General features: G+C 44.0%; 1 protein-coding gene across 5 annotated transcripts; it reads right to left on the reverse strand.

Moving 5' to 3' along the window:
- Window positions 1-3,708: 3,708 nt before the first annotated feature.
- Window positions 3,709-59,776, reverse strand: TMC7 (transmembrane channel like 7). Of its 5 annotated transcripts, XR_003965675.1 has the most exons (17): window positions 59,690-59,775; window positions 43,818-44,061; window positions 40,645-40,793; window positions 38,326-38,493; window positions 36,678-36,760; window positions 31,042-31,187; window positions 27,274-27,421; window positions 25,817-25,990; window positions 24,020-24,177; window positions 21,451-21,568; window positions 20,920-21,017; window positions 18,472-18,658; window positions 16,373-16,503; window positions 10,455-10,610; window positions 6,866-6,944; window positions 5,700-5,837; window positions 3,709-4,420 (listed from the first exon to the last, which is right to left on the reverse strand). XR_003965675.1 is itself a non-coding variant. In XM_030301317.1 (16 exons), exons 1-16 carry the CDS (start codon window positions 59,754-59,756, stop codon window positions 5,757-5,759), a joined length of 2,187 nt encoding a protein of 728 aa, XP_030157177.1. In that variant the 5' UTR covers window positions 59,757-59,774; the 3' UTR covers window positions 3,709-5,756. The 5 variants fall into 5 exon arrangements, 4 of the variants coding, with proteins under 4 accessions (XP_030157177.1, XP_030157179.1, XP_030157176.1 ...); XM_030301317.1 differs by having other exon boundaries at window positions 3,709-5,837; window positions 59,690-59,774; XM_030301319.1 differs by lacking the exon at window positions 10,455-10,610 and having other exon boundaries at window positions 3,709-5,837; window positions 59,690-59,774.
- Window positions 59,777-72,089: the final 12,313 nt, after the last annotated feature.

Here is a 72,089-nt window from a genome sequence, read left to right on the forward strand (position 1 = left end):
ACGGTTGATGTGTATCTCTATTGATGCATTGTTTTGAGGGGTGTGGGGTGGGGAGAAGGAGATTTAGCAACGCATATCATGCTTTTGAAAGTGAATGCCCAGTGTGTGCGTGCAGGCTCATTAATTTTGGCAAATGTACCACTCCGGTGGGGGGATGTTGGGAATGCGGGGGGGGGGGGGCTATGCATGTAGGGGCAAAGGGTCATTTCCACCTTCCTGTCAAATTTTCTGTGATCCTGAAACTACTTAAAAATTTTTATCAAAAAATTTTTGTGGAATATTTTTTAAATAACGCATATCCACTGACTACGTCAAGGGATCTAACCAACAGAAATTTTCCAAATGTGTAGGATATATATTTGAAGGCAAAAAATCAAAGATGGGTATCTGGAAGGAGATATAACAAAACATTTAATTTCAGTAACGTCTGAGGGTTGGGATTGCTAAGAAAGGGGCTTTCACTTTCTACTTTACACCCTTCAACTATATATTTTTTCCAAGTTAAAAAACATTTAATTTATATTTTAATAAAATATTTAATACAGTTGTTTCAAACTTTTCTAACACAGTACAATAATTTTAAATTATGGCGAACTATTCCATAGCTTTTTAAATCCAAGCAATTAGTGTGAGGATGATGTGACATTCTTATGTAAAGCTGAGTGTAAACTTGTCTCTCAAAAGCCCTAAAACGTTCTTACTAAACCTTTAGTGTAATCCCATCCCACACTGACAAAAGTTTATGGAAGTCCAGGTTATTGTCAGGAAAAATTGAAAACAAAATGTTAAGCAGCAAAGGAATGTTAGAAATTATGACCCATCTTTATGATGTTATGTAGCCCATTGAAATGTTTATAAAGAACTTTTGATAACATGAAACAACACGGTAAGTGAAAAGAATACCAACATTTTTTTTCTTTCTTTTCATCCCATCCTCCCTCCCTTCGTGCTTTCTATCTTAAGAGGAATTTGGCAAGATTAGCAGTGAATGTCGATAAATGGTGCTTATATGTGATTTTTTTCTCTGTACCTTTCAGTGTTCTCAATATTTTCTATAACAAACAAGTATAAGGAGAAAACAAAATTTCAGAAAAAGAAAGTATATTAGTCCCTAACTCCATTCTCAAAAATAAAAGTAACTATATGTATTATTTTCCATTTTAAAGGGAATTTTATCTCAGAAAGGTGAAGACACGAAGCAAGTAGCAAAGCCATCCCAGGTCCCAGGCATCCCATGCGTTGGAGAGAAAATACAGAAAATGGAATCTACTAATAAAGCCATACCCTATATAAAGAAGATACATTCAGAAATCCTGTCTTCCCAGGGATCAGACCTTGCAGCTCCACTCTGGCAAAATGGATTGTCTTCTTCATCATTACTTACTCCTGAGTAGCTGCTATCAGATGTTGCCAACTTAAGAATTAATGCAAACAAAAAACTTGCCCAGCTGGATTCTTCTCTTTGCTGGGATGAGAATATTCTGTGATTGCAAGAACATGCAAGGCTGCCTTGATAAAGAACAAGAACGTGTTCTGGGGGAACCCTCTGATGCACTGTTGGTGGGCATGCAAACTGGTGCCGCCATTCTGGAAAACAGTGTGGAGTTTCCTCAAAAAGTTAAAAAACAGACTACCCTACGACCCAGCAATTTAAGCAGATTTATAGCCTTTGGTATTTAGCCAAAGTCTACAAAAATACTGATTTGAAAGGGCACATGCATCCCAATGTTTATAGCAATATTATCAACAACAGCCAAATTCTGGAAAGTGCCCAAATGTCCATCAACTGATGAATGGATAAAGAAGATGTGATGTGTTGGGGCACCTGGGTGGCTCAGTCAGTTAAGCGTCTGACTTGAACTCAGGTGATGATCTCATGGTTCATGAGTTTGAGCTCCACATCGGGCTGTGCTGACAGCTCAGGGTCTGGAGCCTGCTTCGGATTCTGTGTCTCCCTCTCTCTCTCTGCCCCTCTCCTCTTCACGCTCTCTCTCAAAAATAAATAAACCTGAAAAATTTTTTTGAAAAAAAGATCGTGTGTGTATATGTATATGTGTATACATGTATATATGTGTATATATAATGGATATTATATATAATGGACATATATATAATGGAATATTACTCAGCCATCAAAAAGAATGAAATCTTGCCATTTGCAACGATATGGATGGAGCCAGAGTGTATTATGCTAAGCAAAATAAGTCATTCAGAGAAAGACAAATACCATATGATTTCACTCATATGTGGAATTTAAGAAACAAAACAGATGAACACAGGGGAGGGGCAGAAGGGAGAGAAGCAAACCATAAGAGACTTTTAACTATAAAGAACAAACTGAGGGTTGCTAGAGTGGGGGGGGATGGGCTAAAATAGGTGATGGGCATTAAGGAGGGCACTTGCTGCGTTGAGCACTGCATATTATAAGTAAGTGATGAATCACTAAATTCTACTCCTGAAACCAGTATTATACTATATGTTAACTAACTAGAATTTATATTAAAATTGGAAATAAAATCTAAGAATAAAAAATAAAAGAAAATTAAAAATATATATCTATTTTGTTTTAAGTTTTATTCCTTTGATTTAAAAATTTATGAATTTTAGGGGCACCTGGGTGACTCAGTCGGTTAAGCGTCCGACTTCAGCTCAAGGTCATGATTCTCAGGGTTCGTGAATTCAAGCCTTGCATCGGGCTCTGTGCTAACAGCTCAGAGCCTGGATCCTGGTTCAGATTCTGTGTCTCCTTCTCTCTCTGCCCCTCCCCTGCTTGTGCTCTGTCTCTCTCTGTTGCTCAAAAATAAATAAATGTTAAAAAATTTTTTTAATTAAGAATTTTAAATTCCAATAAAGCCCTGTTTTGTAGGCAAAAAAAAAAAATAATAGTAACAAGAACCTTCTTTAGGAGAATGGAGCAGAACAGGGAAATAGAGACAATAGAGACATGATTGGAGGGACTTTTAAAACTCCCCATGTTTGTAACGGGAGAGGGTGGAGGGCAGTGTTGGTGAGTGGAAAATAAAGTACCTAGCAAGGAACATATCGTTACGGAAGTATACACTGATACAATGGGATGCTATGTAGCTATTAAAAAGAACAGGTGGCTATTTATATGGAAAGATCTTCAAGATGTTATTAAGGAGGAAAAAGGGAGAAGCTCAGAAATACACATTTTTCATGCATTCAACCACACATATATATCTGTTTGAATACGTATTATAATTTTCTGGGAAAAGAAAATAAACATTAGCAGTGAGTGGTTCCCTCTGGGAGGTGGAGGATTGGGAGAGGAGTGCTTGAAATAATTTTATGTGTTTTTAGTTTAAAACACATACCTATACTCCTTCCTGGCTTCGGTAGAGCCAAGGAGTCTTAAAAGCACTCATCTGTTGACTGCATTACACCCTCTGTCATTTGGGGTGCCTGGGTGGCTCAGTCAGTTGACTTCAGCTCAGATCATGACCTCATGGTTGGGAGAATTGAGCCCCACTGGGCTCTGTGCTGAACATGCAGCCTGATTGGGATTCTCTCTCTGCCCCTTCCCTGTGCACAAACTCTCTCAAAACAAATAAACTTAAAAAAAAAAAAAAACCAAACACTTCTGTGATTCTAGGAAAAGGCAAAGAACCACTTTATAAACTATTAGTTTTCCACAATCACTTTATTGCTGACAAGAAACCTCCAGGAATTCAAATATACACAAACACATTTTAAAACCTTCAAGACACTGTTTAATCAGTAGTTTTAAGGCACATTTGTTAGACCTGTACTTCAACAATTATACAGACATCACTTGAAGTTATTAAAGTTATCAAAATATATAAAAACATTCAAGTAAGAGGTATGCAAATCAGCAGCATTTAACCAAAATGAATATATTAGCATACTTCAGTATCAATTTTATAACAGGGAAAGAAAATGGAGTTTCCATCTCACACACTTACATATGTACACACACATGTGCACACACACACGCGCACACACACGCACACACACACACACACACAAACTTGACTGTTCTCAGAAGCATGGTGAAAGCAAAAACATATAAATAAGTGCAGTAGGTAAAAATACCAACAATTAGAATTTTTTTCAAGTGAGGATAGAGTGAACTTTTGGTTACTCAAAATTCTGTGATACTAGTTATTAGCCAGAAAAGCTCATTTGTCTCACAGGTACAAAAGTATCACATGTTAATTGTAACTTTGGGGAACAGCAAGAAAATGATCTGGCAAAGGGACAAATATATAGAAACGTGTAAACTATGGAAAGCAAACTTTGCTCCTCAGAGCAAGGGGTCCATCGTTTTGAGTAATGGCGGGTTGGGGGTGGGGATGGGAATACTCTTAGCAGAGCACGGCTTTCCAAAACAGGTACCCAGCTTTAAACTCCAGGTTACTCCCGAGGAAAGGTTTAGAGCCTGTGAAAGGAAGGAAAACAACAGAAGAAAGGCTCCGATGGTCTGTTACAAAACTCAGTACTTTAAAAAAGATTCTGAAGATAATTAAGACACAAACTGATTACGTGAAACCATAATTTAGGCTTATTAAAAGGTTCAGAGCTATCAATTCCATGTAAGTTTATGATGAGGTATTTATCGCATGTGGTTTTTGCTGTAACGGAAATCTTAAGCGGTACTCTGCCTATCATGTAAAATAAAACTTAAAATTTTAGGCACAAGGAAACAATAGCCCTGAACATATGGCATTGCAGATGCCAGCATTCAGTGTCCTCTGGGACACTTGCACAGGCTGGTCTGATGCTGCAACCCGTGATCCTCAAACACTTACGCACATAAACCATGGCCCCCTGTGCTCCATGCACACACTCAACTGCCCTTTCCAGCCTGGCTCTGAAATGTGAAGTGTCCATGAGAAATGAGGACCTCAGTGCAGGAAGGAAAATGGCATTTGGAAGACTTGAACGACAAGCTTTGCCTCTTAATTTTGATACCCAGGGCCCTCTGCTAAGTCTCAGAACTCAGGACCAGAAGGGAACTCAAGACCTATGGATACCCAGCACCTTAGAGACAGCTCCCCACCAACCCCGAGCACCTCCCCACCCCCGAGTAATAAGGCGGCAGCAAAATGCCCAGGAACTAAGACATCAAGGCCCCCAATCCACTGCATTCCCCTCCTCCCCAAACTTAACCTTATTCACACAGCAGGGATGGCTTTTCTCTCTCATATTACTACCAGGTATCTGGACTTATATAGCCACCCTCTCCATGTTTCCACCATCCGTTTCAAACATCTGAATTCAAGGATTTCTCTTCATGAAAAAAAAAAAAATCAGGTCTCGGAACCATTTAAAAAGGATTACTACTTCTTAAGGAACACTTCTCAGCCTAAAACTCCAGAACCTGGTTCAAAAGAACGAGCCCAGTCTCATGAACGGATGACTCCCACAATTAACTGCAAAAGACAACACAAATGCACTTTGAAAAATATAAAAGGGCTCTCCTCCTCAAATTTTGTTCTATCAGCCTAAACGGCTAAGTAAGTTAGTTTTGTGGGGGAGTCACCAAGCTGCTGGTCTATAGGCAAACCAGGTTTGAACCTGGTCTTTCTAAGACACTAAAATGAGGGGCTGGGTTATATTAGGGGTGGGTTACAGCCACCGCAGCTGCATAATATGGAGCTACTTTCAGGAAAAACCTCAACTCCAGAAAAATATATTTTAAAATCTCTGCTCCAAACCCAGGTGGACTCTGTAGGCTCAGCAGGTCAGTTTCTGAGCAACACGCAGTAGGATCCTCACTGCCAGTCTAGACGGTTCTTCATATCCCTCTGGGCTTCGGTTAGTTTCTGAATTAGATAACGCTTGTCACGACTTTCCTAAAGACAGAGATGGGTGCAAGAGCACATTCAATATTTTTGGATACATGTATCATCATTTCAACCTAATAAATTGCCTGTCAGACTCACGGTTAATGATCCTAACCCCCAGATGGTTGTAATGGCCTCCAAACTGGTCTGCCTCTGGCACTCTTGCCCCTCCATGGCCCCTTGTCCACAAAGTGGCCAACAGTCTTGTAAAAATGTACATCAGGAGGCGCCTGGGTGGCTCAGTTGGTAAAGCATCCGACTTCAGCTCAGGTCACGATCTTGCGGTTTGTGGGTTCTAGCCCTGTGTTAGGCTCTGTGCTGACAGCTCAGAGCCTGGAGCCTGCTTCGGATTCTGTCTCCCTCTCTCTCTGCCCTACCCCTGCTCATATTCTCTTTTTTTTTCTCTCTCAAAAATAAATAAACATTAAAAAGAAATGTACACCAGACTGCTACTGAACACATTTCACTGGTTTCCCATCACACTCAGAATTAAACTCAATCTTCTCAACAGAGCCTTCAGACTGTGCTGTGACCCCGGCTGATAAGCCACCATCCTCCAGGCCCAGGGGTGCCCTCACTGTCCCCTCTGCCTGTTACTCTCATCCCCAAGACCTCTCACAGCATTCAAGTCTCAGCTCCAATGTCACCTCCTCAAAGTGGGCTTCAGGGGCCACCATTGACAGCAGTAGATGGCCACTCATCTTGTCTGTGTTCTCTTCATGGCAGTTACTGCTATTGAAATTTATCACTTTTTCTGTAACTATTTAGCAATCTTGTCTCCCTTTATCACCACCGTATCCCAGCACAGTGTAAAGAGCAGGGAGTGATCAACACACATGTTGAAAGACTGGATGAATGAAGCTGGGGAAGGCCCAGCCTGAACGCAGAGTTTAGGGAAGTGGTGGTGAGCGGGGCCACAGCATTCCACCCTCTCCCTGGGAAAAGTGCCACTTTCTGTTAGATGTCCTGGGTAAAGGTCCCCAGCCATGACCCTCTGGACCATGTGGATGTGGATAATCACATCTGCTCTTCCTTACCAGGGACAGCTGCTCTCGGAGCTGGACCACCACCCGCTTGTGTGCTCCGGCAAGGGCGATGAAATAAAACATAATGAGGCTGCAACACAAGGTGGAGAGGTCAGTAGGGAGTTTGCACCATTTGAAGGCCACTAGAAAAACCACCTGATCCATTTTGCCCAGGACAGTTTTACTGTTGTTAGGAAAAGAAGGAAGGAAAAAAAGAGAGGGAGGGAGAAAGGAATGGAAGGAAGGAAGGAAGGAAGGAAGGAAGGAAGGAAGGAAGGAAGGAAGGAAGGAAGGAAGGAAAGGGAAGAAGAGAAAAGGAAAGGAAAAGGAAAAAGAAAAAGAAAGACAAAACTCATTCATCCTAAGCAGAGGGCAATCAGAAATGGCCCCAGAGGGGTTGTGAGTTGGCAGTGGTAGCAGAGACTGATTCATGCCTTGCTTTTTAAGCTAATATTAAAAGTTGTTGCTGTTCCCTTGGCACATAGAATATGATAGGGAGAGACAAGGAAATGGTCCAGAAAGTCAGCTCAGCATAGAATGCACTGGCTGTGGATAATCACTGTGGAACCCTCCTCGTCTCAGTTTCCTCATCTGTAAAATGGGGATAATATAGTAAACCCCAGGGACAACAAGCCTAGGATAATACATTTTTGAATAAAAGCAACTGGCAATTGGCTCCCATCTTCCATGTAGTCCCAGATCTCAAAGTGGGGTGACTGAAATGACTGTCTTTGGGGTGAGGAGCAAGTGGAGTGGAGAGCAAGCCCCCAGGAAAAGAGTAGGCTACTCATTCCATTCCATGAAGGGGAGGTGGTTTCCTGTCCAATCTCCCCAGATAGGGCTGAGGAAATGAGGGCCACTGGAAACACTGATATCAATGAAACTCTTCTAGAAGATACAATGGCCACAGGACAAGAATGGCCAGATCAGGTAACCGCCACCAGATGGCGTCAGCCAGATGACAGCTGGAGTAAATGCACGGGGCCTGGAGTCTCTGCATCCTGGGGTCCTCAGAATTCCAGGCTGGTTGTCTGCACAGCTCCCCCAAACCATGTTGTTAATCTCATCAAAGGTATCATGCCTTTAACAAATACATTTCTGAAGCTCACTTCTTGCACTGGGTGGGGTTTTACTGTAAGAATATCTCTATCATGGAGTAAATTGCGATGATTTCATTCATTACAGTTAATACATACCAGCTACAATCAATTCTAGTTATTTGTGGTAGTTCTATTCTATAAAGCTTCTAGGAACACCCGATTAGTGAATTCTGAACCAACGGCCCTAGGGGAAATACAAGGGGAGGTTCCTTGAGTCACTGGTCACAACGTTTTTGTCAACTGATCAATACCTTACTTTATGTTTCTTATTCATTGAGCAAATCAGCTATCAATACATAATCTTGCTTCTGTTTAAAGATGATTTAGTTACCATTATTGTTGATTCCTTAACTCTGAACTCGGTGTCAACAGTACCATAACCCATGCCTGAATGAAGCTTATCTAACATACAGATTTTCTTTGTAAGGCACATCTCAGCCTCTTTGCACTTAGGAACATGAGAAGAACTTCAGCACTACGCTTGGGACGGTTTTATACTGGGAAATGAGCCACCAAAAGCACAAAATGCAAGAAACATGGCACCTAAATAGGTCACCAAAGACATTTGTAGTATGAAAGCGGAAAGAAGATGGCAGGCTTATTGCCTTGTTTGACCTCAGCTGGTTACATGCATGCTATGGTCTGAATGTGTGCCCGCAAAATCCGTACGCTGAAATCCTAATCCCAAGGTGATGGCATGAGAAGGTGGGGCCTCCGGGAGGTGATTAGGTCCCTCACAAATGGCATTAGTGCCCTGATAAAAGGGACCCTAGAGAGCTAGCTCAGCCCTTCTGCTATGTGAGGACACCAGAAGTCTGTAAGCCAGAAGAGGGCTCTCCCCTAATCATGCTGATCTTGGACTCCCAGTCTTCAGAACTGTAAGAAATAAATTTCTGTTGTTATAAGCCACCTAGTCTATGATATTTTGTTATAGCAGACCAAACAGACTAAGACAATGCCCTTTGGGTGACTCAAATTTTTTGCTACTCTGTGCAAGTCCACAAATGACCATGAAACTGATGGTTTGAAACTGATTTTGGGGGTTGTAAAATATTTTAGCAAGTAGGCATATTCACAATACAGAAAAAAAAACACCCTGAAATCTATGAATAACGAAGACAGACTGTAAGACTCTAATTACAACAATGGCCACCACACAGTAAGCCCTCAATGTACATTTGTGATTAGAATTACTTTAACACGCAAAGTCAATCATTATGCAGCAATGACTCTTGTCACCCTGACATATAACACCTGTCATTTACTGAGCCTTTACTAAGGGCCAGGTCCTCTGCTGGCGTTTTACATTTAAAAATGCATTTTGGGGGTGCCTGGGTGGCTCAGTCAGTTAAGCGTCCGACTTCGGCTCAGGTCATGATCTTGTGGTCACGAGTTTGATCCCCACGTAGGGCTCTGTGCTGACAGCTCAGAGCCTGGAGCCTGCTTTGGATTCTGTGTCTCCCTCTCTCTCTCTGCCCCTCCCCACACCTGCTCTCTCTCGTTCTCTTGCTCTGTCTCTCAAAAACTAAATAAACATTAAAAAAATTAAAAAAAAATAAAAATAAAATAAAAATGCATTTTACATTAAAAAAAATTTTTTTAATGTTTATTTTTGAGAGAGAGAGAGAGAGAGAGAGAGAAAGAAGGCACAGAGAGTGGGAGATACAGAATCCGAAGCAGGCTCCGGGCTCTGAGCTGTCAGCACAGAGCCCGATGACACGGGCCTCAAACTCACAAACTGAGATCACAACCTGAGCTGAAGTTGGACACTTAACCGACTGAGCCACCCAGGCGCACGAGCATTTTACATCATTAACCACATTTCCTTCATGTCACAACCCTATAAGGTATGTGCCATTCTTATCCCCATTTTCCAGGTGAGGAAATGGAGGCGCAGAAAGGACACAGACAACTTAGAAGCACTAGAGCCAGGGTTCAAGTGCATGTGTCTAACCTGGTGCTCTTCTCTCTGCCCAGTAATGATTTACTTTATCAAAGAGTCAGTGATTTTGTGAATAATCAGTAATATTAATCGTCAAAGTTCATTGGATTTATGTCAGGCACTGGGCTCAGGGCTTCACCTGCAGGATCTTAATGAACCCGCTCAACGACGCTCTTTAAGAATCACTATTGGGGCGCCTGGGTGGCGCAGTTGGTTAAGCGTCCGACTTCAGCCAGGTCACGATCTCGCGGTCCGTGGGTTCGAGCCCCGCGTCAGGCTCTGGGCTGATGGCCTGGAGCCTGTTTCCGATTCTGTGTCTCCCTCTCTCTCTGCCCCTCCCCCGTTCATGCTCTGTCTCTCTCTGTCCCAAAAATAAATAAGAAACGTTGAAAAAAAAAAGAATCACTATTATTATGCCCATTTTAGAGATGGGAAAGTGAGGCTCACAGAGGTTTAGTGACTTATCAAGCGTAACAGGTGGGCTTCCATTTCCCAGTGGAGAGGAGTCCACGTGTCTCAATGGAGAATCCTCGCAAGGGTCTAAGCGGTTCTTACTCACCAGATGATCATGAAGAAAGGCACTGCAAAGGCTTCCGAGGTGACGCCATGGACCAGGGACTGCAGTGAGCTGGGAAAGGTGCTCACTGTCTTGGGGACCACCTCCCAGGTGGTGTTGAAGTTGGTGAACGGCCCACAGGCTTTTGAGGAAGGGACGCTGCCGGGACACAGACCAAGGGGCTCAGGGTGAGGCATGCGGCACAGGCTGAGTGCCACTCCTCCACCCGGCCGCAGGCTTTGTCATCCAGTGACCTGTGAGGAACAGCCCGATCTTATGGGCCTTCTGGTATATTCTGGTCAAAAATGCTGACCCTGAAATTCCATCTAATCTGTAGACTGACTTCCAGGGTACAGGAAATGTAGCACAGAAGAGCAAGTTAAATGACACTGTAAGACAGCAATCAAATAGATCCAGAAGGTGGTAGTGATTTTGTGCACCAATCTCTCAGTTTGGAGGGGAGGAAACAGTTGTGGACTCTTCAAAGAATTAAAGATTAAAGGAGAGTAAGGAGACATGGCAATGAAAGCAATGGGTAAAACTCGAAAGATCCTCATGTTATTTTATTTAAAAAATTTTTTTTAACTTTATTTTAAAGAGAGAGTGTATGAGTTGGGGAGAGGAGCAGAGGGGGAGAGAGAGAGAGATAGAAAGAGAGAGAGAATTCCAAGCAAGCTCCATGCTCAGTGTGGAGCCCCACATGGAGCTTGATCTCATGACCTGAGCTGAAATCAAGAGTTGGACACACAACCAACTGAGCCACCCAGGCGCCCCGGATAGATAGATCCTCATTTTTAAAAAAGGCTATAGAGGCACGTGGGTGGCTTAGTTAGTTGGGCGTCTGACGTCGGCTCAGGTCATGATCTTACAGTTCGTGGGTTGAAGTCCCACATCAGGCTCTGTGCTGACAGCTCAGAGCCTGGCGCCTGCTTGGGATTCTGTGTCTCCCTCTCTCTCTGCCCCTCCCCCACTCATGCTTGCTCTCTCTCTGTCTCTCTCAAAAATAAATACACACAAAAAAATTTTTAAATATAAAAATAAGGCTCTAAAAGACTATTGGGGACAATTGGAGAAATTTGAAAATGGCAAGAATAAGACAGTATTCATTTTCTGAGATGTGATGTTATTGCAGATGCATGAGGAGGAGAATATACCCTTATTTTTAGGAGCTGCACAATCAAGTATTTAGCTCATATCTTCTGTGCACACCCAGATCTCAAAATGGGGGTGGCTGAGGTTATTATTTACATATGTCATGGTGCCTATAACAATTTCAAATAGGTCACCACACCCATAAAAAGCATATGCATAGAGAGAGATAAAACAAATGTAGCAAAATGTTAACAACTGGGACATCCAGTTGATGGGCATGTGAACCTCTATTACTGCTATTTTTTTTTAACTTTTCTACACATTTGAAATTTTTCAAAATAAAAAACTAAATAAAATTCAATGCAAAAAATCTGTAATTAAGGCCTAAAAGAATTAAGTTCTGTGTATGAGCTTTTCCACCGTAGCCCTATTTTTATGGATAAAAAAACATTCTTGGAAGCAACCTAACTATTGTTTAAGGCAATGGATGAACAATTTATGATCCATTCATAAAAGAGAACACTAAAAGAAACCACTGAAAGAGACATTGAGATGTAAAATGACTGGCTCCCATACAGAAAATAGTTGGGAAACAGGATTGGAAAATTAATTTTTTCCATCATATATTCTTATGTTATTTAAATTCTGTGGGATGTAAACATATTTATTACATATTTTGTAGAACTTTATATTTTATATTATATATATTTGTTTATTATATTAAAAAATCAAAGCTAAAAAACATTTTAAAGGAATGAGAGAGTTCTGTATGTGCTGGCATGGAAAAGGACACATCATAAAATTAAGCGAAAAAAATAAGCCACCATCCACTCTCACCGCTGTTGTCTAACATAGTGTCGGAAGTTCTAGCATCAGCAATCAGACAACAAAAGGAAATCAAAGGCAACAAAATTGGAAAAGATGAAGTCAAGCTTTCACTTTTTGCAGATGACATGATATTATACATGGAAAACCCGACAGACTCCACCAAAAGTCTGCTAGAACTGAGACATGAATTTAGCAAAGTCGCAGGATACAAAATCAATGTACAGAAATCAGTTGCATTCTTATACGCTAATAATGAAGCAACAGGAAGACAAATAAAGAAACGGACCCATTCACAATTGCACCAAGAATCATAAAATACCTAGGAATAAACCTAACCAAAGATGTAAAAGATCTGTATGCTGAAAACTATAGAAAGCTTATGAAGGAAATTGAAGAAGATATAAATAGAAAAACATTCCATGCTCATGGATTGGAAGAATAAATATTGTTAAAATGTCAATACTACCCAAAGCTATCTACACATCCAATGCAATCCCAATCAAAATTGCACCAGCATTCTTCTCGAAGCTAGAACAAGCAATCCTAAAATTTGTATGGAACCACAAAAGACCCCCAACAGCCAAAGTAATTTTAAAGAAGAAGACCAAAGCGGGAGGCATCACAATCCCAGATTTTAGCCTCTATTATAAAGCTGTAATCATTAAGACAGCATGGTATTGGCACAAAAACAGACACATAGACCAATGGAATAGAATAGAAACCCCAGAACTAGACCCACAAAAGTATGGCCAACTCATCTTTGACAAAGCAGGAAAGGATATCCAATGGAAAAAAAGACAGTCTCTTCAACAAATGGTGCTGGTAGAACTGGAAAGCAACATGCAGAAAGATGAAACTAGACCACCTCCTTACACCATTCACAAAAATAAACTCAAAATAGATAAAGGACCTGAATGTGAGACAGGAAACCATCAAAACCCTAGAGGAGAAAGCAGGGAAAAACCTCTCTGACCCCAGCTGCAGCAATTTCTTACTTGACACATCCCCAAAGGCAAGGGAATTAAAAGCAAAAATGAACTACTGGGACCTCATGAAGATAAAAATCTTCTTCACTGCAAAGGAAACAACCAACAAAACTAAAAGGCAACCAACGGAATGGGAAAAGATATTTGCAATGACATATCAGACAAAGGGCTAGTATCCAAAATCTATAAAGAACTCACCAAACTCCACACCCAAAAAACAAATAATCCAGTGAAGAAATGGGCAGAAAACATGAATAGACACTTCCCTAAAGAAGACATCCGGATGGCCAACAGGCACATGAAAAGATGCTCAACGTCGCTCCTCATCAGGGAAATACAAATCAAAACCACACTCAGATATCACCTCACGCCAGTCAAAGTGGCCAAAATGAACAAATCAGGAGACTATAGATGCTGGAGAGGATGTGGAGAAACGGGAACCCTCTTGCACAGGTGGTGGGAATGCAAACTGGTGCAGCTGCTCTGGAAAGCAGTGTGGAGGTTCCTCAAAAAATTAAAAATAGATCCACCCTATGATCCAGCAATAACACTGCTGGGAATTTACCCAAGGGATACAGGAGTGCTGATGCAGAGGGCACTTGTACCCCAATGTTTATAGCAGCACTTTCAACAATAGCCAAATTATGGAAAGAGCCTAAATGTCCATCAACTGATGAATGGATAAAGAAATTGTGGTTTATATACACAATGGAATACTATGTGGCAATGGGAAAGAATAAAATATGGCCTTTTGTAGCAACGTGGATGGAATTGGAGAGTGTTATGCTAAGTGAAATAAGTCATACAGAGAAAGACAGATACCATATGGTTTCACTCTTATGTGGATCCTGAGAAACTTAACAGAAGACCATGGGGGAGAGGAAGAAAAAAAAAAAGAGGTTAGAGAGGAGGGAGCCAAACCATAAGAGACTCTTAAAAACTGAGAACAAACTGAGGGTTGATGGGGGGGTGGGAGGGAGGGGAGGATGGGCTATGGGTATTGAGGAGGGTACCTGTTGGGATGAGCACTGGGTGTTGTATGGAAACCAATTTGACAATAAATTTCATATTAAAAAAAATAAATAAGTAAAAATAAATAAAATAAAATAAAAAGGAAAAAATAAATAAATAAAAATAAATAGTGTGCATATGACTTTCTGGAAGTAATAAATATATTAATATTTATTAATACATTAAACAATTAAATTTTAATATTTTAATACTTTTAAATTAATTTTAAAATTTAAAATCATTAAAAAACTTTAATGATTTTAAATTAAAAATATTTTGTTAATTTTTTTTAACACTTATTTATTTTTGAGAGACAGCGTGTGAGCAGGGGAGGGGCAGAGAGAGAGGGAGACACAGAATCCGAACGAAGCAGGCTCCAGGCTCTGAACTGTCACCACAGTGCCCGATGTGGGGCTGGAACCCACGAACCGTGAGATCATGACCCGACCTGAAGTCGGATGCTCAACCAACTGAGCCACCCAGGTGCCCCTAAATTAAAAATATTTTTGAAAATAAATGGTGTTCATATGAATTTCGGGTTGTAATAAATATATTTATTAATATATCAAATAATTAAAACTTAATATTTTAATAATTTTAAATTAATTTAATTTTAAATTAATTAATTTTTAATGTTAATGATTTTAAATTAAAAATATTTTAAAAAATAGTGTTCATATGAATTTCTGGAAGTAATATATTTATATTAATATACTGAATAATTAATATATTAAATATTAATATTAAAATATTCGTAGTGGTTACCTTGGTGGAGTGCAACTAAGGGAGGATAATGGGAAATTTGTTTCTCTTTCATTTACACCCTTGTGTACAGTTTTTTTATACATAACATCTATTACTATAATAAAAAACAATAAAGATATACAGTCAAATTGGTTAAAAAATAAAATCTGAGAGACAGAAAAGTTCAAGGATTTTAACTGAAAGATGAAGAAATGGAATTCCATGAGAATATAAGTCAGAGAGACTGGTAAACTATAGCCCTAGTGTCAAATGTGGCCCACCATCTGTTTTTTATAAGTAAAGTTTTATTGGAATAAGTCATGCCCATTAGTTTGTATACTGTCTACAGCTGTTTTCGTGATGCCACAGGAGGGTTGAACAGTTGCTACCAACACCATATGGCCACAAAGCCTAAATATTTAGGATTCCTCTTTAAAGAAAATGTTTGTTGGCCTTTGGTATAAATGGATATACTCTTTTTTTTTTTTTTTTTTTTTTTTTTTTTTTTTTCAACGTTTATTTATTTTTGGGACAGAGAGAGACAGAGCATGAACGGGGGAGGGGCAGAGAGAGAGGGAGACACAGAATCGGAAACAGGCTCCAGGCTCCAGGCTCTGAGCCATCAGCCCAGAGCCTGACGCGGGGCTCGAACTCACGGACCGCGAGATCGTGACCTGGCTGAAGTCGGAGGCTTAACCGACTGCGCCACCCAGGCGCCCCAATGGATATACTCTTAAGGAGTAGGGTCACTGGGGTCTGAACACTCAACTTCTGATCCCTAGTCTTAAGCATTTCTGCTCCTACCAAATTCTACACTAGACTCAACATTCCTTGTGCCATGTCTGAATCGTCTCCATACTCCTAGCACCGAGCCCAGTGCCTGTCACAATGAAGATACTCCAAATTCATCTATAATGAAGATGTATTATTTTTGTAATCAGAAACAAAGAAATAATCCAAAAGGATACCAGCAGAGAGGTCCTAGGAAAAGGGAGTGGGGGAGGGCAGACCCAACCAGTACTCTAAAACACTGGCAACACAGCCAGCCAAAGTTCTGGAAGTGGACCAAGACATTCCAGCATCCAGAGAGAGATTCCAAAACAACGATGGGCCTGGCTACACCAGGAGTGACTTACTGACTTCTGCAGGTGGAACGCCATGAATTTGGAAAACCAATAAAGAACACAATGGACCCTTTAATATAAAAGAGGAACATGTCAAGAAGCAAGGAAATGTTCTCGAAAACAAAATCATATTTACCGTGCCATGCTGATCGTCAGAGGTATTATTGCCAAACACAGCCCTATCAGCAACACCAACAGGAAGAAGAAATTAGAATTGGATGCTCTGAACTGCCTTGGGGAGGGCCGGCAGGTGTAAAGAAGACTTATCTAAGGGGAGAGAAAGAAAGAGAAAAAAGTAAGAGCATAGCTTCCTTGAAGGTAAATGAGCACATTCATGCATCCCAGTGGAATGTAAACTGATGCCACTTTTCTAGAGGGTAGTCAGCAATACAGATGAAAATGAAACATGTTTAATCCAGACCCCAACCTTGGGAAATTCATCTTGATGAGAAAATGGAATAAATGGGCCAAAGTTCACCTATATGGATGTTTACTGCTATAGTTACTGATATCAGGGAGTAACTGGAAGCAATGAAAGAGCTATCGACAGGGGTCACTTAAAGGTTAAAGTGCATCCACACAATGGAATACCCTGAGCCGGTAGAAAGGATATGGGCTTTGCGTCCTGTCCTGGCAGTACTATGAAATGAAAGGGCAGATTTCAGAACTATGTGCTGTATGATCTCATTTAAGTTTTTAAAAAACTTTACAGGACTTTAAATATGTGTTAAATGGATCCATGAGAACATACAATTCATTACATGAATTTTTTATAAGCATTTATTTCTCCTGTATATTAAAAACAAATATTTCCATCAGGGCCAAAAAGACTTGTGGAAATATCAAGTGGAAAGAGGGTGAAAGGTATAGCAATAGGCATAAGATTTCCCCTTAATATTTTTAAAAAATACATTACTAGGAGGGAGCAGCAAGCCGTTCTGACTTCAGCAGAAGCCAGAAAAATCATCTGAGCCAGACGGCAAAGAGTACTAGGGACCCCCGGTGTCCTGTTTGGGGGTGGCTAGCTGGTCAGGCCTGTAGTGTCAGAACTCAGCCATGTGCCCCTGACCTATTCTGTTACTCCCACATATCTTTACTGGGATACACACCAGGAAAGCACTGGGTAACCAATATTTTCTGGAAAGGGAACAAGTTCCTGTATGTTTTCTCACATCCACCTCTCCTTCGGTTACTTCAACCAATTGAAGTTTCCAAATGAAAGCATCAGAACATTCTTCAAAGGCCAAAACATCTGGGTAGGCTCAATTCAAGGCTCTGCTTACCTAAGGATTAAATAGCTTAGGTCTTGAGTGAAGTAAACCTGGAGTCACTTATAAGCTATGTGACCTCGGACCAGTTACTTAACCTCTCTGAACTTCAGCTTCCTGATTTATAAAATATGATTAATGTCAGTACCTACTTCAAAAGATGTGTATAAGCATTATATGATAGCCTATGGAAAGTGTTCAGCGGGGCAGGGGAGTACATGGTATTCTTATCATTATGAATATTAATATTATAATTATTATTTCCATTTCTGAATCCTCAGGGCTTGGCATAATAGGTAATTAATAAGTGTGGGGCTTATTAGTAGATGGCACCTCTGGAAGAAGGGATGAAAGTTACTGTATACATATCTGCATTGTTTAAATGTTTGATATTGAGCATCTATTGCTTCTATAATAATAATAATAATAATAACAATAATAATAATAACAACAATAATAATAAAAGAAGCTCAGTAATGAAGCCCAGATCAGTCAGTCATCTGCAGGGCCACTCTACCCATTCAGCACTTAGTTCAGTCACAATACTTGCTTCCCGTGAGCCCTTCAAGGAGCTACACAAATAACTGACACCTGAAAATAAATACAATGCCTCCAACATCCAAACAGAAAATGACAAAACTTAAATTAATAAATGCTTTGTTAAACATCACCAGATGTGCCACTACCAACTGATGGATCAATTACAACTCAACTTTTAGATGGTTACCTACAAAAACAACATTTAAATCACAGGAGCAAAAAAAAAATTTTAAGACTCTCAAAATTATAAAAATGTGGAAATCCATTCAAAGTCTTTTTTTCCAGAATAAAAATATGTATCGAATAAGGAATGTAGTTTTGATACATCTGATAGGACGTGGATAGGCTCCAGTCACACGACTGCCGAATGCCTTGCAAGGTCAAGAATGGTCCAGAATATCAGCCCCCTGCCCAACCTTCTCCTTACCTCTTTCACATAAAAGATGATAATGAGTTTCAAGGTTGCAATTGCAGGGAGAAGAGGGGAGAAAAAGGCTCCAATCCAGCAAATGGTTTGCCCATAAACAATCCCCAGAACGTTATCAGGAATGGCAAATTCCTGCTGTCCCCAGCACTGAACCAGTTTCCAAGAGGAACAGTAGGTCACCAGGAGCCTGGAAACAAACAGGACAATTTCTCACCTGGATTGCCAGTACCTGCCAAGGCCACAGAACCACGTCCCCCAAATCACGGCTATTTCCACACACATTTCTCATGGAAACTGGTTAGTCATTATGTTTAGATGCAGAAGACCGTGAACTCTGGAATCATTGAGACCAGAGTCTGAATCTCAGATCTACAATTTACCAGCCAGATAAGGTCAGATGAGGTTCGTTTCCTCATATGGAATGTAGGGGAATTATAACACAACCTACCACACCAGATTGTGGTGACCATTAATGGCAGTCTGTGTACTGGCTTGCCACTCGGCTCAAAAAGTAATGTGCATTCACCCAGAAAATGGCTTATGAGAATCCTACCACCTAGCATAATCGCTTCCTGGAATCCTAGAATCTTCCCACGGAAACCCCAGAAGCAGAGGCCTGTGACTAACACACATAGTTGTTCACTGCGGATTGCCACGTGTTAGCAAAAATACTGGAAACAGGGGCGCCTGTGTGGCTCAGTCAGTTAAGCACTGACTTCGGCTCAGGTCACAATCTCATGATTCGTGAGTTCGAGCCCTGCATCAGGCTCTGTGCTGACAGCTCAGAGCCTGGAGCCTGTTTCGGGTTCTGTGTCTTCCTCTCTCTCTCTCTGCTCCTCCCCTGCTCATGTTCTCTCTCCCTCTCTCTTTCTCTGTCTCTCAAAAATACAACAAGCATTAAAAAAATTTTTTTTAAATACTAGAAACATCCTAAATGACCATCAGTAGGGGCTACATTGACAAACTATATGCCACAGACACAGTGGAACATTATACAGTCCTTAAAATGAACAAGGAAAATCCATGTGTCCTGACTGGAAAGTTATTCATGATATTTTGTGTGTGCAAGGGAGGAAAACAAGTAAGGTGCAGACCAATGCAGATGTACCGTGATCCCATTTAAAGGCGGAAAAAGAACACTTCTAGCAAGACTGTGTGTTTACTTATACATGTAGTTATGTAAATGTGTCTTTGTTTTTATTTATTTATTTTTTTTTTGAGAGAGGGAGAGGGAGAGGGAATGCACATGTATGGGTAGGGGAGAGGGGGAGAGGGAGAGAGAGAATCCCAAGCAGGCTTCATGCTGTTAGCATGGAGCTGGACACAGGGCTGGATCTCCTGAACCATGAGATCATGACCTGAGCCAAAATCGAGAGTTAGATGCTTAACTGACTGAGCCACCCAGATGCCCCAGGACTGCTGGATCTACCCCAATGGCCACGTCTGAGAAATAAGGTAGGACTGGGGAGTTAAGGGGACGGTAACAAAAGAGAAGTCTCACTATTCTCTGGACTTCTGTATTTATTTAAATACTAAATATTTAACATTTTTAAATAAGCACACATTCATGTCATATTTGTGTAGGTTTTTAAAAGGACACTTTCTTTTTTAAAGTTGGTTTTGAAGGGCTTACTGGACTTCTGACGTGCCTGAATAATTTGTACACCTGGGTAAAAAAAGTGGTTAAGTAAACAGTTTCACTTAAGGCTCAAGGAGATGCCAATAATAATATGATGACAAAATAATGGTGATCATGTGGGGCACCTGGGTGGTTCAGTCTGTTGAGCGCCCACCTTCAGCTCAGGTCATGATCTCAAGGCTCATGAGTTCAAGACTCACATCGGGCTCTGTGCTGACAGCTCAGAGCCTGGAGCCTGCTTTGGATTCTGTGTCTCCCTCTCTCTCTGCCCCTCCCCTGCTCATGCTCTCTTTCTCTCTCTCAAATAAACATTAAGAAAATTTTTTTTTTTTTTTTAAATAATGGCGATCATGTGGTGATAGTATTTTCTTGAGTGCTCAGTACTTATCTCTGCGTTTTCTCATGTGATCCTCACGACTGTGCAGTCAAGTGGCTAATGCTACCATCCCCATTTCGCAGGTGGGAAAAGAGGCACAGAGCTTAAATAATTTGCCCAAGGTCACATGACCAGCAAGTGGCAGTCCTGGGGCATGAACCCAGGTCTCCCCTGACAGTGGCTGTGCTAATGGCTGGAAGCCACCTCCACGGAAGCCCCATGGAAAGCAGCACCATTTCTGTTTACGCTGCCTTTCAAGGGGGCACCTAATGGACCATGAGGTCAATGGCCCAGAGCAAGTTAAAAGTCACCAGATGGTTGTTGGTGATTTCTGTCAGCACTCTGTGAAGCAGCTGTGGTGGGAGCCTCCAGCGAGGACTCGGGAGGGGGTCGGAGGGGTAGGGGAAATAAGAGGGGTATCCCTCACGCTTACTTTCTAGGAAAATCCACAAAAAGCGTCACGGCCAAGATGATGATGAGGTCGAAGATCATCAGCTTGTACATTTCCTGTCCAACTTGGGTCTCCCAGCACTGAAACCAAAGAGATCAAGAGAAAATGAGGCCCTTGGGGCTCCTGGCTGGCTCGGTTGGTAGGGCACGCACTCTGGATCTCAGGGTTGTGGGTTCAAGCTGCATACTGGGTGGAGTGGTTACTTAAAAATAAAATCGTAAAAAAAAAAGAGAGAGAGAGAGAGTGCCAGGTTCTCAGATTCCTTCCAGAGCCCTTTTCGCCCACAGATCCTGCTACCTCTGGAGGCCACCAGCAGATGCTCCTCTGAGCTCCAGCACAGACTTTGGTTTTCAAGCCTAGAGAAGTGTCTCCTGTGTCGGACTGTGCCATACAGCAGGAAAGTGAGCCAATCTGGGATTCAAACCCAGAGGTTTGAGGGCTGTTCTCTTAACCTTGAGCCTGTCACCCCAGGATGACCCACCCTGCAGGATACCCCCATCCCTGCAGCCTCACCGGGTAGAGTTTCTGGTTGTAGCCACAGAGCTCACAGGAGTAGTTATCACAGGATGTAATCTTGGAGCCCAGGGTGAATACCAGCACACAGATGGTGGCCAGGCGCATGAACACACACCTGCAGGGAAAAGACGGAGGGGAGGGTACAGGACGAGGAGGCCTCAGGGCAGGCCGGCTCCTTGGAACTGAAGCTACGAGTGGAAAAGCTTCAAAGCAAATCTAGAAATATTAGAGAGTTTCTGTTTGGGATTATGAGAACGTTCTGGAAAAGGATAGTAGTGCTGGTAGCAACACTGGGAATGTACTTAATGCCACTGAATTGTACACTTCAAAATATCTAAAATGGGAAATTTCATGCTGTGTATGTAATTTGCTACAACTTTTTAAATGGTGGGGGGAAAAAAGATCAAAAAGCTGGGAATTCCTGCATCCATGATGATGCAGCCACACTACAGAACATTACACATTCCTGAAGGGAACTAATTGTGTCTTCTAAGTAGAAGCTTTGAGAGATGTCTGGTATACTGGGGAGTGGAAAAAGCATGTTACAGAGTGCCACTTAGATAGGATCCTATTTCTGGAAGAACACAAAACAGGCAGATGGACAATGGCAACCATGCAGATGAGAGCTGCCTGGGGGAAGCAGGATTCAAGACAGGAGGGCAGGGGCGCCTGGGTGACTCAACTGGTTCAGCATCCGACTCTTGAATTTGGCTCGGGTCATGATCTCAAGGTTTGTGAGTTCAAGCCCCATGTCAAGCTCTGCGCTGACAGTGTGGAGCCTGCTTGGGATTCTCTGTCTCCCTCTCTCTCTGCACCTCTCATGCACTCTTTCTCTCACAAATAAACAAAGACAGGAGGACAGAGTGGGCTAACCTTTTTTAAAGATGCTTTTCTATTGTTTGCTTGTAAAAAAAATAGAAATATGAAAAAGTTAGGAGGGGGGAGCAAAGCACTCTTCTGGATACATAGCCTGCCACCTGACGTTGTGTCCCTCCTGGCAGAATGTGAGTACCCAGCACCACTGGGGATGGGCTCACCACTAAAAATGGAATCTAATGAAAAGTCAGATTTGACACAGTTTAGAGCAACTGTAGGCAATAGGAGGATACAATACACCACGAAGAAACAATGAACTAAATCCACACTAGGCGATGTTCTACGGGACAAATGCCCAGTGTCCACCCAAATCAATGGCATAAAGAAGGGGAAGGGGAATTCTTAAAAGACTGCTACCAAACGTAGCATGTGGATCCTGTTTGGATCCTGGTTTGAACAAAACAATCCTAGAAAGCCATTTGCAACTTCATCAGGTAACTGGCTTGATTTTATTAGGTATGATGATAGTATGTTAAGGAAGAAAAAAAAAGGTGAAGTAAGATTTGGGCAGAATAATCCAGCAAAAGTTGGGGAGCGGACAGGTGAAACAAGATTAGCCAAATGTTGGTAATGATTGAAACTAAGCGATGGGCATATGGGGGGTTCATTATACCTTTTGTTCTGTAAAAGTTTTGGGAGCGCCTGGGTGGCTCAGGCGGTTGGGCATCCGACTTCAGCCCAGGCCATGATCTCACAGTTTGTGAGTTCGAGCCCCGAGTCGGTCTCAGTGCTAACAGCTCAGAGTCTGGAGCCTGCTTGGGATTCTCTGTCTCCCCCTCTCTCTCTGCCCCTCCCCTGCTTGTGCTCTGTCTCTCTCTCAAAAATGAATAAACATTAAAAAAAAAAAAAAGTTTTGTTTTTAAGAAGCAAATGCCCTCTGAGGCATGAAATGCTCTATTTCACACTGTCCCCACCTGGTTCTCTTCAGCTCATTTGTGTTAGCTCCCCAGACCCTGCTTTACAGCTGTCCTTTCTTTCTTTTTTCTAGGAAACTGAACATTTATTAAGAATGAAGAGAGATATTACAACAAGTTATAAGAAGTCAGCTGAAACACATCTGGTCAGTGACTTAGCCATTTTCTTGGTACTCACTATACCAGTAGATGCCTCAGGCAGGTTGGTGCAGTAAGCCCCTGTGACTCTCCTCCCCTCTCTTCCCAAGGCCCTTACACTGGGTAGTGAGGTGGCAATGTGAGGGAATTCATGCCTCCGGGAGCCAGCCACCTTTAGGAAGTCCAGAAGTGCCTTGTTGGGTGGGAACACTCTTAAGAGCTTTCCTACCCAAACTCCCAGTTGTCCAGGAGGACTGAGCCCCAGCTGCCAACAGCTCCAATAAGATACATTTTATCCCTTCTCTCTCTCTCTCTCTCTCTCATTCCCTCACTCCCCTGCTGGTAAACACTTGTCATTTCTAACATTTTCCGAGCAACACCGCCTCCCAGGGCCCCCACCTCATGCCCTCGGCTGTTGATATGCTAACACATGTACAAAAAATATAGTACCGCTGAGTACATGCTTAAGTCAAAGAGATTTCACTGCGTGGGCACACTCCGATTCATTCACAGGGGCTGTCTGAAGGCTGTAGAGGCCTCTTGACTCAGCAGGAAAAGGTGCCACAATTGATCAGCAATGTCTGCCATGAGCAAGAAAGCGGGCAAGTGGTGATCTGCTTGGCATGTCTAGGCATTACCTAAGGATTGTCAGCCGGATCTCAAAGCCTGGGGAATAATCCTCATAGTGGATGATTTTGGCAAATATCATTGGGGTGATAAAATTGGCCAGCGTGATCACAATAGAAGGCAGGTACAATATCAAAAGGTTCTCTCCAAAAACCATCTTGTCAATTTCCTGTGAAGATAACAAAGGGAAGTTTGCACCCAGATGAATCAACCTTGAAAGAACTTAACTCTGACGTAGTCAAGTCATTATGCTGAACACCTTATATGCTATATGTCAATTATATTTCAATAAAACTGGAAGAAACAAACAAAAAAGAGCTCAACTATACATATTTAGAAAACAAACAGAAGAAAACATATATGTCATTCAACATGGCCCATAAACATAAGCCATTTCCTTCCTCAGGTGTTCAAATAGAGGAACTGTGCTCTAGCACCTCAGGAAGAAAAATTAGCTCTATTGGATTAAGGTCAAGTATTGAAAGAAATCCATGGATGGGGCGCCTGGGTGGCTCAGTCGGTTAAGCATCTGACTCTTGATTTTGGCTCAGGTCACAATCTCATGGTAGTGAGATCGAGCCTCAAGTCGTGCTCTATGCTGAGTGCGGAGCCTGTTTGGGATTCTCTCTCTCCCTCTCTCTCTCTGCTCCTCCCCTGCTCATGGTATCTCTCTCTCTCCCCCACAAAATAAATAAATAAACATTAAAAAAAAGAAAGAAAAAAATCCATGGAATCTGTATTAATGGGCAATTTAAAGTATTAAGGCCATAGTAGAAATTGATTTGGACTAACCAGTCCCTCCTTTCAGAGTAATAGACTAATTGGTCACATATGTGGCTATCTGGGATAAAACTATGTTTCCTGGCCTCCCTTATAGCTAGGTACAGCCATCAGGGATGTGAGTGGAAGTTTTAAGTGCAAGCACTAGGTCTTGCCCTTGAAGGAAAGGGTGTGCCTTCCCCGACCCCTTCCCATTGGCTAGAACGTGAATGTGCTCAACTGTCTCGTACCACATAGAAGAGAACGCATCCTAAGAATGGCAGGGTCACAACAGGAATGAACCTGGGACCCCGATGATTGATTTCATGAAGTAGAGCCACCAGATGAACTTGGCTTTTTTAAACCACTGCTATTAAATTTTTTTAAATGTTTTATTTATTTTTGAGAGAGAGAGAGACAGAGTACAAGTGGGGGAGAGGCAGAGAGAGAAGGAGACACAGAATCCGAATGAAGCAGGCTCCAGGCTCTGAGCTGTGAGCACAGAGCCCAATGCGGGGCTCGAACTCACAGACCGTGAGATCATGATCTGAGCCAAAGTCGGACGCTTAACCGACTGAGTCACCCAGGCGCCCCTAAAACACCTGCTATTTTAGGTAAAGTGGGGCCCCAGCTAGTAAGTAGTGGAGTTGGCAATTAAATCTAGGCAGGCAAGCCTGAATTTTGAATCCTGTGGATTCCAGGAGGAATTCCAAACACTCTTTTTGGATACTTTTGTATTTTTATTAAAAGTGGAAATTGTGGGCTCCTGGGTGGCTCAGTCAGTTAAGCGTCCAACTTTTGATCTCGGCTCAGGTCTTGATTTCAGGGTTGTGAGTTCAAGCGCCACGATGGGCTCCCCACTGGGAGTGAAGCCTACTTTTAAAACAATACATAAATAAATAAAACAAAATCAAAGTGGAAATCGGTCACCTCTGATTTTCCAGTTCTCTGTCATATCGGCCAGATTTATATCCACTTCAGACAATGCACTTGGCCTACAAAATGTCCAGCCAAAGCAAAAGTTAAACTGACTTTCACAGAGTACTCACTTTTTTCATGTGCTCTTGTGAGAATATCGTTGCTCTATAAATTGCATAAAAGCATGCAGCTAAAACAGCCAGAACAATGCAGTTCAAAAACAGTCTCAAAGAGTAAATCCGTATTGTTTCTTCCGAGGTCCTCTCTGCTATCTTCTGCCGTATTCTTTCTTCCTCCAGATCTGCCTGAGGGCCAAAGAAAACTCATCTGTGAGCACTGGGTGAAGCGATATTCAGGGGTTGAACATGTGATTCACTGTCGTGCCCTATCCAGCCATCTATAAGACCTTCCTTAAGCATTCATCTCCCCCCAGGTATCTTCCCAGACCAAGCTCAACTAGTCTTCATGTCTACTAAAGACCTAAGTCAACATAGAGCCTCCTATTTAAGGCAACAGTTAGACTCCACAATAAATGTGAAAACGGAAGCATAACCTATTCATGACATTACTTACATGCAGTATGTGCCATTCCTTTAAATTTTTTTTAATGTTTTATTTATTTTTTGAAAGACAGAGAGAGAGGGAGAGGGAGGGAGGGAGGGAGCGTGAGCGGGGAGGGGCAGAAAGAGACGAGGGCAAAGGATCCAAGGCAGGCTCTGTGTTGACAGACTGACAGCAACAAGCCTGATGTGGGCCTGGAACTCATGAACTGCGAGATCACGACCTGAGCCGAAGTTGGACACTTACTTGACTGAGCCAGCCAGGTACCCTGTGCCGTTCCTTTAAACAGATAATACATTTAATTTGATTCCTTCCATCTTACTTTATTATGGTTTTGATATAATTGTCCCCTCCTCTTTTTTTTGGTAGGTTTGGTCAAGATACTATTTGTTCCTCTTTCTCCCCTTATGAATCTGGAAATTCGTTTGTACTTTTTTGTATTCTCCACTCCACCTTATCGTTGTGGCCTCCCCCCTTAGTTGTTTCTCCTGGTATAAGTGACGCACGACAGATTCTCAACAGGTGGAAAAATAACAGCATGAGGTGGTGGGGAAGGAGGGAAGATACTCTCCCCTCCCACCCACCATCATGTCCCCACATCTCCTCCAATCCCCAGTCCATCAGCTCCATGCGTAGGGTAAGGGGATCTCTGTGGAAAGCTCTTTTTTTTTTTTTTTAAGTTTATTTATTAATTTTGAGACAGAGCACAAGTGGGGAAGGGGCAGAGAGAGAGAGAGAGGCAGAGAGAATCCCAAGCAGGCTCTGCACCACCAATGCAGAGCCCAATGTGGGGCTTGAACTCACACACTATGAGATTATGACCTGAGCCGAAGTCGAACACTTACCCGACTGAGCCACCCAGTGGCACCCTCCGTGGAAAGCTCTTGAAACCAACACTGGGGAAACCTGCTGAGTACTGAAGACAGCCTGGCCCCGACCCAGCTGCTCTGCAAGCTACAACCCCCGCTTTCCAAGGCACGACTTTGCTGGCAAGGAACCCGCCGAGGGAAAAGCCAGCAGCACTCACCCGGAGCTCATACCGCAGGCTGCTGTGCTTCAGGTCCGCCATGCTACGGTTGGTGATGCAGAAGTCCCAGCCAGCAAAGATCTTGTTGCAGTAACTCTGAAAGTGCTCCTCGCTCCGGATCAGGTTGATTTTGAACCCTTCCACTGACCTGAGCCCAAGACATGATTCCCCTTCTTTTAAGAACAGCATACAGGCCCACCGATTGGCTTTGTTTACAATTTAAAAAAAAAATGCATGGCTGCATTTTCCACTCATTTTGACATGGACACGTTCTGGACCATTCTAAATATGAGTGGCAGTTAAACAGGTAGCTTGTTGACAATTATGTCATCTGCCCAGTGGCTTTTCTCACAGCTGGAATAAATCTAAACTCTTTAACACAGCCTAGAGATCCTGCACTGTGCCATCTTTCCTCCCATACGGCCATTCTGCTGTAACTACCATGGCTTTCTTTCCTTTCTATAAACACACAAATTTCTCCGGCCCCAGGGCCTTTGTACTTACAGGACCCTCTACCCACTCTTGGGACAGTTCTTCCCCTGCCTCTTCCCAAGGCTGCTCCTTTTGCATCATTCAGGTTTCAGCTCAAATATCCCTTGCAAAGATTCCTCACTGCCCCATCTAAAGTTGTGACCCCCACTTCAAATTAGTCTATTTTCTTCAAGGCAATGAACCTAATCCGCAATCATCTTGCAGCCCCTTAACCTGACTCAATTAAAAAAATTTTTGGGGTGCCTGGGTGGCTCAGTCGGTTGGGCGTCCGACTTCGGCTCAGGTCATGATCTCGTGGTCCGTGAGTTCCAGCCCCGTATCGGGCTCTGGGCTGACAGCTCAGAGCCTGGAGCCTGTTTCGGATTCTGTGTCTCCCTCTCTCTCTGACCCCCCCCCCCCATTCATGCTCTGTCTCTCTCTGTCTCAAAAATAAAGAAATGTAAAAAAAAAATAAATAAATAAAAAAAATTTTTAATGTTTACTTATTTTTTGAGAGAGACAGCATGAGCAGGGGAGGGGCAGAGAGAGAGGGAGACAGGATCTGAAGCGGGCTCTGTGCTGAGAGCAGAGAGCCCAGTCTGGAGCTTGAACTCACAAACCGCGAGATCATGACCTGAGCCAAAGTCGGACACTTTAACTGACTGAGCCACACAGGCACCCCAACCTGACTAAATTTTAAATTCCTTGAGGGCAAGTACCCTGGCTATCTGGCCATTTTTATATCTGGAATGCCTGGACCATAATATGACCAAATATAATTGATGGATAAATCAATGTATAAATGACTTAAATGGTAAAATAGCCAAATATTTAGTGAGCACCTATTTAGGTAAGATGCCATTCGGTGGCACATTTCATAATTTTAATTCATTCAAATACTTTCCTGGAAAAAATACACCCCAGCCTTTGATGATATGAAAACATCGAATGCCACAGACTGTGTAGAGGCAACAGGATATTTTCAGGATTTGCTAGTGAGTTGTAAAGACAGCTGAAGTGTAAGGAAATTACAGTTATCAGTCATTCTGCCAAAAGGTCACAGCAAAAATTGTATATCAGAACCACCTGGGGTGCTCTTCCAAAATGCAGACGTCCAGGAGGCCTCACACTCTGAGATTCCTAATTCAGGAGATCCCATGTAGGGCCCAGAAATACATTATTTTAGCAAGCTCCATGGGGATTCTGAGGTCCTATCCCAGTTGAAACCCTATGATTTAGACCAAAACTACATTTTACAGGTGAGAAAGCAGAGATATAGAGATGGGAAAAATTATTTCCCTAGATCCAGAGTGAGGGCAAGAACTGGGGCTAATTTGACGGTGACAACGATGGTAATTTTAATTCAATAAATGTCTGGAAGGTGCCAGTACTAAGTCCTTTACCTGCCTTGTTTCAGTTAATCTTCCATTTCACAGGGGAAGAAAATAAGGCTCACAGAGGTGAAGGGGTGTTTGAACCTTGGTCTGGACCCCGAAGTCCAGGCTCTTTGCTGTTAATAGCACTTCCTCCTCCTGGGATAGACTTTCCCCATGACATCACACCCAGGCCTCCCTCCAGTCTTCCTCAGGAAGCAATCAGAGCCCTGAGGTGAGGAGCTTGGGCAAGGTCTGAAGGTGGAGTCACTATTTGGCTAATAAAGCTTAAATCTTCTCCAGGACTCCTTCCAAGGTCCCGGGAGAGCCTCCAGCAATGTGTTCATATGGTCCTGTTGTGTTTATTTTTTCAGACTTTACACAAGACCTTTTTGTATTCTTCATCTTAAAGAGGGCCCCTCCAAACTGTCTAAACCGCAGGCCCATAAAACTTGGATCTGTCCCTGCCATAATCATAGAGTAGCAAAGCCAGACCCCAATCAACTAACATTTCTCTACCATGCATCTCTCTGCTCTCAAAATGAGCCACTGCTTTTTTGCATCAGTATGCTGCCCATTTGAGTGGGCGATGGACACACAGCACTTAATTTTCATCTCATAGATGCCAATACAGGATATGAGTGCCCAGCTAGTCTCTGGGGCTTTTTCTGTGGTGATAAATCCTAGTCTCTGTGGAGGGCAACTCAGTCCTCAACATCCTGGTCCCTTCTATGCCTGTGATAAGGAGCTTCAGAGCCCCATGGCTTATAGCACCTATGCTCTCATGTAGACAGTGAAGCAGGTAAGAGAGGTGCCCACCCATAACCTTGCCTGCCGACCAACATCGTTGGGGCAGAGAGAGCAAGCTGTCCACTAAAAACTTGCGGTTCTCCTATAGTATTATATTAGTGCTAGAAAATAGCTGCCAGCCAGGGACATCTCCCAGCCTCCCCCACAGTTATCTTTGGTCTATAACTAATGGAATGTAAACGATGTGCATCACTTCCAGGCCTAGCCTATAAACACCTCCCATGTGATACTCCTCCATGTTTGTTTTCCCTTCCTGCCTTTCTAGCCAATGCTGAAAATGGCTGAAGTTTGGTAAACTTGAATCCCAGAATGACTGAGAAGGAGTCTACCACAGTAACCTGTGTCTCTATTCAGAACTTCATGTAAGAAAGATATACAACTCCTATTGTTTGGCTGTTGGTACTTTTTAGGACAATTGTTTGTTAGTAATTAAAGTAATTAATATTCCTTGCTATTCATGTCTTGGGAATTGGCATCTCCCACTGAACCATTGGTCTACCATGGAAAATGAGACGTTCTCCTATGACCTTGACCTGCTGACCTTAGTTGAAGGGTCGGGTTTGGATACCTGAATGAAGCAGAATCAATGAGTCTCTTCAAAAGGATTTCTGAACCTGTGACTGAGAGTCTATGTAAGGAAGCTGCCACCAGGAGAATGAGAGAGGAAGGAGCCCTTGCTTTTGGTTGTTTAGAAGACATACCTATATCCTTACCCTTCCTATAATTTGGAGCTTCCTCCCTACCTTGGTTCTCTGAGCCCCTCAGTTCCTCTTTACCGCAGTTAATCAGAGTAGGGTCTCTAACACTTGCAACCCAGTAGAGACCTGATTAGCATCCACACCAGATCCAAGGTAAGGGTACATTATGGCGCTGGCCAATGTGTGTCATTATGACTGACTGAAGCACCCCAGCCTTCTGCAACAGCTCCCAAATTTTGCTTCCATTTCCTCCAGGTCTCCCCTGCCTGCAAAAGACTCATGGACCTTTCTTCCCAAATCCTACTCCTGGCCTCTGCTCATCCTTTGGGCAATGGCTCCAAGAGTCCACAGACCTCCAATAAACCCCAGCCATCAAAGGTAATGCAAAAAGAACACAATGAAGAGATAAATTTTACCTTTTAACTATCCAAAGAAGACTCAGGGCCAGGTAGGCAATCGTGCTTAACAAATAAGCCAGGGGCAGATCATAGGTGAAGTTCTGAAATTTCACCCCATCAATGGTGTAATGTCCATAAAAGAGGCAGGTCTCCTCCAAAAAACCCTGAAACAAAACCAAGGGCATGAGGTCAGACTGGTGAATTCACTTCAGGGAACAGGAGACCAGTCTCTGCCTCAAGAAACTCGCATTCCAGTGTCATTGTTCATCCCTGAATTCCCAGACACCAGAACAATGCCAGAATCATAAGGCATGTTTGGTTAGTGTTTGGGGAACAAAGCATGGATAAAACCCGAGCATTAAAAATACAGAGATGTATGATCCAAGAATGAAATTAAGAAAACAATTCCATGTGCAAAAAGAATAACATACTTAGGTATAGATTTAAAACATGAAGTGTAAATCACACAGTCTTTTTTTTTTAATGTTTATTTTTGAGAGAGAGAGAGAGAGAGAGAAAGACAGAACATGAGTGTGGGAGGGACGGAGACAGACAGACACAGAATCCAAAGCAGGCTCCAGGCTCTGAGCTGTCAGCACAGAGCCCAACATGGGGCTCGAACCCATGAGTCGTGAGATCATGACCTGAGCCAAAGTTGGACGCTTAACTGACTGAGCCACTCAGGCACCCCCCTCCTTTTCTTTCTTCTTTCTTTTCTTTCTTTCTTTCTTTCTTTCTTTCTTTCTTTCTTTCTTTCTTAACACTATCAAACATTGTTAAGAAAAATTAAACATCTAAATAAGTGGAAAACATCCCATGTTCATGAATCAGGAGAATAATGGCAATCTCCAAAGTGATCTACAGATTCAACACATCTGTATCAGAATCCCTGGTGGCTTCTTTGCAGTAATTTACCAGCTAATCCTAAAATTCACATTGAATTGTAAGGGGCCCAGAATAGCCAAAACAATCTTGAATAAGAATAATAAAGTTGGAAGACTCACACATCCCAATTTCACTTACTATAAAACAACACTCATCAATACATTGTGGTAGTAATATAAAAATAGACCTAGATCAATGGAATAGAATCGAGGCAAATACATCTATGATGAATTGATTTTTGATAACGGGAAAGAATGGTTTTTTCAAGAAATGGTACTAAGACAGCTGGGTAGCAGATGCAAAAGAAAGAAAAGAAAAAGAAGCTGAACCCCTACATTACCCTATATATAAAAATTAACTTATGGATCAAAAACTTAAATGCAAGAGCCCAAACTAGAAAACTCTTACAGGAAAATAGAGGACTAAAGTCTCCATGACCTTGAATTTGTCCACGAATTCTTAAGTATGACACCAAAAGCACAAGCAAGAAAAGAAAAAATAAATTGGACTTCATCAAAATTAAAAACTTTTATGCTTCAAAGGATACTATCAAGAAAGTGAAAACACAATCCAGAGAATAGAAGCAAATACTTGTAAACCATGTGTCTGATAAGGACCTTATATCTAGAATATATAAAGAATCCCTGGGGATCCCGGCTGGTTAGTTGATAGAGCATGAGACTCTTGATCTCGGGGTTGTGAGTTCGAGTTCCACATTAGGTGTAGAGATTACTTAAAAAGAAAATCTTAAAAGAAAAAAAAAAGAACTCTTATAGCTCAACAATAAAAAGAATCCAATTAAAAATGGAAGGAGGATCCAAATACACATTTATTCAAAGAAGATACACAATGGTCAATAAGCACATGAAAAGATGCTCAACACCATTAGTCATTAGGGAAATGCAAATCAAAATCACAAAGAGGTTCCACTTTCACACAAACTGGGGTGGCTATAATCAAAAAGTCAGTAAATAGCAAGTGTTGATAAGAATGTGGAGACATCAGAATCCTCAAACATTACAGGTGAGAATGGAAAATGGTGCAGCTGCTTTGGAAAAGTCTGGCAGTTCCTCAACAAGTTAAACACAGGGTTACCATTTGACCTAGTGATTTCACTCCTAGGTATAGGTGTGGAATCACTAGTTGTAAACAATCCAACTGTCCACTGTGAATGGATAAACAAAATGTGGTGTATCTACACAATGGAATCTTATTAGTGGAACCTACACAACTGGAATCTTGTTCCAATGGAACAAGACTGAGAGATGCCACAACATGGGTGAACCTTTAAAAACACTCTAAATGAAAGAAGCCAGAGACAAAAAAAACACCTATTGTATGATTCCATGTATATGAAATGTCAGGAATGAGCATTTTGTACACAAAGGTAGATTAATGGTTGCTCAGGGCTGGTTAGGATTGGTAGGTGATACTTGAAGGGCACAACATTTCTTTTTGAGGTGATGAAAGTGTTCTAAGATTGGCAATGATGGCACACAGAAAAACCATGGAATTGTGCACTTTAAATGGACTATATGATACATGAACTATATCTCAATAAAGCTCTCACCAAAACCAAACAAAACCCAAACCAAACCAAAACAAAACAAAAACCCCAAAGGCGCCCTATGTGAAAATATAGCATAGAAAAGCCCCCAGACTACTTAGGGTGAGAATAACCAAACACCTCACTCTTCTCCTTTGACAGCAGGAAAACTGTGGGAGAGTGGAAAGGGAATATATACAGAAAGCAGAAATAGTATACAAGGTACATAGATGTTCAGTATAGTATCATTTATAAAGGAGGAATATGGAAGCAATAGAAGGCTGTCTGGACCATGAAAAATCCGTAATATAAAATATGAAGTAAGACCATATAAAGTAAGGTTAGGAGTAAAGTCAAAAAAGCTGTGAACCAGAAGGTCACGAGAAAGGTCAAGAAGGCTATGAACCAGTGTTAAAGGTTAGGTGGCCTCTGGGGAGAGGTACTTTCACTTTTTACTCTATAAATTTTGTATTTTTTATGATAACCATATATTGTTATATTGAGTATTTAAATACATGTTTACATGTATTTATTTATTTTGAGAGCGAGTGAAGGGCAGAGAGAGAGAATCCCAAGCAGGCTCTGCTTCGAGTCTGATACAGGGCTTGAACTCACGAACCACGAGATCATGGCTTCCCTTAAGTCAATTTTTATTAGAAATAAAAACGTAGAAACAGAAGATTCTATCTTTAATTCTTCTGAAGGCTGGGTACACAGGCTACAAAAACTTGCCCAACTACACGAAACCTGTTTTCATTGGCCCAGGTCGGTATCAGGGCTGTCTGTCATCAGTATCTCCCCTTCAAAATAATGTAACATTATAGGGCCAAGATCCAGTGGGCCTGGAAAAAGATTTATCTGATTTGATCATGAGCTCAACTGTTTTCAGCAAAGACAAGCCATTGTTTAACCTCTCTGGCCATCTCTCCTTTTATCATGGTATGCTAAACATTTATGATCAAGTGCATCTAAGCCTCCTATAATTTCTCCTATGAGGAAAAAGGTTATGGTGTGTGGAGATCTATAAAAAGAAACTTTTCTTGTGGAATGTAATTTACAGAAATGGGCCTAACAGCAGTTCTGGGAATTTGGTCCCACTTTGCTATCATTAGCGATCTTGGGTTACTCACTGAATTTCTTTCCCCCTTGCATATTTTATATAGCTTCTGTTTCTTCTTTTGCATAGTGGACATTTTAACACGTGTCTGATAATTCCTCTCAATTGCTGTGAGAAAAACATAAGCTCAGAGATGTAAAAACCACTTTTTCGAAATCAAATGCAATGGACAAATTCAAAGCTTTGCACATTCGGTAAAGCAGAAGTAACTTTCAGGGGCACCTGGGTGGCTTAGTTGGTTAAGTGTCTGACTCTTGATCAGACCTGAGTCTTGATCTCAGGGTCGTGATTTCAAGCCCTGGGCTGGGTTCCATGCTGGGCATGGAGTCTATTTAAAAAATAAAAAAAAATAATAATAAATAAAATGAAGACTAGTAACTTTCAGAAAGACTTTTTATATATTTGTATTTTTTATTTTTTTTTTAATGTTTATTTATTTTTGAGATAATGCGAGAAGCAGAGTGCACGCGGCAGAGGGTAGAGAGAGAGGGAAACACAGAATCCGAAGCAGGCTCCAGGCTCTGAGCTGGCAGCCCAGAGCCCGACGCGGGGCTCGAACTCACAAACCGTGAGATCATGACCGGAGCCGAAGTTGGACGCTTAACCGACTGAGCCACCCAGGGGCCCCTATATGTTTGTATTTTTTAAACATGTAAAGGAGTGGTTCTTTTTTTTTTTTTTTTTTTTTTTAAGTAGGCTCCATGCCCCACATGGGGCTAGAACTCACAACCGTGAGATCAAGAGTCACAGGCTCTATTTTGAACCAGCCAGGCACCCCTCTAAAGGAGTGGTTCCTAACCAGAGGCAATTTTGTCCCCCAGGAAACATCTGGCAATGTCCGGAGACATTTTTGATTGTCACAACTGTGGCTGCTACGGGCATCCAGTAGGTAGAGGCCAGGGACACTGCTGTACTTCCTACAGTGCTTAGGACGGCCCCCACAACAAAGAAGTATGGCTCTCAAATATCAGTCGTGCTGAGGTTGAGAAAAACTGGTCTAGAAAGCAGAGATGAGGGGCGCCTGGGTGGCGCAGTCGGTTAAGCGTCCGACTTCAGCCAGGTCATGATCTCGCAGTCCGTGAGTTCGAGCCCCGCGTCAGGCTCTGGGCTGATGGCTCAGAGCCTGGAGCCTGTTTCCGATTCTGTGTCTCCCTCTCTCTCTGCCCCTCCCCCGTTCATGCTCTGTCTCTCTCTGTCCCAAAAATAAATAAACGTTGAAAAAAAAAATTTTTTTAAAAAAAAGAAAGCAGAGATGGCCATTTTCCATAGCTGCAATCTCATTTCCTGGAAAAAGTGGGATAAACAAATGGAAGCGCACAAAAAAATCATTTTTTTTTTTTTTTTTAGAAGAAAGAAGATGAAAACCGTTTGGAACTACTATAGCAAGGAGGAGATTAGTTCCACTTTAGAGCAGGGGGTTAACCTGGGATTAATCAACTCCAGATTTCAGGGAATGTGTATGGATGTGTACAAACGTGTGTGTGACTCAGGTCTTTGTGTGTAATTTCTGGGAGGAAGAGTCCAGGCTTTCATCGGGTGGTTAAAGACCCCAAAATGTAAGGTATTACAATGTCTGAGAAATTAAATAAATTCTATTTGGGTTTATTTTCACTGAAACTTCTTTCTGTGGGAGAGCTCAGTATTCTGCTATAGGTCAATACAAAGGTGGCAGGGACTAAGGAAAGGCCAAAGGCTGAAAGTGACAAAGCCCACTTCCTGTATAATCTAGCAGCAGGTGGGTGAACATTATCCTTGCCGATGGTGGTCAACTCTTGTGTTTGGCTCACCACAGATACTCAGGAAACTGATCTTTAAGTTAACCTATTTTTTGAGACACCTCGGGGGCTCAGTCAGTTACGTGTCTGACTTCGGCTCAGGTCATGATCTCACGGTTCGTGGGTTTGAGCCTCACACTGGGCTCTGTGCCGACAGCTCAGAGCCTGGACCCTGCTTCTGATTCTGTGTCTCCTTCTCTCTCTGCTTCCCCCCTGCTCATACTCTGTATCTGTCTCTCTCTCAAAAATAAATAAACATTTTTAAAAATTTTAAATTAACCTATTTGCAGTATATCGAGGGTCCAAATACAGAATTATGTGAAATACTTACAGTGCCAGAGAGCAAGTCTATGATATAACTATAAAAGTAAATGAGTCCAGAACTACTTATTGGATACACTGTGCATTGAACATCTGTGAAAAAACAAAAACAAGAACGTCAGTGGAAATAGTTTCACAGTCTCTACAATTTGTCTATCATAATTTGTGTACATATGCATGCATATGTATATATATTTAGACATGTCACATATAATTATGTGTGGATGTGTTTATGAACTTGTGGTTTTCTGTCTGCAGTCCAAACCTCAATACACCAAGTACAGCAGCATTTTCCCCTCTCGCTATTCTTCCTGCACATCTGTGGATGTGTGTCTTTTTCTGTACATGTTTCTGTACATGTATGTGGGTCTACTTATAGCATGTGTTTTGTTTGTATTGGTATTTTGTGTTTTGGGGATCATGTTTGCACGTGTTTTGGAATATGTGATTGATGTATTGTTATTCCATTGTAAGCACATCCAATTTTAAAAGATCTTCCCAGGTGTGTAAATAAACATGCAGCTTCATTAAAACAACCTATATTTACATATGTACAAATGATCAAGAGATTATCTGAATACTAATTTTAGTGCAACTACCTTATCCTTGAACAGCTGATTCACTTTTTCTGTATCAGTTACCTTTGCTATGTAACAAATAACTTCAAAGCCTCAGTTACTAAACATACTAAATATATATTTTCTCACTCATGGAGCTACAGTTTGAGCTCATGTAGCTGATTTAGGCTGAGCTAGGACGGACTCCAGTCTTCCAGTTGGGCTCAAGTCTACACCATATCACTTCATTCTGGGGCCCAGGCTGAGGCACTGGGCCCTCCCCAGGACTCTTCTCATAGACAAGTCAACCACATAAACCATTTCAAGCTAATATTCCTCTGGACAAAACAAGTCACATGACCAACTGCAATACCAACAGGGCAGAAAGTATTCTCTGCCACAGTGGGAGGCCCTACAAAGTCACAATTACAGGGGAGTGACGAATTGAGGAAAATAACCCAATCTCTGAACCTCTGAACCCTGAATCTCTGAACCCTTCTCTGAACCTCAGTTCCCCTTTGTTAAAAGAAGAAAGTTAACGGTCAGTTAAGCATCTGACTCTTGATCTCAGCTCAGGTCTGGAACTCATGGTGGTGACTTAAAGCCCTGCATTGGGCTCCACAATGGGTGTGAATGCTACTAAAAAAAAAAAAAAAAAAAAAAAAGGAGTTGCACCAGTTCCTCCAAGGCTAATTTCCAGTTCTCCCATTTTATAATTCTAACATAAGTTGGCACTGACTCAGATCACCCTACTTCTGGCCCCTAGCACAGAGCTAGGAATCAAGAAGGGAATCGACAAATGTCTGTGGATGACAGAAACCCTCCACATTAGAATAAACAGAATGCCCAAAAGATGTGACTTCTGTTGAGCATTCAGTAAAGAAACACACGTCTGGCACTTGCTATAATGTCTGGCACATAACTGGTGGGAACTGAGTGTCACCATTATCAGAGATAAAAGTCTCGAAATAAAGTTATTGGAGTAGGTTATATCATGCTTGCTAAATATTCCACTTTTCTAGCCCACAGTGCTCCTCCCAAGTGGTAGATAGGCACACAGTGACAAGAACATTCTCACAGCAAACCAGGCCTCAGACTCACCCGTGTCTTTGGACGGAATGAGCACAAAGGTGCTGTTGGTGATGTTGTATTTGGTGAGCAAGACGGGGAGCAAAACCAGCATAAAGATAATCATAAAGATCACCAAGTTCAGCAACACCAGAAACCGCAAGAAGGAGAAATAGGACTGAATCCCAGTGCCAAACTTCCCTGGAAAAAAGAAATCCAGACATCACCAACCAGGAGCATCAACCCACACGCACTACCCGCAATACATCCAATCAGCCAGAAAGCTGAGGGACTTGGTGGGGGAGGGAGGAAGAAACATTTTGTATATCTGCTGTTGGCTTTAAGGCTCTCCTTCTTTCACTTGTAAATCTACACTCCATCTTGAATTAGCTATTTGACAATGGTGTGTGGTAGGACTCAGTATCTTTTCTTATATGAATATCTAATTGACTCAGCACCACTTACTAAAAAGGCTACCCTTTCCCCAGTGAATTGCAATAGGTGCTTTTGTAACTGACCATGACTGTATGAACCCGTTTCTGAATTCTTACAAGCCCCTTTCTGAATGAAAACCTCCAGAAAGGCCATCACTAAACCAGAAAGGAAGCTGGGCATGGAAGCTTGACTGCCAGGATCAAATCCTTCAAATCCTGGGGCTGCCTCATCCTAGCTGAGCGAACCTGGCCAAGTATTTTAACCCATCAGAGCCATTCGAATGATAAATACCTATATGAAAGGTTCTTGTGAGGATTAACTAAGCTAGTTATGAGTGAAATCTTTAACACAACACCTACTGGATAATAAAGGCTCAACTGGGGTCAGCTTTTATTATTTTGCTCCAAACGTGATGTTGTGCTTAGATCGCAAAAAAAGTACGGCTAAATGGTTAAGTTTGTTTGTTTTTAATGTCTATTTATTTTTGAAGGGGGGAGGAGGGGAAAAGAGAGAGAGAGAGAGAGAGAGAGCGAGCAGGGGAGGGGCAGAGAGGGAGGGAGACACAGAATTTCTATCAGCACAGAGCCAGCCCGATGTGGGTCTTGAACACATGAACCATGAGATAATGACCTGAGCTGCAGTCAGATGCTTAACCGACTGAGCCACCCAGGCACCCCCCAGATGGTTAAGTTTTAAGTGAGCCTATGAAGTCCCTTGTGATTGTGTTTATATTCTAATAAAACAATTTTAAAAAGCATTTTATTGAATAAATTACCAAGAGTATTTTATAGGTCTTAAAATAGTAATATTGACCGCATTTCTTCCATTCATCCTGCCACATTCACTACAAACTTTACAAAATTCCCACTTTAGCAGATTTGAGGAGTTGTTTGTAAATTGTTTTTGCTTTATGGCTACGTAACCCTAAGAGGTATTTTCTCCCTGGCCCTGCTATGTCACCCAAATGTTGAAATGTTTCTTCCTAATCTTATATTGTGGCACAACTTGCAATTTTTTGTATACTTGCTATGGAATGAATTGTGTCTCCTCCCTCCCTCAAATTCATATGCTGAATCCCTAAGCCCTAATCTGATGGTATTTCGAGGTGGAGTCTTTGGGAGGTGTTTAGGTTTAGATGAAGTTATAAGAGTGGGGCCCCATGATGGGATCGGTGACGTTACGAGAAGAGGCGTCAGAACTGAAGCTCTCTCACCACCCCCCTCTCTCCTCTTTTCCCAAGAGCACACAAAGATGAGGTCATGTAAAGACACAGCGAGAAGGCAGCCTGGTCTTGAACTTCCAGTCTCCAGACTGTAAAAAAATAAATTTCTGTCGTTGAGGCCACCCTGTCTATAGTACCTGATTAGAGCAACCAGAGCTGACTGTTGGAATCCTGCAGCCCAATTCCCCCCAATATTGGGAAGGACGGATCCTCGGTATTTTCAGGGCCACGGGCACCTTTGGCAGTCCAGTGAAGCCTAATGAACCCTATTTCAGAATAATATTTTAAACGCCCCAAATACAAATAGACCTATGGTTATGATATTAAAAACCGGTTATAATATGAAAAACCAAACGTGTGCTACAATAATATAGGAGCATCTTCATTAGCACATTAAATAACAAGACCTAGTGGCAGATCCTGCAGGTTAACTGCTACAATTTCAAAGTAGTGATGAGCATAAATGGTGTTCCAAGACAATTACAGCCGGAAGGGATAGGAAAATACCTGATTTTCCTGCTGACAAAGACACAGGTTCTGCTAATCCTAACTGGGGCTGTTGCTCCCATTCATCACGGAAAGAAGTGCTAAATTTCATCTAGAGGTTAGAGAAAACGAAGCTGTACTTTCCGCCGGGCATGGGAGACTTCTGCCAAGGAGCGCGGAGCCCGTGCGCAGAGTGTGGGGCGTGGTACCTTCTATGCTGCGAATGTCGTCCCGCCACAGCTCCAGGTGGGTCGTCATCTCGCGAGCCTTCCCTATGAACCTCTTCCAAGACTTGCTGCTATACCGTTTCCACTGGTCCCACTCAGATAAATACTTCATCTGGGTCTCCTGAATGTTCCTGCGTTAAAAAACAGTCATGACAGGGGCGCCTGGATGGCTCAGTCAGTTAAGCGTCCGATTCTTCATTTCGGCTCAGGTCATGATCCCACAGTTCGTGGGATTGAGCACTGCCTGAGGTTCAGCGCTGAAGGCATGGAGCCTGCTTGGGATTCCCTCCCTCCCTCTGTCTCTCTGCCCCTCTCCATGCGCCTACTTGCTCTCTCTCTCAAAATAAATAAATAAATAAAAGTCATGACAATGATCATGACAAGGTCATCAAGCCTCAGCATCAAATAAAATCCCAGCCAACAGGATGTGGAAAACCTGGAGCCCTCATACACTGCTGGTGGAAGTGTAAAATGCTGCAGCCGCTAAGGAAAACAGTCTGGATATTCCTCAAAATGTTAAACACAGAATTCTGATATGACCCAGCAATTCTACCCCCAGGTAGATACCCCAAAAGAACTGACAACAGGGTCTCAAACAAAAACTTGTACATAAATTTTCATAGCAGCACTATTCACAAGAACTGAAAGGTGGAAACAACCCAATGTCTACCAGTGGATGAATGGACAAACAAAATGAGGCACATCCATACAATGAAATATCATTCAACCATAAAAAGGAATGGCATATTGGGGCACCAGGGTGGCTCGGTTGGTTAAGCATCTGACTCTTGGTTTCAGCACAGGTCGTGACCTTTTGGTTCTTGAGTTTGAGCCCTACATCTGGCTCTGCACTGACTGTGGGGCCTGCGTAGGATTCTCTCTCTCTCTCTCTCTCTCTCTCTCTCTCTCTCCTTCTCTCTCTCTCTCCTCTCTCTCTCTCTCCCCTCCTGTATCTCTGCCCCTCCCCTGCTTGTGCTCTATCTCTCCCTCTCTCAAAATAAATAAACATTAAACAAAATTTTTTAAAAGGGGGGGTGCCTAGGTGGCTCAATCAGCTTAGTATCTGCCTCTTGATTTCAGATCAGGTCATGATCTCACAGTTCGTGAGATTAAGCCCTGCATGACAGTGCAGAATCCACTTGGGATTCTCTCTCTCTCCCTCTTTCTCTGCCCCTCTCCTAGGCTCATGAGCACGCGTGCACACTCTCCCTCTCTCTCTCAAGATAAATAAGTAAACTTAAAAAAAAAAAAAGGAAAAACAAATAATCCAGTGAAGAAATGGGCAGAAAACATGAATAGTCACTTCTCTAAAGAAGACCTCCGGATGGCCAACAGGCACATGAAAAGATGCTCAACGTTGCTCCTCATCAGGGAAATACAAATCAAAATCACACTCAGATATCACCTCACGCCAGTCAGAGTGGCCAAAATCAACAAATCAGGAGACTATAGATGCTGGAGAGGATGGGGAGAAACAGGAACCCTCTTGTACTGTTGGTGGGAATGCAAACTGGTGCAGCCACTCTGGAAAACAGTGTGGAGGTTCCTCAAAAAATTAAAAATAGACCTCCCCTATGACCCAGGAATAGCACTGCTAGGAATTTACCCAAGGGATACAGGAGTGCTGATGCATAGGGGCACTTGTACCCCAATGTTTACAGCAGCCCTGTCAACAATAGCCAAATTATGGAAAGAGCCTAAATGTCCATCAACTGACAAATGGAAAAAGAAATTGTGGTTTATATACACAATGGAATACTATGTGGCAATGAGAAAGAATGAAATATGGCCCTTTGTAGCAACGTGGATGGAACTGGAGAGTGTTATGTTAAGTGAAATAAGTCATACAGAGAAAGACAGATACCATATGTTTTCACTCTTACGTGGATCCTGAGAAACTTAACAGAAGTCTACGGGGGAGGGGAAGAAGAAAAAAAAAGGTAGAGAGGGAGAGAGCCAAAGCGTAAGAGACTCTTAAAAACTGAGAACAAACTGAGGGTTGATGGGGAGTGGGAGGGAGGGGAGGGTGGGTGATGGGTATTGAAGTGGGCATCTTTTGGGATGAGCACTGGGTGTTGTATGGAAACCAATTTGACAATACATTTCATACATTAAAAAAATAAAATAAAATATTCAAATCAGAAAAAAATAAATAAATAAAGCCACTCCTGGGGCGCCTGGGTGGCGCAGTTGGTTAAGTGTCCGACTTCAGCCAGGTCACGATCTCGCGGTCCGTGAGTTTGAGCCCCGTGTCGGGCTCTGGGCTGATGGCTCAGAGCCTGAAGCCTGTTTCCGATTCTGTGTCTCCCTCTCTCTTTGCCCCTCCCCCGTTCATGCTCTGTCTCTCTCTGTCCCAAAAATAAATAAACGTTGAAAAAAAAAATAAAATAAAATGAATAAAATAAAATAAAGCCACTCCTTGTTAAAGGCAAAAAAAAAAAAAAAAAAAAGGGAACTGCATACTGATATACACCACCACTTGGATGAACTTTGAAAACATGATGCTAAGTGAAAGAAGCCAGGTACAAAAGGTCACATGTTGTAAGATTCCATGTATATGAAATGTCCAGAAGGGCAAATCTAAAGACAAAGAGTAGATTAGTAGCTGAGGGGAGGGGAAACAGAGAGGAGTAACTACAGACGATGAGGCTTTGGGGGTTTGCAGAGCTACAAGACGGAGGGAGCCTGGATCCCTGAATGACTACAAAGTTCCCCTTTGATCTGAACCCAGGACTTTTATGTGAACAAGAAATAAACTTCTAGAGGCGCCTGGGTGACTCAGCTGTTTGAGTGTCTGACTTCAGCTCAGCAGCTCAGGTCATGATCTCACCATTTGTGAGTTCCAGCCCTGCATGTGGCTCTGTGCTGTCAGTACAGAGCCTGTTTTGATCCTCTGTTCTCTGCGCCCCTCCCCGACCTGCTTCTTGTGCTCTCTCTCTCTCAAAAATAAATAAAACATTAAAAAAAGAAAGAAAGAAAGAAATTTCTAATATGTTGAGTTATTACACGTTCAGGTAACTTTGTCACTGCAGTGTGGATTACCTTAAGTAACACATTTCTAATTACATGAACTCTTCAGGAATGCATTCCATGCATACAACACACCCGTGCCTAAAACATACATCAAATGCCTTCCAGATGGCTACTGAACAAACCTTAGCCTCCGCTTCTCAGAGATGTTCAGTGCATACTTCCGAATCGATTGGCTATTGATGTTTTCAGTGATTCCTCCCTCCAACTGGGAGCTGTAAGAGTCTGTCGGCTTTAGCAAAGTGCCACTTTGCTTCTCTCGGGTAGGAATGGTCGTCCTCTTGCGTGCAATGGACCGATAGCTTGGCAATTCTTGAAGGAAATTCACAGGTGGAGAGGAAAAGCAACTGGAGTCCAACGAGAGGTTCTCTGAGCAAGAAAAAAGAGAATCATCAGTGACTCCACTGAGCCTGGGAGCCAAAAACACAAAACTTGTATAGGAGAACTTGAGTCTCAGAGGCCATACCCAAACCTGGCAGATGGTCACTAGCCTGTGCCACAGACAAAAACATTTGTATCTTTTTTTTTAGTGTATTCAAAAAAAAATTTTTTTAACATTTATTTATTTTTGAGAGACAGAGTGAGACAGAGCATGAGTGGGGGAGGGGCAGAGAGACAGGGAGACACAGAATCTGAAGCAGGCTCCAGGCTCCGAGCTGTCAGCACAGAGCCCGACGTGGAGCCCGAACTCACAGGCTGTGAGATCATGACCTGAGCTGAAGTCGGACGCCCAACTGACTGAACCACCCAGGCGCCCCTAAAACATTTGTATCTAAATTATTCTGTTTACCAGGACAGTGCTCGGGACGACGACACCATCCACAAATGGGTTCACTTTCAGCAGATGTGTGTGCAAATATGCGTTAGGTTACATGATATCTGAGTTCTAGTGTTTGGCTGCAGCCACCAGCTAAATGTGTGACCCGAGACAGTTATGTGAACTCTTCCACATTTGTCAAATGGGGCTGGTACCATTTGCCCCAACTCTCTTCACACAGTGTAGGCTATAATGATGTATAGGACAAAACTTTGAAAAGCATAAAGCACTATGCAAATGCACGATGATAACATCAATAGCAACAACAATAATAATCGCATTTACAGAGCATTTCCTGTGCACCAGGCACTGTGTGGAGAGTTTCACATGCACTCATGGATCTGGGTCGGCCTTGTGATCTGCTCGGACCAACAGGATGCAGCAGAAGCGATGCTGTGCCCCTTCCTAAGCCTTGCTGGCTTCTGCTGCTCTCTGGCTCCCAGCTGCTGCCTTGTGAACAAGCCCAATGCTAACCCACTGGAGGATGAGACCATTGCAACAGAGGATGATCAACCCAGCTGAGACCATCCCAGATTCACCACACCCTGCTGTCACCCAGCTGGCCACAGCTGCTCACTCAGACTGAGGGAGGTACTGTTGCCATTCCCATTTTACAGATGAAAAAATAAAGCTGACGGGTTCCCCAACCCCATGCCCAGGCCCCTCAAAGCCCTGCCTGGTTGGATTCCCATCTGTGTCTCCAGTTCCTCAGGCTCTCTGCCCTCCGACCACACATTTCTTAGGATCTTTCAGACACTAAGATGGGCCCTGCTCCCTCCTCCTCAGAACCTTTGCATATGCTGTTCCCTCTGCCTGGAATGAACTTGCCACATCTATTTATCCCATTAGCTCCCACTCAAACGTCACTTACTCAGGGAAACCGCCCCTGCCCCACTGCACTATTACAGGTGCCATTCCCCCCTACACATACACTAAGTCCTTTATAGTACTTATCACAATAAGTAAATAAGTAGAGTATTTGTAAATAAATTTACTTGTGTGACTGTGTGAGCACATCTTTCCCTTCCAGTGGACTGGAAGTTCTCGGAAGGCTGGGGCGGTGATGATGTCTTCACCAATGCACCCTGGAACCTAGCACCGTCCCTGACTCAGAGAGGAATTCAATAAAGACTCATTAGGTGGATGGATGGGTGGATGGATGGATGGATGGATGGATGGGTGGATGGATGACATTCCTAATTTGCCCATGCTTAGCCTAATGAGTGGGGGCGCTGGAAACAGAATGAGGTGTGTCTGACTCAAAAATCTATTATTTGCTCTACCACACCAGGCTACAGCTGGAGGCCAAATTTTGCTGTGCCTTGTGCAGCGGTCTAAGAAAGGAGGGCCTTCTGCGGAAGGTGAGGATGCCCTCTTCAAGATGGGTTTATGCCTGATCCAATTTTAGTTGTGGGAAAACCACCTTGAGTGGAGACAGGAAACAGGGAGAGGAAATAGGCAACAGCCATAATTACCTAAGCAGCAATTACCCCTACAGGTAGTGAAACTTCTAAGGCTTCATGGATTAAGCCTGCATTTGAATCTTAGCTCTGTCGAATATTAGTGTGTGTGTCTTTGGGAAAGTTACTTAACCTCTCTGAACTTCACTCTCCTCATCTCAAATACTCATTCATTCACCAAATGTGGCTACCACGGGTCAGATCTAGAGCTAGGGACACTGCGGTGAACAAAGCAAACGCCCTACTCACATGGCACTTATATTCTGGGGTGGGGACAGGGGAAGATTAGACATTAAGTAGGTGATAAATACACCAGGAGTTGAAAAGTGCAAAAACAAAACCAGAGGGGGGTAAGGAGACAGGTGACATGTGGAAGGAAGGCACCGTTTCTGATAAGGTAGGTAGGGTATGATCTTGGTATTAAAGTAGCATTTAAGCCAAGGTTGAATAGAGGACCTGATCCCTGTGTATATTTGGGGAAGGGAATCCAAGGGGAGGGAAACAGCAAACACAAAGGCCCCAAGGCTGGGGTATGTGCGGCATGCTTGAGGAAGGGCACAGAGGTCTGTGTGGCTGGAGAGGAGTGAATGAACAGGCAGTGATAGGTTCTGGTGTTGCTGACCTCTGATGAACCACACCAGCCCCTCTGCAGTCCCCTCCCCTTGAATCGGGACTGGATATGTGACTTGCTTTAACCAAAGGTCGCAACAGAAGTGTTTCTCTGCCATCTGTAGCCCCAATCCTTGAAAGGCCTAGAGGCGTCCGCTTTTGTGTTCTTGGGACGCCGAGGCTGTCGTGTAGAAAGTTGGCAAGTGGAGAGGAAGAGGCCCCGGGTGTCCAAGGAAGAGAAGCGAGGAACCAGCAGACAGTGAGAACCAGAGACCCCAGCTCTGACCCCAGCAGCTGCTGTAGCTGCCCCCAGCCCTTGGGTCGCCCTCACTTTTAGCACCACCAGGGGCAGGAAGGGACTACCTGGACGCTCCAGACCCAACAGACATGACATGCGGCAGAGCAAAACATCTCTTCCATGCCCTGCTGATTTCCTGATGCACAGAATCAGCAGAAACCATAAAATGGCCTAAGCCATCACGTTCGGAGTAGTCTGTTAGCAACAATAGGTAACTGGGACAGGAAGCATGGAAAAGTGGAGGTCAGAGAGGTGGCTGGGGCCACACCGAGTAAGACTCTATGGGTCAGGAATGCCCCTTGGATGTGGCAGACAGGAAGCCACTGAGGGTTCAGAGGCGAAACATGTCCCGATCTGACCACATTTTAGAGGATCCCTCTGGGGGCTGCACAGCTAAGGATGGGACCCACCACAGGGGCCGGCTTATGCGCGTTAAAGGCAATCGCATAGGGAGAAACACTTAGCGCCTGGCACACAGTGGCTCCATAAAATGTACTTACAGCTATTACGAGGAGGGGGTGCTGGGGAGGGGGGAACCAGCCAAGGCCAGGCTGTCTGAGTTGGAGTCTGACGGTGCAGATCTGTAATGTTTGCCTCTCTGATAAGCACGTTCAGGCACAACGGAACAGCTGTCCCACTGCAGATGACACACAGACACGCGCCTGGAGCCCTGCCAGCTGCCAAGTGCAAGCCTGTGAATCTCACTCAACCTTGCATTTCCCTGCTCCAACACACCCTGAGGAAATGACACACTTCCATTAGTAACAGCAGTTCCTAAAGCAAATGTGGGGAGTGCGGTGGGGGTAGGGGGGGCGCAGTGTGCCTGGAGGCTAAAGGGTCAGAGCCCTGGCTGGAGGCCACTCCTTCTGGCCACCAACAAAGAGCTCTTATTACCACAAACAAAGGTCTTTGAATATGAAGCAGCATCAACCAGTCGAATATTCAGCAACTGTGAGGTCAGGGACCACGGGCTGGAGCTAGAGCCTGGGTTGGCTTTGTTACCCACCAGCCAGGCCACCCCAGGCAAGACGATGACTGTCGGTGAGTCACATGTTTCTCTTCTCAGGAACGGGGCACATAATACCATGGACCTCATCAGCGAGATCATGAGGATGGCGTTACAAACAACGTAAATAATATTAGCTAGGATTACTGAGCACTTACCTTGTGCCAGGCTATTTGAGGTGCTCTGTATGCATCACCACACTAAATAAACTACTCTTTGAATAGAATCATCCCCTTTTACAGATGAAGAAACTGAGGTTTGGAGAGGTTAAGTGCCTTGCCCACTCACACAGCTAGTAAGTTTTGGAATTAGGAACCTATCACAGGTTTGCCAAATGCCAAAGCTGTAGTCTTCACCACGAAATGGCTCAACGGGCCATGGATTTGAAAGTGCTTCGTGGGGCACCTGGGTGGCTCAGTCAGTTAAGTGTCCGACTTCGGCTCAGGTCATGATCTTGCAGTTTGCAAGTTCAAGCCCAGCGTAGGGCTCTCTGCTGACAGCTTGGTGCCTGGAGCCTGCTTTGGATTCTGTGTCTCCCTCTCTCTCTGTCCCTCTGCCGCTTGCACTCTCTCTCTCTCTCTCTCTCTCAAAAATAAGCATTAAAATTTTTTTAAGAAAGTGCTTCATAAACACTAAAATACAAATTATTTAATTGTTCTTCCACATACTCCTATTCATATTTCATAACAACAGTCCCTGGTGGAAAACTCTATTTTCAAATGGCCGTTATCAAAGAGGAACGACTCTTCCTCTTCAGACATTCTCGGGAAGTGCTTCATCTTCAAATCAAGAAAACAAATAATTACAAGCAACCCTTTGAACACAGGCATCATTGTTTTTAACACTACGATCCACCTCCTTCCATTTTCATACGACCACACATTGGTCAGAGCATGACATCACCGGATTTCTCACGCCAACCTGGAGCGGTAGACAGAGGCGTCCCTGCCCTGGCTTTTCAACAAGGAAACTGGGGCCCAGAGAAATGGCGGCTTGCCCAAGGCTTTGCTGTCCAGACAGACTCCTGGTTTTACCTTCTTAGAAAGACAGGTTGTATCATCTCGCAGAGACTTGCTTTTCTCATCCTTAGAGAGTAAGAATGTCTCATCATAGTTATTGTCAGATGTGCTCCTGAATTGGTCCAGCTGAAAGTTATCGTCAGCATGGACAATTAAGTCCTGTGGGTGGTGTGTGGGCTGCCTGTTAGCCATTTATTTGCATGGGAGGCAGGAGCATACTTAAGACATTGGGGTGCCTCCATCTAGGAATGTCTAGAACCCATTGGCCTTTGGAGCTGGATTTGGGCACTTAGATTATTATTTAGGTGGGAGGATGACTGGGTAATTACAGAGAATGTGGGGGCCGGGGCGGCCATTAAGTACTTTTTCTGTTTTCTGGTATCCTTCCAGGTTAAGGCCCAAGTTACTCTCTCTGAGACTGAGAGCAGTGTCTTGCTGAGGGACAGCCCTCCATCTGAAGGATGGATGAATGAATGAATGAATGCAGAGAGGCAGGTACACCTGAGGAGCATCCTTAGGTCCAACTTCCTTAGCGGCTTTTTCCACAGGCCACGAAATCCTACCCATAAGCATGAACACTGTCAGGACGTGGGCACAGGCCAACTGTGATCTAAATGGCACTCAAACCACCACCAGAGTCCCTCTCACGCTTGCCAAGAATCTAGCCCAGCCGTATTTGGTGCTGGGTTCACTTCAGGGTTTTTCTTCCCACTCACAGAATCGTAGAAACTCCAGGCAAGAAGGGACCTTCTGGGTCATCTGGTCCAGGCCTCTCGCCAGCTGCCGGGGGAATGAGTTCTGTTTGACAAACTATATGGAGCCCCTCTCTGCACGAGACTCTGAGGCAGGGACTCTGGAGGGGAGGAGGGTTTGCAGACTTGCTTCCTGCCTCAGTGAGCTTTCACTCACTCCTTCAACCCCACTGCACTTTAAAAATTTTTGAAGTTTACTTATTTAGAGAGAGACAGTGCACATGAGCAGGGGAAGGACAGAGAGAGAGGGAGAGAGAGAGTCCCAAGCAGGTTCCAGGCTCTGAGCTGTCAGCAGAGCCCAATGTGGGGCTTGATCTCAAGAACTGTGAGCTCATGACCTGAGCTGAAATCAAGAGTCAGATGCTTAACCAACTGGGCCACCCAGGCACCCCCCATCCCTAATTCTATCCTCCTCACTGTTTACTTGCACCTAGTGTCTCACCCCCTTCCTCCCCCATTAAGACTGTAACCTCCATGAGGGTAGGGGCCCCATCTCTCTCCTCCACTGCCAAGTCCCCAGGGTCTAGCACAGAACCTGACTCATGGTGACTGCTCAATAAACACCTGCTGACTGACTGACTGACTGACTGAATGAATGAATGAATGAATTTGGTGTTTGGGATACAGGCAACATTAGCTAACCCACCAGGCAGACCAAAGCATGTGTTCAGCACACCAGCAAAGCAGGGACACTAAAAAGTGAGAAAAGGGTTTAGGGAACATAAGCATTATTCTTCTCTATACAGATAATATATTTTCTCCATAATTGAAAAAAAATTTTTTAAGGAGAAAAAATAAGCCGTCAAAAAATAATGATTGTGATGTTGACTGAATACTCTATTATTCCTATTTAGGTACTTCACACAAATGAGCCCTGTTAGAAGCATGCTTTGCTGTCATTTCTCAAGAAATGATCAAATGGCTCAGGCACATCTGGTCTCATATTTCCAACGAGGCAATGTAGACACTGATTTCAGAATTTTGGGGACCTCTTTCCACTCATATTCTTTGACATTGTTTTTATTTTGAATGCTAACTGAAGGTGGGGTACCAAAGTAATACATGCTCACAGCTAACCCTAACCCTAACCCTAACCCTAACCCTAACCCTAACCCTAACCCAAGGGCTCACAACCCAGGGGATCTAGTGGAAGATGCTATGACAGCTCCCCCAAGTGCTCCAAGGCCAGGGTCTCATCACTGTCTTACTCCTGGAAAGGCCACCCACCTGCCCATCCATCCATCATTCACTCACTCATTCCCTCAGTCACTCAAAAACATTTACTGAGCAACTGCTATGTGCCAGCCAAGCACTGCTCTAAGACTGGGACACAGCCTTGCATATGACATACAAATTCTCTTGCCCTTATGGGCAAGCCAGAGGAGACCAACAGTAAGCAAGTTAAGAACAATATATTTCAGGGGCACCTGGGCGGCTCAGTCGGTTAAGTGTCTGACTTCAGCTCAGGTTATGAAAAAAAGAGTAATATATTTCAGAGGCTGACTGTGTGGAGAAAAGTAAAGCAGGGATGGGTTGGAGCAAAGCCAGCAGGAAGGTAGAGGGTGGGGGTAAGAGCCACATGGTTACTGGGGAGAAGAGCATCCAAGGCAGAGAGAAGGGCAAGTGCAAAGGCCCAGAGGCAGGACCGTGCTCACTCAGTTCAAGGAACAGGAGGGAGGCCACTATGGCTGAAGGAGAGTCAGCAGAGAGGAGAGTGATGAGGTAAGAGTTCAAGGGGAGAGACAGGCCAGACCAGACAGGGTCTGTGAGCCATGGTGAGGACTCTGGCTTTCAGTCGAGTAGGTGGGAGCCATGAGGGGTCTGGCACAGCAGAATGACATATCCTGACTCCGATTTAACAAGATCTCTCTGGCCAGCCCTGTGGCTATTTCTGTCCATGAGCTGCATAGGTTGGCATGGCTATGTCCTATCCCAGGGCATCAAATGTCAAAATAATGCACTGTCCTGCAATGACAGACATGTTCTATGTCCGCACTGCCCAGTACGTGTGGCTACTGACCAATTGAAATGGGGCTGGTGAGAGTCAGGAAATGAATTTTTAGTTTTAGCAAACTTTATTAAATTTATATTTGCATAGCCCCACGTGGCTAGTAGCGACGTACCGGACAACGTAGAGGGGCCTCGTTCTTAGGAGGCCAGAGCCTGGTCTGAGAAGGGAGGATCCAGGGCCTTGGGAGCCTCCCCCATCTGCCAGACTTCACAACTGCCAGGCTAGGAGGACCTGTATGAGTCACACCGCCTGGCACCTGGGTGGGGCCTAGGGACGGGCTGGGTGCAAGGCTTTACGACCAGATGAGCAAACAGCCTTCAAGAGGAGTGACTAACAGGGCAATCAGAGCCACGCTGGGCCCTGAACCCAAATCTCCTGGTTTTCAAGTGGGCGGAGCATCCGGTGGGCTATACGTGGTCAATCACTGGGATTCTGTCTGCCTGAGTGGACCACAGACATAGTGGTTAAGAGCACAGCCTCCAAAGCCCACCGCCCGGAGTCAAATACAAGGTCCACTTGCTACTTTGTTGACCATTCCATGCCTCAGTTTTCCACCTGTAAAATGGGGATCCACCTGGCATGACCATCCTGAGGATTGGATGGCTATTATATGCTTAGAAGAGAGGTCAGCAAACCTTACTTTTTACTTACTATTTACCACCCAGTCTCTGTCACAACTCCTCAACTCTGCCGTTGCTGTAGGAAAGCAGCCATAATCCATAAATGAATGGGCATGATTGTGTTCTAATAAAACTTGATTTATAAAAATAGGTGGCAGGCTGGATTTGGCCCGTAGGTTGTAGTTTGCAGACCCTTGGCTTAGAGCAGTGCCCAGCACATTGTGCTTTATACCCGGTCATTTAGTAATGAACTCAATGTACAGGGAGATTTTATACGTGCCGTGAGGGATCTCACTATGGACCGAGCTACTCCTTCTGTGGAGTGTTTACCTTCCTTGGCCAAGATTTCTCCAAAGAAGATTTCCAACATTCCTGGAAGCAACAACAGAAACTAGCCTTTACCGAGCATTTACCATGCACCATGATTATGCCAAGCCCTTTATATACCTATCTCCTGTCATCCTTACAATTACTTCATCCCTGGGTCCTTCTTACATGTGCCTTCATTCTGCAGTAAGGAAAGCTCAGAGAACTCTGCCCAAGGTTGAGCTGAAGTCTGAACCTTGAGGGCAAAGACCTCCACGGGTCTTATTCACTCTTACATCCCTGGAGATTGACATGGGGCCTAGCACATCTCAAATCAAACAAACATTTGTCTAATAAACACGCAGACATGCTGGCTCTACAGTCACAACATTAATGTCCTTCTGTTTCAGTACTTTGTCAAGTAACTTCCCAGAGTCTCAGTTTCCTCAGGGGTCAAATGGGCAAATGACACCTTGGGAATTGCTGTAATTCGAGAAAGTTACCCACTTGAGCCCAAAGTCACACTGCTGACCAGGGCCTACCGTATGAGGAACGGGTTCCTGCTCACCTGACCTCGTCCCCTCTCCTCCTCCTGTCGGCTCCAGCCTGAGGCCTCCCCAAAGGCACCAACATCACTGCCACCTCCACCCTGTGCTCCCACTGTATGCCCTTCTGGACACTCTTTCCACCTGCACTTCCTATGGCTGTTCTGTTACACCCTCCAGCCTCTGTCCGCAAGTCCACGGCTCAGAGAGACCTCTCTGACCACCTCAGCTAAGCAGGCCTTTCCCCTCTCTAGCTCATCACCTGTTTACTTCCTTCTCAGCAACTACACTTAGCTGTAACTACCCTATTTCCCTCTTTACCTGTTCAGTGAGTGTCTCCCCCGCTTGACTAGAAGCTTCTTAAAAGCATGTCCCTGGCCTGCCTCTTTCAGCACTAGGTTCCACGCCTGGTACACGGTCATGACTCAGGGTCAGTTCCCTTCCTCCTCTCTCTGCTGGTAGGAGGGGGGAGCCCCACTGAAGGTCTGGGTGGTCCCACACTCAAACAAAGCTCCTTTAAAAAGCAACCAGATTGCAACAATGGTTACAACACTGAGAAGTCATTTCCCCCTTTTATCCCTCTAAATTCTTCACTTCCTGAAAAAAACAAAAACAAACAAACAAAAAAAGCCACCGAGGGCCTTTGGGCCTCATCTGGCCTGAGTTGCTGGGCAGAGCTCAGCCTTTTCAGACAGAGGGGAAAAAACAATTCAAGGTCAGACGGCTGGCTCACCAGAGAACTAGTGTGGCCTGAAGTGATGCGTGCCGTCTCCAGCTGTGTCCAGTCCTGCAGAAGATCCCTCCCTCCCAGGGTACCTTTCAGGGTACCACCCTCCCAAGTGACCCTTGGGACATGTGTAAGTAAGGGTGCCGAGTGACCCTGATGAATGGGCTTAGCAGGTAAGGACAACAAACACTGCAGGATGAATGGTTACTTGTCTTCAAGCTTAATACAACCTCTTGGGCTGAAACAACCCAAAGAATTGCTTTAATTATCTAATAGCGTAACTCCAGAGAGTAGAAGTACACAGCACGTGAAATCAGCAAATCATATAAGATTAAGGCTACAGAAGCCCCTAATAATTAATAATAATAATAATAATAATAATAATAATAGGAACAGCTACCATTTGAGTGCTCAACACCCAAGTCTTCAACATGCTTATCTCATTAAATCCTCTCAGAGACCCTAGCAAATAGGGGTCTGATTATCCCCATTTTATGGGTAAGAAAACTGAACGTCAGAAAGGTAACAGGACTCGCTCAAGGTCACACACCATGTAACTGGCCAAGTTGGGATTTGTATCTGGGCCAGGTACAAACTACTACTCTCTTTATCTTAAAAACAAAATAATAATAATAATGACAATAAGAGTAATAATAATAAAATGGGTCCCAGCACCCCCTCACAGAAGGAGTCTAAAGGGGCTGTGTAGTTTTACCCCTTACCCTTCCAAGCGTTCCTGCTCCAAAGGCCCAGACTAAGTCCCACCCTCTGGAAAATGGGGTCAATGCAAATAGTCACAACATCGGGGCCCTCGAGGGCCCCTCCCCGGAGTAGTGCCTCTTGAGGAGGACAGAGGAGGGGTGAGTGGCTCTGAAGCCATCACAGAAGTTACAAGCCTGGCCATGACACAATGACAATCAGGCCATCTTGAGTCACTTGGGTACCACCGATGAACAAAGGGGTAATGGTCACAGCAACCCCCCACATGAGGGTTAAGAGTCCCAGAGGTTGGCCAACCCTCAAAAGGTTAAACACAGAATGACCACATGACCCAGCAATTCCACTCTTAAGTACCTACCCAAAAGAGCTGAAAACAGATGTTCAATCAAACACTTGTACACAAGTGCTCACAGTAGCACCTTTCCTAAGAGCTGTGGTATAACCATACAATGGAATAATATTCAGCCATAAAAAGGAATGAAGAATGGATACAGGCTATAATGTGGATAAGCCTTGAAAACATTGTTTATGCTAAGCAAAGAAGGGAGTCACAAAAGGTCACACTACTGTATGATCCCATTTCTATGAAATGTCTAAACTAGGTAAACCCACTGAGACAGAATGCAGACTGGTGGCAGCCAGGGGCTGGGTGAAGGGGAATCAGGGAGTGATAGCTTAATGGACAGAGGCCTTCCTTTGGGAGTGATGACAATGCAACTAGATAGAGGTGATGAATGTACTAAATGCCAGTGGATTGGACCCTTTCAAATAGTTGATTTCGTTATGTGAATTATGCCTCAACTTAAAAGTCACTGAATGGGGCACCTGGGCCTGCTTAAGATTCTCTCCTCTCTGTCCCTCTCCTCCTTTCCCTCTCTCTTTCTTTGTCTCTCTCTCTCTCTCTCTCTCTCTCTCTCTCAAAAACAAACACTGAAATAATAATAATGAGAATAAATACATAAAAATTTAAAAAATAAATAAATCACTGAATGCATTCTGGTTGAAGATGATGTCGTATGAAGTGCTTACTGACTGGAATATGGCAAATGTTTGGCAAAGGGGAAACATCAAGTCATTCCATTCAACAAACAGCACATGCCAGGAGTCATGGGACTGAGGGGTATGGAGTGGGCAAATGCCTCCTGGGGGCACTTGAGATAGAGGGGGGTCTTTGCTCCTCGGAGGTGACATTTCACCTGAGATCAGGCAGAACAGAACAATGACCTTCAGACCTGAGGAGAAGAACACTGGAAGGGAACAATGGGTGGCTGGGGCCTGGGGGCATGAGTGGGACAGGAGCAGGGGTCAGGAGAGGTAGCCAGGGGCTGGCTCAGAGTGGCAATCCTGTCTATAGATCCTGGGAGAAGGTGGGCCTCCAGCCTTTACTCCTATCAGAACCTTCACTTCCTAGTCATGGAAACCGAGGCAAATCAGTGTCTGAACTTGGGTCTGTTCAATTCCAAAATCCCTGCTCTTAAAAATGATATAACTTGCCGGGGCACCTGGATGGCTCAGTCGGTTAAGCATCCGACTTCGACTCAGGTCACAATCTCACAGTTCGTGAATTCGAGCCCCGGGTCGGGCTCTGTGCTGACAGCTCAGAGCCTAGAGCCTGCTTGGGATTCTGTGTCTCCCTCTCTCTCTGCCCCTCCCCCATTTGTGCTCGGCCTCTCTCTCTCAAAAATAAACAAACATTTTTAAAAAACTATTTTAAATTATATAACTCAGGGTGCCTGGGTGGCTCAGTTGATTAAGCATCCAGCTTTGGTTCAGGTTATGATCTCATGGCTCATGGGTTTGAGCCCTGCATCAGGCTTTGCACCAGAGCCTGCTTCCGATCCTCTGTCTCCCTCTCTTTCTGTCCCTCCCCCACTTGCATGCACTCTCTCTCTCTCTCAAAAATAAGTAAACATTTTAAAAACTGATAAAACTCAAGAGAAGTGAGAATAAAGTCCAATGGATACTTGGACAGGATGAGGCCAATGGGCCATGTGGGCATGAAGCAGGGACAGAGTCTAGCCTATGAAAGGGGAGGCAGTCAGGGAAGGCTTCTAGGAGGAAGTGACACCAGACTGAAAGAAGAGGAGTATGCCTTACAAAGGAATAAGGTAATGAATGGCACCCATGGCAGAGTGAACAGAAGGGGCTTTGCAGGCTCTAGAAGCATCACAGTACCAAATCATGAAAGGTGTGCACTCAACTATTTCCTGAAGGTGTACTATGTACTAAGCACTATACTAAGCCTGGGGACATGACGGTGAGCCCAGCCCTTGCCCTCCTGGGGCTCATCATCTAGTAGGGAACAGAGACATTAATAACAACAGCTAATACTTACATGGTCCTGTGACAGCCACAAAAGTCTCCAAGGTGGCTGCTGGTGACCCTCTCCCCCAAATACCGACATTCACATCCTTACATAGGTCCTTTCTACACGGAACAGGGCTACCCCATGTGACCAATAAGATACTGCAGAAATAACAGGTGTGATCTCCAAGAGCGGATGATCAAAGACATTAGGACTTCTTTGCCCTCTCCTGGACCATCTGCCATGTCAACAGGGCACTCAAACAGCCTTCTGGGAGGTCCATATGGAGAGGCTTCCGGCCAACAGCCAGTGTCGGTTTGCCATCTGAGCAAGCCATCTTTGGAAGGGAACCTCTAGCCACAGGCAAGCTTTCCTAAGATTTGCATCCCTGGCTGATACCATGATTGCAACTTCATAAGAGACCCTGAGCCAGAACCACATAGACAGGTCATCCCCAAACTCCTGACTTGCAGAAACTGTGAGATAAGAAGAGATTATCACTGTTCTAAGCCTCTAGGTTTGGGGATAATTTGTCAACAGTATAGATAACTAATACAAGTCCTTAAGAAGTTTTTAATGTAAATTAACTTTCTTAATCCTTATACCGACCCCCAAAGTAGGTACTGTCACTACCTCCATTTAATACATAAGGAAACTGAGGCACCAAACACTTCAGTGCCTTGCCTGAAGACAAAACCAGTACATGGAAAATGAGGATTTACATCTGGGAATCCAGAGTCTAGATTCTCAGCCACTACGCTATAGCTGTCAGTGTGGCTTCGGGTACACTTCATTCATTCATTCATTCATTCTTTGAACACATATTTAGCATCTACGTACCAGACACTGTTCTGGGTGTTGGCAGAAAAAGACAAAGCACTTGCTTTTCATGGCACGCACATTGTAGAAGAGACATCTAATAGACAAGAAAACAATCAAACCAGATGACTTCAGAAGGTGGTAAGTGCTTTGAAGGAATAAACAAGGGAACCAATCAGGGGAAGAGAGATGGGAGCACTTCTTCAGACAAAGTCTCCAGAGATCTGCCTCTCTGAGGTGACATCTGAGCAGAGATCTGACAGGAGGAGGAAGAGGCTGCCATAGGAAGATCAAAGAGAAATGTAGTTCAGGCAAAGAGAACAGCTGGTGCAAAGGCCCCGAGGCAGCAACAATATATTGGAGGAATTTTCATCATTTAGAAAGATGCATATTTCCCAATCTGTAAACCAGATCCCCTTTGTCTCCTGCCACTCCAACTGTGCTTTCGTGATGCCCATAGAACAGGCCACCATTTACAAAGCACAACAGAGTTACAAACACAATCCCTTCTGAGCCTCCCAGTCAGACTGGTGGATAGATACAAGGTGATAAAACATCATTTGCCCTAAGGACAGGGAAGACCTTTTAGTCAGAGAAGCCAGTTATGACACTCATAAAAAGAGGCTTACAAAGTCTCCTTAAACACCCAGCAGAGATCGAAAATAGATGAATCGCATGCCCTCTGTCTGGGAAACCACGGCTGGCATCTTAAATGTGATGGATTGTGCCAAACTAAGAGCAAGGTAAATGGAAACCAACTAGAAAAACACTTGAATGGCTCTGACTGAATGCCTGAAGTTGAGCTGATGCCAACACTATTAACAATGAGCTAAAAAATAATTAGCATCCAAATGAATCTGACTTCTGTTTTCTGATTCCTGAGCAAGTTCCCAGGGTTTGGGTCTCTCTAGATATCTTCCTTCCTCTTCTTCAAGATGCAGAGAACAATCCAATCAGAAGGGCCCAAAGCCCCAATCTACACTCACGGTTTACTTACTGTAAATTCTTGTGACAAAACTTCTATTCTCAAATTGAAATAGAGGAAACGCTGCTTGTAAAACTCACAGCAGGTTCAGGGCACATGTAAGATGCAAACACTATTGGGAAGCCCGCCCGGGTGCTGGCAACTTTTTATCTTGAATGGGTAGCAGTTGTACATATTTATGTAAAAATTCACTATGCTTACACTTCACTGTAAGTTTTACTTGATAAAAAATGAAAAAGAGGGGTGCCTAAGTCAGTTAAGCGTCTGACTCAGGTCATGATCTCACGGTTGTGGGAATAAGCCCTGTGTGCGGCTCTGCACTGAGTGTAGAGCCTGCGTAGGAATCTCTCTCTCTCTGCCCCTCCTCTGCTCATGCACTAAATAAATAAATAAATAAATAAATAAATAAATAAATAAACTTTTTTTTTTTTTAAGGAAAAAGACTGTAACACTTGGCTGGCTACCATTTATTATGCCTTTCTGTGTACCAGGCACTGTGCCTGGCACTTCACATATTTTTCTCTCAACTAATCCCACCAACATCCTAGTCCCATTTTACTGCCGAAGAATCTGAGGCACAGAGAAGGCAAGCCATCTACCAAACATCACACAGCAATAAACAGCCAAAGCAGAATTCAGCTCCAAGTCTGTCTAACTGTAAAGCCTGAAATGTTACGGGAGGCAGACATCTCGTGCCACAATGTTAGGGCTGGCGAGGCGCTCACACTCTTTTCAGTTAACAGATTAGGGATGCCTAGAGCAGTGACGGGAAGGCACCACACGGTCAGGGCTCCCATTCCGGTGCTCCTTTGGGAAGGGCATGCGGCCTCTGAATTGGATGAGGATGGCTTGCAGGAAAGAGACCAGGAGAATGAGAGATCCGCTTTCCCCCAAAGCCAGGAGCACCCGGCGCGGGCAGGTGGCGAGGGGCTGGACCCCCGCCCAGCTCCCGGCAGCTCGCCCGCGGGCCGCCCGGAGCGCGGTCCCCGTCGCCCTACCTGAGTGGCTGAAGGGCTGCCTGCCGGGCCTGCCTGGCGGGAGCGCACTGGCACTGGACTCGCTCATGGCTGCGCCCTGCGCCCCGGAGAGGCCGTCGGGGACCCGCTCTGGCCGCCGCCGCCGCAGCCGCCGCCAGCTCCCGGAGCCGAAATTCCAGGTTCCGGCGCGGACGTCACAGAGGCCGGGGCGGGGGGCGGGGCGCGGAGGAGGCCCTTTGCACGTGCGCCGCCCGCCCGACCCCTCGGGGGCCCGGGAGCCGGTGGAAGTGCCGGTCGCCAGCGGCGGGAGCCGGATCCGAGACGCGGCTGCGGCGCCCCCGGCCCCGGAAGGCTCCACCCAGCGGCCGAGATAAGGGGAGGCTTCCCGACGTCTTACTAAACTTAAAAAGGTTGATTAATAAAAACAACCGAGACTCTGAACAAGTGTATCTAGTAAGTTACCATTTGGGTACAAAAAGGGGGAAAAAAAGATACCTGTACCGTCTGTAAATGCGATTGGGGAGCTGGCTGAGTAAGGTGCAAGGGAGGATCTCACCATATGAGTGTGTGTTACAAATTTCGCGGCATATCCATGTTTCATCGCTCTACATCTATCCATGTACGGTTTGAAACTCAATTAAAAGTAATTGCCAAATGTAAATAAATGTAGAACGATTAACTAAATGTAATTCTATATGCATTTGTATATAAGTAATTGCCAAGTGAAATAAATGAGGAAGTGTAGATAAAACTCCTGTGCAGGGGCGCCTGGGTGGCTCAGTCGGTTAAGCGGCCGACTTCAGCTCAGGTCACGATCTCGCGGTCTGTGAGTTCGAGCCCCGCCTCGGGCTATGTGCTGACACCTCGGAGCCTGGAACCTGCCTCGGATTCTGTGTCTCCCTCTCTCTGACCCTCCCCCGTTCACGCTCTGTCTCTCTCTGTATCAAAAATAAATAAACGTTAAAAAAAACCAAACTCCTGTGCAGAATTCCAAATAATTTAGATACTTCAAGGAGGTGGAGCCTAATTCTCCACCCTAAATGTGGCCTACACACTGTGATTTCCTTCTAAAGAGTGCATTATGGGTGGGAGGGCAAGTAACTTAACCTGGATAATACTTGGGAAACACTTTGTCAGACAGATATTCAAAATCAACCCCCCACGGTGATAAGTTCACATTGATGGCATACACTCTTGGTATGATGTGATGAGAATCACGCTAACTGTGGGGTCTTTCTCCCCAAAACCTGTAACTATAGCCTAATCAATCATAAGAAAACATCAGACAGCAGTGCCTGGGAGCTTCAGACTCTTGGTTTTTGGATCAGGTCATGATCCCAGAGTCTCGGGATTGAGTCCCCACATGGGGCCTCAAGCTGAGTGTGGTGGAGCCTGCTTAAGATTCTCTCCCTATGCCACTCTCCCTCATTCTCTCTCTCTAAAAAAAAAAGAAACAAAGAACAGAAGTGCCTGGGTGGCTCAGTCAGTTAAGAGACCAACTCCAGCCCAGGTCATATCTCAAGGTTTCATGAGTTTGAATCCTTCATCAGGCTCTCTGCTTTCAGCGTGGAGCTGATTCCATCCTCTTGTCTCCCTCTCTCTGCCCTTCTGCTCACGCATGTGCTCTCTCTCAAAATACACGTTAAAAAAAAATTTAATTAAAAGAAATAAAAACAGACAAACCGCAAACGTGGGACGTTTTACAGGATACCTGATAAGTACTCCCCCAATTGTCAAGTTCATCCAAAACAGGGGGAGTCTGAGAAACTATCAACAGCTAAGAGGACCCTAAAGAGACATGACTACCAAGTTCAAGTGTAGTGGGATGAGGAGGATACAGGATGTGGAACCGGAGGGGGTGGGGAGAAGCATCTAAGCAAATCTGAATAAAGTATGGACTTTAGATAATAACAATGTGTCAGTATTGGTTCATCTACTGTGAGAAACGTATCATTCAAAGGAGTTGGGGGGGGGGGGTAGAGAAACTCTTTGTACTATTCTCTCCCTACTGTTCTCTGTATGGAAACTCTGTACTCTCTGGACTATTTTCTGTTACTTTAAAACTGTTCCAAAATAGAAAATGTATTTATTTTTTTTAAGTAATTGCTTGGCTCAAAATAAAGGCTATTTTTATTGTAGTTAAGGGTGGGGTCTCTGGGTTTCCCGTTGGAACCCAGTTTCCAGTTATTCCCTGAGTGAGCTGGGCCACATGCCTCCACCTCCCTGGGCCTCTGTTTTTCACATGTAAAATGAAGATATATTAGTAGGTCCTGAGCTGTAGTGACAATACTCTTGTCTGAAATGCCTGGGAGAGCATCTGCTGATGCGGGAGGAATCCTAATCTGGATGCGAATATCACACCTCCACAAAAGAAAATCCAAACAAAGATATAAGTGAGAAAGTAAAACCATGGAAGTACTCAAAAAAATTTTTTTAGAGAAGGGTTTTTTTTTTTTTTAAGTATCATCAAGGGGATAGGCCTTATTGAACTTGACCGAAACCCAGAAGCCAAAGAAGCATAAATCCAACTGTATAAAAACGTAAAGTTCTGCAACACAGTGACATTTGTGCAAGGATATTCTTTGCAGTGTTGTTTATAACAACAAAAGACCAGAAGTAGCCTAAATCTCCATATGTAAGAGGCTGGTTAAATACATTTTGATACAAGTGTGCAGCTATTATAGAACTCTACATGTAGACATATAGAAAGTTCTGCATGTAGAAGTATATAATTAAGTGACAAAAGCAAAGAACAAAAGAAGTGTATTAGATAAGCTACCATTTAGGTAAAGAAAGTACATGCTTGCACCTCCTGAGTGGCTCAGTCCATTAAGTGACCGACTCTTGGTTTCAACTCAGGTCATGATCTCACGATTTGTGAGTTCAAGCACTGAATCAGGCTCTGTGCTGACAGCTGTTGGAACCTGCGTGGGATTCTCTGTCTCCCTCTCTCTCTACCCCTCCCCTGCTTGCTCTCTCTCTCTCTCTCTCAAAATAAACATTATTTAAAAAAAAAGAAAGTATATGTTTGTAAATGCATAGTTTATCTCCAAACAAGGTTGTAGGGTGGGGGTATTTAGCAAGTGTTCTTTTTTTGTACTGCATAGACATATTACCTATATGCACGTTTGTATTTTTAAAAAGTAAAAGTCTGAGGCAGAGAAATATTGACAAATGGTGGCAATTTCTATCATGACACAGTGCCTCCCTCTTCCCTTCCTCACTAGAGGTTAGTTACCTCCCAGTCCCCTGTCCTGGCCTGGAAGGGCGTGGCTGGAACCCAATGGGGTAGAGGTGTGTGATGACCTTGGAGAAGAGGCTCAGAACTCCAGGTGCAAAGCTCCTTCCTGCTGGTCTCACCTGGCACCTAGCCCTGGCTTGGGTTTGCATCCTGGACTGGGCGGGGCCTGAGATCCTCTCCAAAGCAAGGGAATGAGCCCAGCTTGCTGAAGAAGACTCCTTTCTCCCAGGAAAGAACTAAATTTTTTTAAATTTTATTTATTTTGAGAGAGAGAGAGCAGGGAGATGCAGAAAGAGAGGGAGGGAGAGAGAGAGAGAGAGAGAGAGAGAGAGAGAGAGAGAGAGAATCCCAAGCAGGCTCCATGCTGACAGTGCAGAGCCCTGCAGTGAGATCATAACCTGAGTCGAAATCAAGAGTCAGTCAGCTAACAGAATGAGCCACCCATGTGTCCAAGGACTAATTTTACAGGAATAGAAATAGGGTAGTTCTTCAGGAACAAGTCACAGAAATCTCCTGTTTGAAGTAGAAGAGGAAGAAGGCTGTCAGCTGGACAAATTCAGACAGAAGGATGGCAAGTAGGACAGAAAACAGAACAGAACATTGCTTTCATTTTCAAGGGGAGGCACACGTCTTGCCACGGCACCCCATCTTCTTTCTCAGTTTAGCGCTTTGTTTTGTCTATTTTCTACAAGACAATGTAGGAGGCTTGGTGAGGATTCTCTTTTATTGTTAGGGGAATAATGATAATAATAATTACTGCTTATTGAAAAATTACTTTGCATCAACCTTTTGTCATACATTACCTCACTTAACTTTCATCAATACTAAGACAATGGGAGTCTCTAAACCCCATTTATAGAGAAAAGAGCCATGTTTTCCTTAAGAGAGAGGCACAGTGGAATCACTCCCGTTTCCTCCTTCCCACCATCCTCCTCTGGGTCACCACTCAGAGCACCACTGCCTCCCCCAAGGCAGGGACTGCCTCCTGTCTCCCTGACTTATCCAAACGTTGTCTACACAGCAGTCAAAGCCAATTTCCAAAAAGAAAGTTGGATCTTGTCATTTTCCTGCTTAAACAACCCTCCTCCAATGGTTTCCTCTTGCCACTTAGAATACATATGCACCCTGCTTATTGTGTGTGGACCAGGCTTTTGCAGGACCCTTCCAACCCCATCTCCTACCATCGCCACTGTGGCTGGCCTCTTTTCTGCTCCTTGGATGCATCTAGCATGTTCTTGCCTGCAGAATTCACGTTTGCTGTTTCTTTATGCTTGGAACCTGCATATCACACTTGCCCCTGATTTTGTCCATTTCTCTCTTCCCATGGCAAAAGATGGTGGTGTCTCAGCTCCAAGTTTACATAACCTCTGTGAGGACTGAGTAGAGATCTGAGTCATAATTCCCAAGTCCTGGGAGGGAGCGTCTGATATCCTTACACTGAAACTGATGTACTTGACTTAAATCAAGAGTAAATTTTTGGCCGTATCACCCAAGTTCTTCATGTAGGTTGTCCTGGTACAAACAGGATTCCCTGTGCATTGACTGCCTTGGAAACTTCATCCTCCTGCCCCCACCAATTGTCATTCCACACGTTGCCTACAACAGAAATGCTCTGTAAACTGTAAATCTCTAAATACATGTTTATACAGTAGCTTGGCTGTGCTATAGACTTATAACTATAGGTTTGCAAAATTGGACAAAGGAGAGAGAATTTTACACACCAATAGATGCATGCAAATAAAGCATATTGTTTCAGTTAATTTACGAAAAAAGAATTAGCCAAGGTCTTTGCTACTTTGCATTTTTCAAAATCTATTTTGAGAAAGCACGCAGGGGAGAGGCAGGGAGAGAGGGAGAGAGAGACCAAGCAGGCTCTGCACTGTCAGCGTAGAGCCTGTTAACGGGGCTCCATCTCATGAAGTGAGATCACGTCCCAAGTCGAAGTGCAGAGTCAGACAGACGCTTAACCGACTGAGTCACCCAAGCGCCCCTGTTTTTGCAACTTTAAATTTTCGTGGATAATTTGAGTTTGTTGTTGGTTTGTTTGCCTTTTTTACTCATTTGGTTGGTTTTTTAACTCATTTTTTAACTTGGTGTAGGCTGATTCGTTTTTATTTGGCTGCAGTGATAACCCAGTGTGATTCTCTTAAGGGATAACGGGAATTTTCCGAAGGGTAGCGGGCAAGATGCTACTGGGCTTCAGAAGGAGACAGAAACAGTCACACCAAGATTTTAGCAGTAGTTTTTCTAGGTGATGACGGTAGACATCTTTTTTTTTTCTTATTGCCTTTCTGTATTCACCAGCTTCTCTACAAAATTGCACTCATAATCGATAAATAAAAGTTATTATTTTTAAACATATTATAGGACACCTATTCTTTATCCCTGTGCTTCCTCTTGGGTCAAACTTTTTTTTTTTTTGGAGGAGAGAGAGACAGAGAGTGAGTGGGGGAGGGCAGAGAGAGAGGAAGACACAGAATCCGAAGCAGGGTCCAGGCTCTGAGTTGTCAGCACAGAGCCCAATGTGAGGCTCGAACTCATGAACCGCGAGATCATAACCTGGGCTGAATCGGATGCTTAACCGACTGAGCCACCCAGATGCCCCTGAGTCACACTCTTAATAGAAAAACACAAAGATGCTGAACGTGTAATCTTTATCATTGCTACAACAGGTAATAATGTATGCCTGCTAGTTTGGCTGTGTGTTCATAAACAATTTTACCCATAGAGTCCCCGGATTTCACATTTGCAAAATCAACGGATTAGAGGAGTGGTTCTTAACCTAAGGTGATACCCTGCCAGGGGGCACTTTGGGAATGTGGGGAGGCAGCTTAGCAGTTACCATGGACAGGGGATGCTACTGACTTAATTCAAAAGTGAAAGTCAGGTTACTCCCTAGCAATGAGCTGATGGGTTCCATCCCACACAATAAACATCCTGTTTCCTGGGACACAAAGTGCCCAAGATCCAAGCAGACATGCAAGCAGGTGAAAACCCATTCTAATGATCAGAGCCAAAACCAAACCCCATCTGACAAATAAATACCCAGTGTTTTTGTATGATTTGAACCTGTACTGAGTTTCTCAGGAACACAGCCACTGTATACATTGAGGAGGGTGCATGTCTCCTAGCTTCTAATTCTGTCAAGAGTTATTCGCTATTTCAGAAAATCAAAGCTGCTCAGGGTAGTTGGGTCATCACTACTACACCCCTGTATCGCTCTGCTGTTGTAGCTGAAGCCTTTGAGATGTTTCTTCTAGAAGACGTCCACTGTTTCATGACTATTATCCTCTTACAAATACTTTGGTTTTATCCTTTTTTCCTCTTAGGCTTGGGTCAGTATATTGTTTGGTTTCCCACATTATTTGTGCAGGTAGGGTTATACCATGTTCAGGGAACACCTGTAGAGAGCCAAGAGGCTCCCTCCCTTGCTTCTCCTTCATTTAAGTAGATTCACATGCCCCTTGTTCACCAGTCTTCCTCCAGACCACGTGTTTAATACTGCCCCCTTCTGTTCCTCTATCCTCACCCCTCTGACCCTTGACTTCAATCAAGAATAAGTTCTTGGCCTCATCACCCATGTTCTTCGTGTAGGTTTTCCTGGTGAGGTGGGAAACAAAGGTAGAAAGAAATATAGGTAATATTAAATTTCCTTATAACCTGCAGCCCCATTCAGAGATACTTCAGGCTGGCAGCGTATGACATTCCTCCTCCAGGAACTCCTGCCTTAATGTTAATGCCTCACTAGAGGGAAAAACAACCTTAACTTGACAATAGCAAGAACTCCAGGATCCTGTGAGTCTTCTTTAGCATATGAAAGTCCTTCTTTTTTAATTAAAAAAAAAATTTTTAAAGATTATTTATTTTGAGAGAGAGAGTGAGAGAGCAGGGGAGTGGCAGAGAGAGAAGGAGAGGGAGGATCCCAAGCAGGCTCTGTTCTGTCACCACAGAGCCCGATGTGCAGCTCAATCCCATGAACCGTGAGATCGTGGCCTGAGCCGAAGAGTCAGATGCTTAACCGACAGAGCCGCCCAGGTGCCCTAAAAGTCCTTTTGGAAACTTCCCGTTGCCTTTACCTCCCCCAACTCCCAAGTATATAATCAGTCACTCCTCACAACCCCAGGGCAGCTTTTCCTGCCCATGGGTCCTGTCCCTGTGCTTTAATAAAACCAACTTTTTGCACCAAAGATGTCTCAAGAATTCTTTCTTAGCCATAGGCTCTGAACCCCAACACTTCAAACCACATAAATTCCACAAACTGTCTATAACACTGTAACCTACTCATAGGGTTTTGGGGTGATGGTGGAGTAAGTGGGGTAAAAAAAGATGGCAGAGTAAGGCAGTAAGGGAATTTAATTTTTCATTTGCCTTTGTTTCCCACATCACCATGGCAAGCACTTAAACCCCCTTACATCTTGATGAAGGTGATATTAGGGCTCCAGGACATGGGGGTCTATAGGTTTCTGGAGATTAGGCTATAGATAAGCTTGCCTTTTTTCTTGCAGTTTACTGAGTTGTCTGAAGGAGACTCCTGTATGACTGTGATCTCTATCAGGCAACTATCTGCTTTCTTTCCTTTCCCTTGTCCTTGGGCAGCCAAGAGTGTCGGGAATATCACACATACCTCACCTTGGAGGAGGGGGGTTGCTGCTAGCCTGTACTTTGCCCTCAGCTTGCCCCATGCTCCCTCATTGCTGCTATGTATGATTTTTTTTCCTGGCAGTCATCACATTCTAACGAAATATACATTTGACTGGGGGCACGTGGGTGGCTCAGTGGGTTAAGGGTCCGACTTCGGCTCAGGTCATGACCTCACAGTTTGTGAGTTCGAGCTCCGCGTTGGGCTCTGTGCTGACAGCTCAGAACCTGGAGCCTGCCTTAGATTCTGTCTCTCTCTCTCTCTCTCTCTCTCTCTGCCCCTCCCCTGCTCACACTCTCTCTCTCAAAACACGAACATAACAAATACACATACACATTTGACTGTTTTATGTGTATTGTGTGTCTCCCTCACTAAAATGAAAGTCCCACAAGGGCAGGGATCCTGGTGTGTCAGTGGTCACTGACAGATTCCCCTTGTCTCAATTGTCTAGCACACAGGAGGCACTCAACGATTCCAGCTGATTGCATAAATTGGGTTTGTTCATTTAGGATTATAAAAGGGGATCCAAACTCTGAGTCAGCTCCTGATGAAATTTTCTGTGAAAATGGGAAAAATAATGGGGTGTGGGAGGGGGACTCTCTCTTCCTGGTATGAATTGTCCCAGGATGTTTAAATACAAAACTTCTTTATTTGGAGTCATGAAAACTAATCTTAAGGCAAATTGCAAGGTCATTCAGAAATGGTCAAACACCTCTGAGGTCAGGAGAGGCTCAGCCCGTTTTGAGTTTTCCAGGCTCTTGGCTGTCAGCAAAGAAACGGCTCTTAGCAAAGGACCCCTCCCTGCTGGAGAGAGCTCAGCTGCTATTTTAAAGACCTAAGTGTTTACAGTCAGGCCTCCATGCACTTCCACACTGGCCTGTCCCTTCCCGGGGGGCTCAGAGATGGACCAAAGGCCCATCTGGAAATCGCTTCCTTCCTGACTCTCAGTCCCCACTTGGACTGCAGCCTTAAACCACTCCCTTGTCTTCCCACAAAGCACAGACCATCCCCCTCCCCCCAGGAGGATTCAGTTTTAATCCCCTCCCTTCCAGAGCTGAATCCCAACAAAAGCCGAGAGTATTCCCATAGTCTGCTCACAAGCCTAAAACACAGCTGTTAGAGCTGATCGTGTCCACTTGGGTGACAGGGGAGAAAAAAATCATCCCCTCAGCTTGTTTTGCACACACCTCCAAGCTGTGGGGCATAGGACAATTGCCACATTAAATTTTTATTGTAAACGCCTAGGTTCACATGTGCCTCTGAGTGTGTCAGGTTGCAAAGCCTTCTTTCTCAGAAGGACTGTTTTATTCTGTTGTTATACTTTTTCATGTGAAAATGTCCTATTTGCAGAGAGAGGTGGCTGAGAGCATGGGCTGTGGAGCCAGACAGCCTGGGTTCCACAGGCGGCTCTGCCACTCAATAGCTGTGTGGTCTGAGGCCAGTTGCTAAGCCTCTCTGTGCTCCTGATTTCTCATCAAAGGATTCTAATGGCAGTGATGAGGGAGCATAAGGCAAGCTGACATCCCGCAAACACCCCTCCCTCAGGTGGGATGTGTGTGACATTCCTTAGGCACTCATGGCTACCCAAGAACCAAGGAAAGGAAAGGAAACAAATGGTTAACTCAGATCACAGTCATGCAGGACAGGGGTCTCCATCAGTTTACATATGTCTTGGTAAATTACAAGAAAACGACAATTTTATCAATAGCCTAATCTCCAGGAACCTATAGACTCAGTTTCCTGGAGCCCCAACATCACCCTCCCCTTCATAGTGATGTGGGAAACAAAGACAAGAAGGAAATGGCTGGTAAAATGAAATTTCTTTATAACCTGCAGCCCATTGACAAATACTTGAGGCAAATACAAAGTATAACATTCCTCCAGAACCCCCTACTGTCCTAATGGTAATGCTTTACTAGAGGGAAAACCACCTTAGCTTGACAATAGCAAGGCCTCAAGTATCTTAGGAGTCCTCTTTAGCATATGAAAGTCCTTCTGGAGGCCTCCCTTCGGCCTTTATCTCCTCAACTCCATAGTATATAACCAGTCATTCTCCACAACCCCCCGGGAAGCTCTTCTGCCCACGGGTCCTTTCCCCGTGTTTTAATAAAATCACCTTTTTTTTTTTTCTCCAATAAAATTACCTTTTTTGCACCAAAGACGTCTCAAGAATTCTTTCTTGGGCAGCTCCGGACCCCCACCACCTCAAAACCCCATCAACATCATCTACCACCAACACAGGGCTGTAAGGCAGGCAGGAGTCCTGGGGGCAACATTTATAGAGACACCCAGCGTTTTGCAAGTGCAGGGTTAGCACCTGAGAGTATCTCCCTCCTCCACCCTCTTCTTCTTCCCCCAACCCTAGTCCCAGCCGAGCTCTTAAGATTGTTGGAATTGATGTGGCTTAAAGTAGAGTCTGAGAGCCAAAGGCCAAGAAAGAATTCTTAGATGTTTTTGGTGCAAAAAGGTGGCTTTATTAAATAAAGCACAGGGACAGGAACTGTGGGCAGAAAGAGCTGCACTGAGGTTGTGAGGAGTGACTGGTTATATACTTTGGAGTTGAGGGAGGTAAAGGCAACGGAAGCTTCAAAAAGGATTCTCTTATGTTAAAGAAGATTTACAGGATCCTGGAGGCCTAGCTAACATTGTTTCCCCCTCTAGCAAAGCACTGACTTTAAGACAGAAGTTGCTGGAGGAATGTCATATTCTGCCTATCTCCAGTATTTGTCAAGGGGCTGCAGGTTATAAGGAAATTTAATTTATCTACGTTTCTTTTGCCTTTGTTCTCCACATCAGAATGACATAAGGAGATCAGTTCTCTAAGGCACTTAGAACAGTGCCTGGTCCAGAATAATTGCTATATAAATGTTTGTTAAATGCACTAAACATTTTTTATTAAAGGTTTATATTACTAAATGCTAATGTTGTTTTTTCTTCTTTTTTAAATTTATTTTTTATTAAAAATTTTTTTTACATTTATTTATTTTTGAGAGAGACAGAGCAAGCGTGGGGGAGGGGCAGAGAGAGAGGGAGACACAGAATCAGAAGCAGGCTCCAGGTTCAGAGCTGTCAGTGCAGAGCCCCACGCGGGGCTTGAACTCACAAACTGTGAGATCATGACCTGAGCCGAAGTCGGACACTCAACCGACTGAGCCACCCAGCCGCCCCTTTTTTCTTCTTTTAATTGTTTTTAATGTTTATTCATTTTTGAGAGACAGAGTGTGAGTCGGGGAGGGGCAGAGAGAGAGGGAGACAGAGAATCTGAAGCAGGCTCCAGGCGCTGAGCCCTCAGCACAGAGAGCACCACGGGGAGCTCAAACCCACAAACCGTGAGATCATGACCCGAGTTGAAGTCCGACGCTTAACGGACTGACCGACCCAGGTGCCCCTTAACCGACTGACCGACCCAGGTGCCCCTCGTTTTCTCTTCTTTTTATATAATTTTGCCCGGTGTTGGTCATGTGGAAAAAAAGACTGGTGACCCTGGGTTTGCTCCCAAAGTTTATTCGAGAAATGTTACTGTTTTGTATATTTCAGTCACCACGCCAGGAGGCATATGATGTCAGATTGTCCCACTGATACTGATTGATGATGGATGTTGGCTTTGTTGAGATGCTAGGTTTGGAAATTTTACTTCCTTGGTTAAGTTTATTCCTCGGCATTTTTTTCGTTTAGGGGCAATTGCAGATGGAACTGTTTTCTTAAGTTCTCGCATTTGGGAATTTTAAAGCGCCAAGTTTGGACCACTTTGACTTGCAAACATTCCAGGTATGTAACCAAATCAACGTGAGTGCGATCCTCGACCAGTCACAGAAACTGCGCCAGGTGGGTTGTGGCACAAGGAAAACTTTATTTGCAGCAAATAAGTGAGGTAACGGGAATGGCTTCCAAAGCCCAGACTCCCCGAGAGAGGGTGAATGGGTATCTTTAGGATTAGGATGAATATTTAGATAGGGGATCTCTGTCATTGGACGAGAGGCGGGCATAAAATTGCGCATGCGCCGTAAGGAAACGTGCCTAGACAACGTTGTATGTTATGTAAATGAGGCTTGTGCTCCTCCTGGGGAGGGGATTTTAGTAGTATAATGAGGTAAAGGTTATGTTGGGTCGTTCTAGGGGTCACTCCACAGTCCATCTGCGCAGGGCCAAAGGGTCTGGCTTGTGGGTGTGGTCAGGGCAGTCGCCATCCCACCCCTGAGGTAGTTTTGGGTTTCATTTGCCAGAGTTAAGAGGAAAGCCGGAAAAAAACGCTTAAGGAAAAACGTAAGACAAAGGCTAGTGAGTACGTGCAGGTGGGCGGTAAAGGTCAGGTCCTGGGGTCTAGCTGGTGACACGTTTGCTCTTTGGTGAGTTACTGGCAGAGACCACTCTAGGCGGAGTTGTGTCACACGGGAAACTTTATTTGTAGCAAATAAGGAGATCAGGAGGAATAACTTGCAAAGTGGTAACTCTTCAAGTGGAGGTGAGTGGGTTGCTGTTCTTTAGGGTTATAATGAATATTCAGAAAAGGGAATCTTGTCACTGCATGTAAAGTTGGGCGT

This window comes from Lynx canadensis, chromosome E3, assembly GCF_007474595.2.
Source record: "Lynx canadensis isolate LIC74 chromosome E3, mLynCan4.pri.v2, whole genome shotgun sequence".
In the NCBI taxonomy this organism is placed as follows: Eukaryota; Metazoa; Chordata; class Mammalia; order Carnivora; family Felidae; genus Lynx; species Lynx canadensis.

Bases quoted from the DNA above. Each gene is read 5' to 3' on its own strand.
- TMC7 (XM_030301316.1), bottom strand. From the start codon at position 59,756: ATGAGCGAGTCCAGTGCCAGTGCGCTCCCGCCAGGCAGGCCCGGCAGG. The intron at 40,794-43,817 runs GTTTGTTCAGTA...TTTTTAACGCAG, and splicing joins TCTGAGAAGCGGAGGCTAAG to GAACATTCAGGAGACCCAGA. The intron at 6,945-10,454 runs GTGAGTAAGAAC...CTTGTGTTGCAG, and splicing joins CCTTTCTTCATGATCATCTG to CCTCATTATGTTTTATTTCA.